Source organism: Perognathus longimembris, chromosome 12 (assembly GCF_023159225.1).
Source record: "Perognathus longimembris pacificus isolate PPM17 chromosome 12, ASM2315922v1, whole genome shotgun sequence".
Taxonomy (NCBI): Eukaryota; Metazoa; Chordata; class Mammalia; order Rodentia; family Heteromyidae; genus Perognathus; species Perognathus longimembris.
The window spans coordinates 55,203,219-55,275,307 of NC_063172.1; the positions used below are offsets into that span (position 1 = coordinate 55,203,219).

At 38.6% G+C, this 72,089-nt stretch overlaps 1 non-coding gene and 1 pseudogene across 1 annotated transcript; both read right to left on the minus strand.

The window, feature by feature from the left end:
- Positions 1-20,002: 20,002 nt before the first annotated feature.
- LOC125360635 lies at positions 20,003-50,579 on the minus strand (annotated as a pseudogene).
- A 6,937-nt stretch (positions 50,580-57,516) lies between these two features.
- On the minus strand, positions 57,517-57,611 carry LOC125361117. The gene has a single exon (XR_007212902.1). It is a non-coding gene; the product is annotated as a small nucleolar RNA SNORD116 (small nucleolar RNA).
- Between the last annotated feature and the right edge of the window lie 14,478 nt (positions 57,612-72,089).

The window sequence follows — 72,089 nt, forward strand, 5'->3', positions numbered from 1 at the left end:
AAAGTAAACATCTTCTAAAAGTGAAAGGCTGGAATCAAATCTATCAAGCAAATGGCCCCCATAAGCAGGCTGGAGTTGCAATCCTAGTATCAGACAAATTGACTTCAAATCAAAAATGGTAAGAAGAGACAAAGAAGGTTACTACATACTAGTAAAGGGATCTCTCCTCCAGGAAGATATAACCATTCTAAATATCTACACACCAAATGCAGGAGCACCCAACTTCATCAAACAAACACTACTGACTCTAAAAACACTCAGACCCAAACACATTGATAGTTGGGGACTTTAACACTCCACTACCACCTCTGGACAGATCAACACGCCAAAAACTGAACAATGAAATCACAGAACTAAGTAATTGCATAGACCAATTAGACTTAACTGACATCTACAGAATATTCCACCCAGCAACAACAGAATACACATTCTTCTCCGCAGCACATGGAACATTCTCCAAAATAGATCACATCTTAGGGCACAAAGAAAATCTGTACAAATTCAGAAGTATCAAAACCATTCCCTGCATTCTCACAATGGAATAAAATTAGAGCTCAACTCAAACAGCCACTACTGAAAATCCTACAATTCATGGAGACTAAACAACACACTGCTGTACCATCAGTGGGTCATTGAAGAAATTAAAATGGAAATTCAAATGTTTATGGAATTCAACCAAGATGAGGATACAAAGTAAAAGCTCCTTTGGGACACAGCAAAGGCAGTACTCAGAGGAAAATTTATATCTTTGAGTGCATACACCAACAAACTAGAGAAACAACAACTCAATAATTTAAGGAAGCACCTTAATTTCCTTGAAAGAGAACAACAAGCCAAACCCCAAGTCAATAGACGGAAGCAAATAACTAAAATTAAATCAATTAAAGACAAAAAAATCCATCGAAAGAATCAAAAAAACAAAGAGCTGGTTCTTTGAAAAAATCAACAAGATAGACAGACCCCTAGCAAACCTGACCAAAAAACGAAGGAAGCACACTCAAATAAACAAGATAAGAGATGAAACAGGTAACATCACCACAGAAATAACCAAAATTCTTAAAATAATAAGGGACTATTTTGCAAACCTTTATGCCAACAAATTCGAGAACTTGGAAGAAATGGATGATTTTCTAGAAAAAATTGATATCCCTAGCTCAACCATGAAGATTTAAACCTTCTAAACAAACCCATATTCAGTATTGAAATAGAAACGGCAATAAATGATCTCCCATCCAAGAAAAGCCCAGGTCCAGACGGATTCACTGCAGAATTCTACAAGGCCTTCAAATCAGAACTCACACCAATATTTCTCAAAGTCTTCAATGAAATTGAAAGAGAATGATCATTATCAGACACATTCTATGAAGCCAGTATAACCCTCATCCCAAAACCAGGCAGAGACTCATCTGAACATAGATGCAGAAATTCTCAATAAACTTCTGGCCAATCGATTTCAACAGGTCATCAAAAAAATCATACACCACGATCAAACTGGATTCATCCCAGGGATGCAAAGTTGGTTTAATATACACAAGTCAATTAGTGTAATCCACCACATCAACCGAGGCAAGGTAATTAACCACATGGTTTTATTTCTGGATCTGAAAAAACGTTCGATAAAATCTAGCACCCATTTATGCTAAAAGCCCTGGAAAAACTGGGATTACAGGGAACATTCCTGAATATAATCAAGGCAGTTAATGACAAACCAACAGCAAGCATAACTCTAAATGGTGAAAAACTAAAGCCATTCCCTTTAAAATCAGGAACAAGGAAGGGATGTCCACTCTCTCCCCTGCTCTTCAACATAGTACTAGAATTCCTAGCCAGAGCAATTAGGCAAGAAGAAAATATAAAGGAGAGCCAAATAGGAAAAGATGAAGTTAAACTTTCTCTCTTCACAGATGACATGATCCTATACCTAAAGAACCCCATAGACTCTACCCTCAAGCTACTAGAGCTGATCCAAAACTTTGGCAAAGATGCGGGATATAAAATAAAACTTCAAAAATCAACGGCATTTCTCTATGCTAATGACCCAAAGACTGTGGCTGAAATCGGGAAAGCAACTCCTTTTGCAATAGCGTCAAAAAATATAAAATACCTAGGAATAACCTTAACCAAAGAAGTGAAAGACCTCTTTGATGAGAACTTTAAAAGCCTGAAAAATAAAATTAAGTCAGAACTAAGGAAATGGTAAAACCTCCCATGCTCCTGGATTGGGAGGATTAATATAATCAAAATGGCAATATTGCCCAAGGCTATCTGTAAATTCAATGCAATATCCATTAATATCTCAACACCACTTTTTAATGAAATGGAGGAAGCAATCCAGAAATTCATATGGAACAATAAAAGACCTAGAATAGCAAAAACAATCCTAAGCATAAAGAACAGTGCTGGAGGAATTACAATACCCAACTTCAAGCTTGGTATTTGCACTGGAACAAGCCTCAAGATCAATGGAACAGAATTGAAGACCCAGAAATGAACCCACAGAACTACTCCTACTTAATCTTTGATAAAGGAGCTAAAACAATAGTTTGGAAGAAAGATAGCCTATTTAACAAATGGTGCTGGCAAAACTGGTTCAACACATGCAACAAACAAAAACTTGATCCTTATATATCACCCTGCACCAAAATCAATTCCAAATAGATTAAACACCTAGAAATCAAAACAGATACCCTGAAAACACTAAAGGAAGGAGTAGGAGAAACACTTGGGCTCCTTGGCGCAGAACGAAACTTCCTTAACAAAGACCCAGAAAGGCTACAAATCAAAGAAAAGTTGGACAAATGCGACTGCATCAAACTGCAGAGCTTCTGCAGGGCAAAGGACATAGCTTGCAAGATAAAAAGAAAGCCCACAGACTGGGAGAAGTGAAGTGCCAGACTTTGAAGTTAGGCTCCACATTACCACGCAAACCCCACTTTACCACGTGAACCTGAGATAAGCAGGCCCTGTGACCAAACCCAGGACAAGCCCATGAGGGCCCAGTCGGTCTAGAACTCTAACCATTGGGCATGCTTAACTCTGACTGCCCCCAGAGTGCCTTGAGCCCTGAGCCAGTCAGATTTGTACCTGTGTCCTAATCTTGCTTGCTTGAACACTTGATTGTTGTAACTTTGTTTTTTGCCTTTATAAGTCCTGTGTAATCACAGATCGGGGCTCCCTCTTAACCTCCGCTGTGTCTGTGGGTAGGATGAGGCCCGAGTTGCAGCTCACTTAAATAAAGCCTTGCCTTGCTTTTGCATTTTGGATCATCTGAGTCTCGGTGGCCTTCTTGGTGGTCGTCTTGTGACTTGGCATAACAGAAGATCTTTACCAGCCATTCAACGGACAAAGGCCTCATATCTAAAATATATGCTGAACTCAAAAAATTACCTTTCTCCAAAACAAAACAACAAAGAACCAATAGCTCCCTCATCAACTGGGCTAAAGACTTACAAAGAGACTTCTCTGATGAGGAAATGAGAATGGCCAAGAGACATATGAAAAAGTGCTCTACATCACTGGCCATAAAAGAAATGCAAATCAAAACAACATTGAGATTCATCTCACCCCAGTAAGAATGTCATAAACCAAGAAAACTAACAATAACAAATGCTGGAGGGGATGTGGCCAAAGGGGGACCCTACTTCATTGTTGGTGGGAATGTAAACTGGTTCAGCCACTCTGGCAAACAGTATGGAGATTCCTCAAAAGGCTAAATATAGAACTCCTCTATGAACCAGCAACCCCACTTTTGGGTATCTATCCAAAAAACCACAAACAAAATCACAGTAAAGCCACCAGCACAACAATGTTCATCGCAGCACAATTTGTCATAGCTAGAATCTGGAACCAACCCAGATGCCCCTCAGTAGTCGAATGGATCAGGAAAATGTGGTACATGTACAAAATGGAATTTTATGCCTCTATCAGAAAGAATGACATTGCCCCATTTGTAAGGAAATGGAAGGACTTGGAAAAAATTATACTAAGTGAAGTGAGCCAGAACCAAAGAAACATGGACTCTATGGTCTCCCTTATTGGGAATAATTAGCACAGGTTTAGGCAAGTCATAGCAGAGGATCACAAGAGCCCAATAGCTATACCTTTATGATCACATAAGATGATGCTAAGTGAAATGAACTCCATGTTATGGAAACGATTGTAATATCACTGTTGTAACTACTTTCAACGTCCCATGTGTATCTGTAACTTCTATTATTGATGATGTTCTTGTATCACCTTCCTGTGGTTGTATCTACACTATCTCTGTAATCTTATCTGAGTATATTGGAAACCGTCTATACTGGTATTAGAAGTAGAAAATTGAAAGGGAATATCAAAATCGAGAGACATCATAAAAAAAAAAAGACAAACAACTACAAAAGCAATACTTGCAAAACTGTTTGGTGTAAGTGAACTGAACACCTCATGGGGGGAAACGGAAACGGGGAGGAGGTAGGGGGAATGAGGGAGGAGGTAACAAACATTACAAGAATTGTATCCAATGCCTAACGTATGAAACTGTAACCTCTCTGTACGTCAGTTTGACAATAAAAATTTGAAAAAAAAAAAAGTACAGGCCTGAGGACCAATGGAATAAAACTGAAGACCCAGAAATGAACCCGCAGACCTATGGTTAGATAATTATTGATAAAGAAGCTAAAAAAATAGGATAGATGGAAGACATGCTCTTCAACAAATATTTCTGGCAAAACTGGTTCAACACTTGAACAGACTAATACCAGATCCTTATATGTCACCCTACACCAAAATCAATTCCAAATAGATCAAAGACCTCGAGGTAAAATCAGGTACCCTAAAAACATTGCAAGAAGGAATAAGAGAAACACTTGGGCTCCTTGACACAGGATGAAACTTTCTTAATAAAAGCCCAGAAACACAAAAAATCAAAGAAACGTTGGACAAATGGGACTGCATCCAACTGCAGAGCTTCTGCAGGGCAAAGGACACAGATTGCAAGCTAAATAGAAAGCCCACATATTGGGAGAAGAACTTCAGCAGCCATGCAATAGACAAAGGCCTCATATCTAAAATATATGTAGAACTCAAAAAATTAAATCCCTCCAAAACAAATGTTCAAAGAACCAACAGCCCCCTCAATAAATGGGCTAAAGACCTAAAAAGAGACTTCTCTGAAGAGGAAATGAGAATGGCCAAGAGACACATGAAAAAGTACTGCATATCATGGGCCATAAAAGAAATGAAAATCAAAACAACATTGAGATTCCACCTTACCCCAGTAAGAATGTCCATAATCAAGAAAACTAAAAATGACAGATGCTGGAGGGGATGTGGAAAAAAGGGAACCCCACTACATTTTTAATGGGGACTGTAAACGTGTTAAAACACTCTGGAAAGCAGTATGGAGGTTCCTCAGAAATCTAAACATAGAGCTCCCGTATGACCTAGTAGCTGCATTTTTCATATTTACCCAAAAGATTACAAGCAAGACCACACCAAAGCCACTAACACAACAATGTTCATCAACGCACAATTTGTCATTACTAAAATATGGAACCAACTCAGATGCCCTTCAGTAGATGAGTGGATCAAGAAAATGTGGTACATATACCCAATGAAATTCTATGCCTCTGTTAGAAGGAATGACATTGCCCCAGTTGTAAGGAAATTGCAGGACTTGGAAAAAATGAGAATAAGAGAAGTGAGCCAGACCCAATGAAACATAGACTCTATGGTTTTTAGTACAAGTCTAGGATAATCCAAGCAAAAGAACACAATAGCTCAATAGCTATGTCCATATGACGTAGTATAATGAATGCCAAGTTATGGAAACAATTGCTTTATCGTTGTGTTGTTATTTTCAACATACCATTTGACTTCTGTCTTTCTTTCCATAGTTTTATCCCTGATGTCATTGTAACTGATTTTTGTACTCTGGATATTATATATATGTATATTGGAACTAGGGAAGGGATAAGGAATATCAAAATCAAGAGAGAAAGGCTAAAAAGACAAACCAATGCAAGAGCAATACTTACACAACTATATTGTGTAAACCAACTGTATAACTTATGGGGGTGGGAAACGGAGATGGGGCAAGGGAGGGGAAAAATGAGGGAGGAGGTAATAAGTTTGATGTATGTACTGCCCTATGTATGCTACTATAACCCCTCTGTCGGGGTTTTTAGCCTCCCACACTCTCCTGACCTGTGAGAGACGGGAAAACATGCCCCAACCAGGTGAGCCAAGAAGAGGAATCGGCAGACTGCCCACACCCAGCCTCCCTTTTACCGGAGGACAAACAGACAGTCCGGGAGCTAGTCAGTGCAATGTATCACTTTATTGGGAGGAGGGCGCCGCTCTTAAATGGGTCAGAGAGCGGTGGAAGGGGAGGGGTTCGTGCACCTACGTAGGGGCTGTGAAGGGAGGCCCGAGCTGTCTGTCAAGGGTGGAAGGCCAAGGGACCAATCCTAAGTGGCAGCCTAATTCTACGTCACAGCCCACAGGACCGCCTCCGGATTCATCACCAGGTGCCATCTTAGCCACACTTGGTCCCAAGCCTGGGAGGTGGGTCCAGCTAGAACTGCCTTTCCAGGTTCCGAGTAATAGCCACACGTGACCCCGAGGTGGGAACACAGGCCAGGCACGCCCGGCTGGCCCTGCCTCACACCCCTCTGTACATCAGTTTGACAATAAGGAAATAAATACAAATTTGAAAATGCTTTTATTTAAATTTTTTATGTGTATGTGTCTGTATGTCTCTCTCTTCCTTCCCCCCTCTTCCTCTCTCTCTTTCTCTTTGATGGTACTGTCTTTCACTTGAACACAAGGCTTCACTTTTGCCAGACAAGTGCTGTATCTACCATTCTACCTACCAATGGAAACATTCCCCAGTCCTTTTGCTTTTAGTTTGTGTTTCATATATGGCCTCAAGCTTCCCAGGGCTGGTCTCAGACAGCAATCTTACCTCCAACACCTGCACCAAAGATTATATTCATGGGCTACCAAACCAGGCTTGGTTTTGTTGTAGAGTGTCTCTTTATGTCTAAGCTGACCTTGAGACTCAGCATCTTATCTCTGCCTTCTGAGCAGCTATGATTGCAGTCATGCACTGTGACATATGGCTCCTGTAAAACTATGGTCTCTTGACCCTTATCATTATTTCTGTTGAAATCTCTCTGCTATGTTCACTCTGTATTTCCAGTGTTGTAGTAGGCACATTGATGTCGCAACTCTCATATCTCAGTCTCTATCTCCAAGCACCCACAGCAGGCACTGGTAATTCACTCCTATAATCTTAGCTATTCAGGAAGCTGAAACCTGAGTTTGAAGCCAGCTCAGGCAGACAGTATCCATTATTTTTTATCTCCAATTAACTGACACACACAGAAACAAAAAAAAAAAGAAGGAGAAGGAGGAAGAGGAAGAGATACAGTCATGGTTCTAGTAGTACAATGAATCCCTAGCTAGTGTGAGGTCCTGAGTTGAAATCCCAGTAGCACAAAAAATATAAAAAGAATGTAAATGAAAATTTAATGATGAAGAATGAAAATCAGCCCTAAATCTAAAAACAGCCATTTTCTTTTTCTATCTTTCTCTTTCCTCTCTCCCTCCCTCCCACCCTCCCTCCTTCCCTCCCTCCCTACCTCTCTGTCTGTCTCTCTCTCTTCCCATCTATTTTTCCTACTTTAGTAAATAAATCTGTCTTTTCTTAATTGTGTTCTGATATTTGTGATAAAAGTAGAAGGTTAGAGAAACTGCTGCTTAATGGATGAGAACAGCTGTTTATTTTCTCATTGCAGCAAGACATGACAGGTTGTCTGATTTCAGAGTTAGTAAATTGTAAGTATATGTTTGTCTACATAGTTGGCACCTCAGCCTGGAAGTCAGGAGATAAATGTGAAGCAGTATCCAAAGCATCAGTCACAAGTAATTGCAGATATTATTGTTTTATATAAAAGCAGATACAAATATTTTATTGAATATAGTGGAAACACTAGATTACTTGTGCAATATATACTCATTTTTTCCTAGTTTTATTGTCAAAATGATGTACAGAGAGGTTACAGTTTCATACATTAGGCCTTAGGTACATTTTTTGTACTGTTTGTTACCTCCTCCCTCATTCCCCCCTCCCCCTTTCCCTCTCCTCCCATGAGTCCTTCAGTAGGTTTACACCAAATAGTTATGCAAGTATTGCTTTTGGAGTTGTTTTCTTTTTATCCTTTGTCTCTCAATTTTGATATTACATTTCACTTCTCTAGTTCTAATACCAGTGTGTACAGTATCCAGGGTATTCAGATGAGATACAGTGATAGTGTAGGTACAACCACAGGAAGTAGATACAAGACGATCATCAACAATAGAAGCTACATCGCATGTTGAAAGTAATTACAACAGTGATATAACACTAGTTTCCATAACACGGAGTTCATTTCACTTAGCATCATCTTATGCGCTCATAAGGGCATAGCTATTAGGCCCTTGTGATCCTCTGTTGTGACTAGCCTAAACCTGTGCTAATTATTACCTATGAGGGAGACCTTAGAGTCCATGTTTCTTTGGGTCTAGCTCACTTCACTTAGTATAATTTTTTCCCAAGTCCTTCTGTTTGCTTACGAATGGGGCAATGTCATTCTTTCTGATAGAAGCATAAAATTCCATTGCGTATATGTACCACATTTTCCTGATCCATTCATCTGTTGAGGGGCATCTGGGTTGGTTCCAAATTCTAGCTAGGGCAAATTGTGCTGCTATGAACATTGTTGTGCTGGTGGCTTTAGTGTGTTCTTGTTTGTGGTCTTTTGGGTAGATGCCCAAAAGTGGGGCTGCTGGGTCATAGGGGAGCTCTATGTTTAGCCTTCTGAGGAATCTCCATAGAACTTTCCAGAGTGGCTGAACTCGTTTACATTCCCACCAACAATGCAGTAGGGTTCCCTTTTGGCCACATCCCCTCAAGCATTTGTTATTGTTAGTTTTCTTGATAAAGGACATTCTTACTGGGGTGAGATGGAATCTCAATGTTGTTTTGATTTGCATTTCTTTTATGGCCAGTGATGTAGAATACTTTTTCATATGTCTCTTGGCCATTCTCATTTCCTCATCAGAGAAGTCTCTTTGTAGGTCTTTAGCCCACTTGTTGAGGGGGCTGTTGGTTCTTTGGAGTTTTATTTTGAAGGAATTTAACTTTTTTTAGTTCTGCATATATTTTAGATATGAGGCCTTTGTCCATTGTATGTCCAGTAAAGATCTTCTCCCAATCTGTGGGCTTTCTGTTTATCTTGGAAGCTATGTCCATTGCCCTGCAGAAGCTCTGCATTTTGATGCAGTCCCATTTGTCTATCCTTTCTTTGATTTGTAGCATTTGTCTTTGTTAAATTATATACTCTCAATTTCTTAGATTCCCAATTTTATTCTAGTTGACAATTTACCTATTTAAAAGTCAACACCCAGGTTATGTCACAAGCTGAAGCTAGCATCCAAATGAATCTGCTTATAAACTGTGCAAATAGAGTATGTACAGTCTGTATGGAGCATGTACAGGCTACATGGAGCCTGTGATTGGGTCTGGGGACTGATATGTCCTGAAGGATGTGCAATGATCTTGATAGTCATATAGTTCTTTTTTTAGAGATACATTATTAACCTCTGCATAACTCACTGCAGATGGTGCCTCCCTTGGGATATCTCCTGTCTTGCAGGAGTTCTGATTTTCTTATTCTTCAATAAATTTTTGCCATTTCTTCTTTGGACTCATTCCTCAAGATCATAGCAATAAAGGACCTGATCCAGATGTTGTGAATTTGCTTTTCTGACTATCAAAATAAGCAGAAATTCAGGGCGTTCTTTTCTGCAAATTGAGGGTCAAAAGAAAGGAAATGATTAGCCTAGATTAGACTTGGATGAAAAATTTATAATTCCAAAGTAGCTGTCTTACCTGAGTAAAGCTGACCCAGGTTCACACAGAGATGGAGAGCTGTCAGTGGGTTGGACTGGTCCAGGCTCTGGGGCCTTTTATGTGGAGTATTATTTGATAGGAAAGAGAAGGCTGCTATTTTTTGCTCTAAAAAATTCACACCTGAAATGAACTTTTGTCCTTACATTTGGCAGCTAATACATTTTTTCTCATTTAAAATATTGATAGTTGTATTTAACTTGAACTTGTAAAATTATAGTTGGTGAATTAAAAGCAATTATTATTATTATTATTATTATTATTATTAGGTGAATTTGGGTTATTTTCAGATTTCCATTTACCTAGGTTTCAGACCTATTTCGAGAATCTCCGCAAATTCATTTTGTCTCACCTGTTACTCCAAATGCTCGAGTATCCCGTTTTACCCCCATCTCTCATTATCTAGTCCCTTGTGCCTGGTCAGCAATATCATCTATTTTTCAATTGATTGAATCAAAGTCATGGAAACTGAATGCAGAAATGATAACATTTATAAAAATTTTTTGTTATATTACACCATGTACTTTAAAATATTGAGAAGGCATGTTTAATTCATTATGTGGCTTTGGTTAACATCTGAAATTCTAGAAACAGAAAAGACACCTATGATTACTATTTATCCCATTTTTATGTGGACTGGCTTCTTTACTATATGCTCTTGATGAAAGTTATTTAAAAAACTATTTTTATTTTAAAAGTGATGTAGAGAGGGGTTATGGCTACATAAGCCAGATAAAACATACATTTCTTTTTGAACAATGTCACCCCTTCCCTGGATCTCTCTCAGGTTTTCTCTCCTGTCCTCACCCACAATCTGTGTATTTTCAACATGTCAAATGAGTATCACTGCTGCATTTGTTCACTGTTTGTTCCATCCTTTCTGTGACACTTTACCTTCCCAAAGATAGGTAAAAGAACAAACAAGACAAAAGGAAATGGTAACAAAAACAGCAAAAAATAAAGAAAATTTCTTGTTGTCCACTTTCTGTACTTCATTTTGATGAACATTATTTTATATGGTCAGATGTACATATCTATAGTGCTGCAAATGGCCGTGAGCATCTTGTCCCACCAATGCCAGAAGAAAGGCAATGATGGAGACTAGACCATGGTACCAGTTTCGGGGAATGGACCTGCTGCGTGCTATCATAAACAGACACAGAGGGTCCCGTGAATAGGGCTTTTTTTTTGTCTTTTTAAAAAAAATTTTATTGTCAAACTGATGTACAGAGAGGTTACAATTTCATACGTTAGACATTGGATACATTTCTTTTACTGTTTGTTACCTCTTCCCTCATTCCCCCCTCCTCCTTCCCCTTTTCCCTCCCCCCGCAAGAGTTGTTCAGTTCATTTACATCAAACAGTTTTGCAAGTGACTAGGGCTTTAATTCATTATTAAACAGGGGAGTATGTGCAGAAAGCAAGGTAGCCATTTCTAAGAGATAGGAGCACCAGAGTGGGGGGAACAATCCTAGGTCTAGTGACTGCTTGTAAACAGGAGGTGAAGGTAGCAGCAAACCAACGATTTGAATTGGAATTGGAGCCTGGCTCCAAGGTCTGGGGAAAGTCAGAGCTGAATAGATTAAATCTAGAGTAGTTTCTGGGGCCTCTGTAATGCTAAGGGCAATAGATCTTTCTAGGGCCACTCAGCCTTCTGAAAGTTAGGGAATGGCGTTTCAATTTTTTTTGGGGGGGGGAAGACCTCATGGCTTGGCATTTATGGGTTCCCACACTATAGTGCCTATGTGATCCTCTCCTAAGAATATCCTCCTTTGGTCTCACTGACTATGAATAGCTAGAGACCTGTATAGTTTATCATGTCCAGGTGTATTTTTTAAGCAAAGTTCTTAAGGTCTCCATTTTTAGGGAGTTCATAAACCAAATAGCAGCAATAATATTTAAACCTGAGAAGAGTTGTTTGAAAGAATTTGTGCCTAAATAATGGAGCTCTGCATAAAATATAAGGGGAACCTCATAAATGCTAACTGATAGCCATGGTGATACAAACTATTATAACTCTCTAGGGATAAATAATAAAATAAACTCGGGAGAAGAAATCTACTCAAATTTCACAAATCTGGAATGCAGATAGAGCCAGCTTAGTTGGATTATCTTGGAAACTATTTCTATATACAGAAGTCTGAGTGGCATCTCTGAAGTCTTTCCAAGTGATTTTCAAAGAGACTCATACTCAGACTGGTTTTCTAATTTGTCAGATGGTGGCAATGGAAAGTCTCCATTTTCATCTCTTCAGTGCAGTGGATGGACTAGGTGTTCTACAAAGATTCTCTAGTAATTCTCTTAGTTTCTGTCTCTTGCATATACAAGACTTTGCAATTATAAGTATCAATCTTTCTCTTTAGTCATTACCCTTTTCTAATTGTATAGCTTTGATTTTAGAATCTCATTTGAATCGTAACATTTTTCTTTATACTTATCATTGCATTCCTCTTTTACATCCTTATTGTAAATTAATTATTCTACTGTATTCTATATCTAAGTCTACTCAATCCTATTCTGTTTTATGTCTAACACTGACTGAAATAGAAGCCTAAACACAATATGCTGTTATTCAAATACAGGTCACACTGGTGGTAGGTAAATTCTCTGTACAAATTTTTTCATTATTGTATCTCCACACACTGGGCTGCATATATTCTATTGCACATTGTATATTCAATTGTGATGTCTTCTTGGTTTTCAATGTCTAACATAAAATGACCCCAATCTATAAATTCAGGATTATTACCCAACATTTATTTTTTTCCAAATAAATATTTATTGAGTATTTCTATACACTTGAATCCTGGAAGACAGTGATAAAAATTTATACATTATTCCTTTTCTCAGGAAGCTTATAATTTACATAAAAGAGACATGAAGAAATGTAGAATTGCATTGAAATGGAATCATCATGGCATTAGTAGCACAAAAAATAATTACCAGGACAGGTAACCTAGTAGAGATCAAGAAAAGCTACTAGATTATAATGAGCTGATGCTTTACAGAAATATGTCTTGCAGGTTGGGAGCAAAGTGTGTCAGGCAGGGGATAATTTATGTGTAGCCTTATGGTGAAAGGGCTTTCTGTGAGCTGGAAACCATCCCAACATCTTGAGTAGATCAGTCTAGGCCCATAGACTTGAATGAGATCAGGCATGTAAGCAGTACCACATGTGTAAGGCAGCATTTTCATTGTCCTGGTACCCCAATGTGGTCCTACTTCTGTACTTCCATCTTTTATACGTTCAGTAGATGGCAAAGACAGAGTTTCAATTATCTGATTATATTTGACATAGCTTTATAAAAACTAAAAATGCAATTTCTTATTGATTTCTCATTTTCACATTATTTTACACATTCCTGACAAATGAGATGATTTTTCTACATTTGCCTGAGACTGAAAATCTACTTAAAATCTCACAAGAACACTGTTTCTTGGATATAGCAAGTTCAGAAAGGTGGTAAGAGTTTATTTCCAAGGTTTTACCTCTCTAATTAGCTTGTTTTTGTCTTTTTAAAAAGAGGTATCACGGGCTGGGGATATAGCCTAGTGGCAAGAGTGCCTGCCTCGGATACACGAGGCCCTAGGTTCGATTCCCCAGCACCACATATACAGAAAACAGCCAGCAGCTGCGCTGTGGCTCAAGTGGCAGAGTGCTAGCTTTGAGCGGGAAGAAGCCAGGGACAGTTCTCAGGCCCTGAGTCCAAGGCCCAGGACTGGCCAAAAAAAAAGAGGTATCACTAAAGGAGGCTATTCTTAGGAGAGAATCGCAAAGGCTCAATAGCTATGTGAATATTATCCTTGAAAATAATATTTATAGCAATGAACTCCAAGAAATGGAAATAAGAGGGTTTTTTATTATTTGTTGTTGTTTCTGTTTGCCTTTCATCTTGTTTGTAAGTTTATCTGTCTTTGGAGGGTAAAGAGAGGCACCGAAAGGGTGAGACAGAGAGAGCAAATGCAGCAGTGATGCTTCATAGACACTGTTGAAAATGAACTACACAGCTTGTAGGTGAGGATAGGAGGGAAAATCTGGAAGAGTGTGACTATATCAGGATCTGACAGTTCCTTTTCTCTCCGATCTCCCGGGGAAAATTCTTGAACCCCAGAATCTGTGAAAGAGCACTCGGCCTTGCCTTCTGCCGGCAGAAGGCACAGGTGTACTCTCATGGGATTATGCTAAGTTGAGGAAAGGTTGCTGATGCCTCCCCTCCCCCCCCCCCCCCCCCCAGTCCCCTCACATGTCCGGAGCCGTGGCGGAAGAAGGCATCAGGGAGACGCCATGATGGTTGAATGGGTCTCAGCCTCCAGAGGGCAGGACGGAGGAATTTATTATGATGACAAAGGCGGAAGGGGAAGGACTTGGGGTGACTGACTGATTGGCTGACTGGGCTGTCCCTCAAGTGATGTCATGGGACTTCCTTTTTGTGCTGGACAACCCCAATCATGGTGGCATGCACGTGTTTGCCTCCCCCAGGGGCGGGGTCTTCTCTTCCGGTTGAGGCCAGAAGGTGGGAGGGACTCGCTGTTACACTGTCCCAGAGCTGGGGGAAGGGCAGTGTCTCGCTCTTGGCGCCCTTCCCCCATTAAGGCCAAAACTGAATCCCCAACATGACTGGGAAAAAACAAGGGCAGAGGTGAGACTGTTAAATAAAGAAATGTACTCATCAAAGAATAAAAGACAAACCAATGCAACAGCAATACTTATAAAGCCATATGCTGCAAACCAACTGTACAATTCATGGGGAGCAGGGGGAAGGAAATGGGGAGGGGAGGAGGTGGGAGAAAATGAGGGAGAAGGTAAGAAGTTTGATAACAAATGTACTCACTGCCTTACATATGAAACTGTAACTCCCCGTACATCACTTTGACAATAAATAAATTAATAAAAAATAAATGTACTCATCACCTGACAAACTAAGTGTAACTCCTCTGTATGTCACCTTTACAATAACAATAAAATATATAAAAAATCTCAAAAAGTATATACTCTCAAAAGCCTTCTGCAGGTTCTCCTCCAAATAAATTAGATTGTTTGAAAATAGTATTGATTTTGAAAACTGGCCGCAAAATCCATGTGTATAAATACCTCCAAACCTAAGCTCGATCTTTTATAGGATTGTTTTATGCTTTTACTTAATATTTTGCTTCTGAGGTTTGATAAAACTGATGCAGCTAAAACAAGAGGATAAAACTATTTGACCAAGCCTTTGATGGGGGTGGTGTCAGGACTTCAAGTTCCTGGGGGTCCCTGGCACAAAGACTAGGTATTTTCAAAGGAAATTGAGACAGTAGGGAAGGGAAAGTAGGAGTTTAGTAGGGTCAGAGAAGTAAAAAAAAATATGAAAGGCTGGTCAGTGAAGATGTGATTAGCCAGTTGGGCCAACTAGCTGGTACATGGAAGTTAAGATTCTACCTTTTCCAGAGACTAGAATACTCTTCTTGTTGGTGATGATTTTGGGAGGACAGTTAGTAAGGTTTGATCGTAGAGCCATTTACTCACTTGTCTTGATTGCTTAGCTGATGCTCTACCACTTGAACCATGGTTCCAGCTTGGCTTTTTGTTAGTTTAAGATGGAGTCTCATGGATTCATGTAGCTTAGCAACCATTGGTTACACTCTTATTTGGAAGCGCAGCCTTATGCAAGTGTTATACAATTCTGTTTTACCTTAAGCAAACTTTGGTTTGCACTCATGTAAAACAAAGCATTCTACTGTGTGATAAATCTAAGTTGCTCATTTTTTGAACTTCATGTGTATTATTCTGATATTCTAAGTAATTTCAGTGTTTGAATATATTTTATAAATTGCTCCTAAGAAAATTATTTGACTAGTTCTTAGGAATGGGGAGAAAAACACAATAAAAGAATATATAAAAATTTAAAGATTTTTTAACAGTTAATTTAATTTCATTGTAAAGTGATGTACAGAGGGGTTATAGTTACATAGGTAAGGTAATGAGTACATTTCTTGTTAAACAGTGTTATCCTCCCTTATTTTCTCCCACTTTCCCTCTCCCCAGACTCCCATCCCCCCAAGTTGTAAACTTCATTTCCAACATAGTGTCCTGTGAATATTACTGTTGTATTCATTTACCATTTGTCCTTTATCTCACCATTTTGTTATTCCTCTTCCCTTGCCCAAATCAGAGAAACATAATTAAAAGACACAAGGTTCCAATATCAAAAACAGAGAAAATAGGGGATAAACTAAAGTGAAAAAATGAAAGATAAATAACTTCACACAGTACATTAAGAAACAAACACACAAAGCCCTTCTTGTTTCCATATCTTGGAATTAATTTCAATTAGCATCATTTTATATACTCATATGTATATTGAGCCATTTTGAGCCTCTGCTATGATTATCCTAGACCTATACTAATTGTTATAACAGTGAAACCATGAAGCCTATGTATCTTTGAGTCTGGCTTACTTCACTTAATATGATTTTTTCCGAGTCTTTTTATGTCCTTACAAATGAAGGGATGCCATCCTTTCTGATGGAAGCATAAAATTCCATTGTGTATATAAAATATTTTCTTGCCATTCATCTACTGAGGGGCATCTGGGTTCATTCCATATTTTAGCTATAATAAATAATGCTGCCATTATCAAGAAAACAAATAATATCAGATTCTGGTGGGGATATAGTCAAAAGGGAATGCTACTATACTGTTGGTGAGAATATAAACTGGTTCAGCCACTAAAAGAGTATATTTTGCCCAATAAATTTGCTTCTTATTGGGAGAGGGGAAGATATGAGAAAAATGAGGGAGGAGGTAACAAGTTGGTTAAGAAATGTACTCACTGCCTTACTTATGAGCCTGTAACCCCTCTGTATATCACTTAGACAATAAATAAAAATTTAAAATTTGCTTCCTATGAGAAATGATTACAATATTGATGTAAAAATCCTAGTTCTTTCCACAATTGTTGATAGTCACATCAAGACCATTTCCTATGGTTCATTATACTCTTTTAAACTGTTTCTTTGAAATCATTCTTCTGTCTTATAATTTATGTTAACTTACAATTGATTTGTAAGTCTTTTTGATTAATTTTTCAGAAAATCAATCACCCCTGGAATTAGACCAGCCCTTAGTCTGCTACCTCAACATTATTTATTATTCAATTAAAAGAATCTGAGACAGATGCAAATGGTTCCAGAATTTAAAAGTATGTTGATGATGATAATGGCTCCCCATGAGACAGGCTGTCAAAAGGATGACTGCCAACTAAAATAAATGCTTCCCCATGGGCATTTCAAATCACCAGACTGAGACATCATTTCAGACATTGACTATTCCACAGTGCAATGCTTTGGAAAAACCACCTAGCTTCTTTTTCATACACCTCCACATCATTCTCAGACAAGCAAAGTCGTAGGGCACTGTTAATGATCTTTAAAGGTCCATTTGCAATCACAGAAGGCAACAAATGACATTTATCTTGTAAATTAACCAGATGCTATTATGGCCTGTGCATGCTTGAATATGCCACATCTCTCTGTGTTTGTGTGTGTGGTTGTGTATTAAAGTGAAAGTGAAGAAGGAGGAGGAGCAAGAGAAGAAAGAAGAGGAAGGGTAAGAAAGAAGGAGTAAGAAAAAAACAGGTGAGCATTTGTATCCTCTTCCCTACTCTCCACTTGCCCCTACAGATCTATGTCCCACCTTCTTCACACTGTTGTGTGGCCACAGTGTTAATCCAATTTCTCTCCTCTGGCTCTAGCTGAGCCAGCCAGGTGCAGTGAAGACAGATTAGAAGGCACTAAAAGAGAGATATATTTCAAGCACCACATCTGCATTAGCTGAATTTTTAGTGAAGGCCATAGCACCCACTGGGTAGGCCTTTCATACTACTTCATGGATTTTCCCTCAGTCCACACTTGGGATCTCACACTATGACAAGAGAAAAGAATACAAGGCTTCTTGTAGCTAAATCTATGATATTGGGTGACTTCAGCCAGAGTATAACAGGTACTTACAAGTTTCTTTTGCTGAGAAGTGCTGACTCCATATTTGTGCTCACAAATTAATTGAAAGCAGGAGAAATCCTTGTTTCCATTTTGCATGTGTCTCTACTCTTAGCAATCCTATCTATAGTTACTTCACAAAGACAGGCCTGATCAATGATATCTTTATAATGAAGGATCAGAAATTGCTCCAAAGGGACAATAAAGCCTCCTCAGAAAAGATCACCTATCAGGCAAAAACTTGTTTACTAGGACCAGTAATGACAATGATAACGACTTCTCTGGAATGACCCCCATCCAAAACAAAGACTGGAATAATGACTTGTTTAATATTTATGTGAATCTACCAAGCTATCACCTCCTAGCCCCAGTTCTTTGTCTAGAAAACCTATAGCTCATAGAAAAATTATACTTCAATGGTGGCCATGGTTGGCCATATAATGAACATTTTTCATTACTCGTTATCACACCTTTTATTTGGCATTTAAGGGGCAAGTGGCTAGAATTGACATGTGGAAGCATGGGAGTTTGGGCTCTTAAACTCCAGCCTCTTTTCACAGAGCCATTGAAGTGGCTCCTAGAGAAATCTATGACTGAGAACTACCTCAGTGGGCAGAAAATGTGGCAGCTAGTGAGTTGTATAGTTAAGCAAGGGAAATAAATAAGGATAGGACTGGAAGATAATGGCACCTAGAGGGAACTTTGTGTCTGCTTCTATTGGTGGGACACGGAATGTGAAGGTAAATGCAATGGCATACAGTAGGGATGTGCCATGAAATGGCCTTGATAGCAAGGGAAAGGAAATTATCTCCCATAGATTCTAGTGAACTTGTTTTCCTCACCCTTATGTTTGTACTCTAGATCCAGCACTATAACAAATTCAATAAAATACTTTGCAAGTGGGACAGGCATGCTGGTACATGCTTGTAATCCTCCCTACATAGGAGGCAAAGGAAAGAGTATTGGTGCCTGAGGTTGGGCCAAGCAAAAGTTCCAGACTGTCTAAAATATTAAAAGCAAAAGGCTTGGGAGCATGGCTCAATTGGTAGAATGCTTGCTTGGCATGCACAACTGAGTTCAAACTTCGGAACTACAAAAAAAGTCTCACCAAATTTTTTATTTTTAACAATATTACTCCTATACATATTCCCCAGTTAGTAATGTCATTTTACCAAAATATGTCTACTTTGCCATAACTATTTTAGGCTTTAGATAATAATAGATCTAAATCTTATATCCTTAAAATTGTGTTCTCTTATTAATCTCCATTTCTCTTACATTTTATCACAACAGCTCTTCATTACTTATCATAATTTATAAAACTAATAGCCAGTCAAAATACAACATCCACTTTCTAGGATTAATTTGGCTATAAGCTCCATGAAACATCTCCAACCTTCAAATAACAGTTTCAGAAACTATCTCAAGCCAAAAGGATGAATCAAATTATATTTCTTATTTTTCTGAGTCTCCTTTCTTCTGGCTATAATACCAATCATTTAGTTACCTTGAGTGATTTCAATTACAGTAAAAATTCTAACAAATAAAGATCAACTAGTTACAACCATTAACAACTTCCAATACTATATAATACAGTTGTTGGACTCTTCCTGAAGAAGATAGGCCTCCTTATCCTCAAAGATCAGTCAGTCTTCTAGGTTCAAATAATAATGTGTATTTAATCCTAAGGAAGCATCCATCTCATTATAAATGTTCCATTAGGATATAATGCACCCTGCAAGTTTGTCTTGTCACAAAAAGGAATAAAGGAATCTTAAAAAGTTGGAGATGAAGGCTAGTCAGTGTCCAAACAAGAAAATTAACAACAACAAAAGAAGGAAGTGCGTGAATTGTTTTTGTCAGTACTGAGGTTTGAACTCAGGTCCTCACACTTGCTCATTCTGTTTGTTTGGCTGGCACTCTGCTATTAATCTATGCCCCAGTCAAAAAATGCACAATTTTGGGGAAGAGGAAACATGTCCCATTGGTTACAGTACTTTTTCAATAAAATACTTTTAATGCCTACAATTTCTTATATGCATCAATTGTAAAGCAATCAGCTGTATATACAAAAGTGCATTCTCTTGCAGGTCAATAGCACCAGAAAACAAGGTAAGTTACATAAAATGTTTTTTCTGGAAATGTAAATGGAGATCCTTCTTATAAAGATGTGGTTGTGGTCATTAATTCAAGCTGTTGTTTTTGTCTTTTTTTCAACCTTTCAGTTTTCCAATCTGTGGAGTATATTCTTGACTCATATTGCCATCATCACAGAGAGCAGTTAGGAATTGCTTTTTATTTCTCTAAGCTCCTTAAAATACTGGAGAATGACTTGTCACCTTGGACAATTTTCTCTGAATAAGACTTCTGTTGTTCTCTCTTTTCAGTGCCCAGTGTATGTCAGTTGTTTAAGAAATCTTCGTGGCATGTCCTTTGCTTTCAGATAAACACTCGGAAGGTTATCTACAGGATGACCATGATGATGAACAATAATGAGGCAATTACCACTAACTAATTTTTTTATCGAGCAGACAATCAGCACTCAATGGTTCTATTCAGGAAAGTGACAATATCTGGATAGTCTTCTTGTTGGAACTTTTCAAATATATCCTTAACACAAAATTAACAGATAAAAATTCAATACTCATTGGAACAATTCCAATAATACTTCTACAATAACGGCACTTAAGTTAAATTAGTAAAAGTCTCCACATACAAAAGTTACCAGATTCATACGTTAGGCCTTGGGTACATTTCTTGTTGTACTGTTTGTTACCTAATGTATGAAACTGTAACCTCTCTGTACATCACTTTGACAATAAATAAGAGAATAAAAAAAAAAACAAAAACAAAAAACAAAAGTTACCAGATACAGCCAGGTACTGGTGGATCATGTCTGTAATCCTACCTAATTAGGAATCAGAGATCTGAGGATTGTGATTTAAAGCAAGACAAGGCAGGAATAACTGTGAGACTCTTATCTCCAATTAACTACCAGAAAACCAGGAGTGCTGCTGTCACTCAAAGTGGTAGAGTGCTAGCCTTGAGCCAAAGAACTCAGGGACAGAACCCAGGCCCCGAGTTCAAGCCCCATGACCACAACCAAAACAAAGTTATCAGATGCCTAAAGAATGTTTGCCAAAAAGTTTCTACAAAATGTGTGAGAACATGTCCATACATGAGCATCTTCAAAAAATACTGTAACAGCTTGAATTAATGACCACAACCACATCTTTACTTATATTTCTAGAAAAAAAATTGATGATGCTCACCAACATGTGCAGATGCTGAAAGAAAGACCACTTTCTAATGTCCAACCTGTTGAAATTCATCTTTAGGTAATCAACGTATCAAAATAAGAAATGGAATAAAATGAAACTTGGGAAAATTGAAAAAATTCTTATTCTTGAAATGAAGATTTTTTTTTTCAATAAGGGTGCCATTTTCCTGGCTTGATAAGGACAAAAAAGAAATACAGATTTTTTTCAAGAGTTTAAATATTGCTATAATTACTCTGATTTTAGTAATATGATATTGATACTGTTTCAAGCATCACATTATAACTTTCTTTGAAACTATATATAATGTACTCAATTGATATGGCAGTGCATGACTGTAATCCATTTGGGAGTCAAAGTAGGAGAAAAATAGGGAGTTTGAAGCCAGGCTGAGCTACATATTGAGATTCTATCTCAACAAACTGAGAGAGAAAGAAAGAGTGTGAGAGACAGATGGACAGATATAAAGACAGACAGACAGACAGATAGAAAGGCAGAGAGAGAAACGGATAGAGAAAACAGAGACCTCAAATTATTATGTAAAATCTTTTAGTCCGAGGAGCTTCCTCAATAGCTATTGTTCTGGTATACCTAAATAACCAACAATCTTCCTAAATTAGTTCAGAAAATATTTGGCAAATTTAATATGATATCATTACTAATAACAGCAAACTACAGTTAGGAGAACATTTGGAAGAAAAATTTCTACAACCTAAAACAAAAACAACAATAAAAACAGACTATACTGTAATTTCTACATGAGGTTAACCATGATGAGTGACATAAAAATCATTGTTGTATTTCCACTACAAAAATATATCCCTTCAAATCTATTCCTTAGTTAAGACTATTTACCATTCATTTATTGTTACCAGCTGCAACATCATAGCATTATGAAATTTTGGCTATTAGGCACATGCATAATTTTATAATCATTACTGAATTACTGCTAGACATACATTATTTGACAGACATAATACCTGCATTCACACCAATTATACATACCTGCTCAAAGGTAAACAGAGTTATATTATGTGATACTTTCCTGTAAATGGAGCCCCTGTGTTCTTCATCTGTTTATTCTCACATGTGTATGCCAAGGCCTTTATTATGGTTCCCCTGCCTTTGTAGAAACTTAAAATACAGGAATTATTTATTATTCCTCACTATAGCTGTAGCTTGTATTATAGGTTCTATCATGTCATGAGAAAAAAAATACCTTTCTGAGAGCAATAGTCATTACCTACTCTCTCTTTTGGTATTAATCATTGGTACTAATCAAGCAGAATAACTTGGAGAGGATTTTCAGCCAACAAAGTCACTCTAACTTGATTCTTCAGTTTCTGTATTACTCTAAACTTCATGATTTCAGCTCTAGTAGCTTCTGACTAGATGAAGGTCTGTTTTATCTTTGGCATGCAAAGATAAAAATTAAAAGATAAGTTATTTAGGGCTGGGAATGTGGCTTAGCGGTGGAGTGCTTGCCTAGCATGCATGAAGCCCTGGGTTCGATTCCTCAGTACCACATACACAGAAAAAAAAAGCCAGAAGTGCTGCTGTGGCTCAAGTGGTAAAGTGCCAGTGCCAGCCCTGAGCAAAAGAAGTTTAGGGGTAGTGCCCAGGGCCTGAGTTCAAGCCCCAGGACTGGAAAAAGGTAAGTTATTTTGTTTTTATTTCCCTTTTAACACTACAAGAATAGCATTATTTCAGTACTTATTTTCCCTTGATCTTCTGACAGACTCAGATAACTACATACGTCAAAGCCCTTCAGTACAACTCCCTACCTTATAGTAAACCAGAATAGTTTATTATTTGCTTATGTATTTTGCAATCCATTACTAAAAATTAGGAGTTATAGCAGCCTTTATATTATCAATATTCAGTGTAATTATCTATATTCTAGCATGCTCCAACTATCCAAACAATGAGGCATGATATTTTGTCCACCAAGCCAACACTTATTCTGAAATCTAGTAGCTGTTTTCCTTACACTTAAATAACTTAGAAACAAACAGAGCATCCTTTTATTGCTATCAGACAAATATCATTTATCCTACATTTTATCATTTGTATTCTTATACCTCCCACAAGTCTGTTCAAGAATAAATGTTTCAAATGTGAAGCCTTTGTAGAATAACTAATACCTCAGTCTTGTAAACCCGAAATGGAGAACTAATCTCTTTTGAGCAGTCAAGAAAAAAAAAAACACAACTCTGAAACAGTTCCCTGATTCTTCTATGTGAAGCATACAATTTGGTTTCAAATGTCACGTGTTTGAATAAAGTATAAGGCTGAACAGTAGCTCAGTAGCAAAGTGCTTGCTTAGCAAGTTCAACATCCCCAGTATCAAAAAAAGAGAAAAGACAAAAAAAAATGTACAATAGCAGTTCCAACACCTGTGTACATGGCGAAGTGTGTGCCTTATCAAATTAGTCAGAAACAAGTATTTAAAATTCTTTATAAATTATGCATTGATATCTAACTTACCACTAATACCAATCTTCTATGCACATAAACATGTACACCAACTTCCCTTTCCCATCAAGCATAGCTCTGAAGTTTTCCAACTTGTCATTTGCTTTTGTCAGGCCTGTTCATACCTTGATGGAATGTCCTTTCCAGCACTTATATTTTGATTTCTCTTCAGCTAACAAATTCTATTTCAACCAATTTCCTTTTGTGGAATGATGGATGTCTAAGAGAAAGGTCTCTAAACAGACTTTTCAAAGTAAAAATTTTAAAGACTTAACAAGGCATAGGTAGCTCATACATATAAATCCTAGCTACTCAGAAGGCTGAGATCTGAAGATCACAGTTCAAAGCAAGCCATGAAGTCCATGAAACTGCAATGAACCACGACACAGCTGGAAGTAGAACTGTGGATCAAGTGGTAGACTGCTAGCCTTGAGTAAAAAAAGCTCAGAGAGAGTATCTGGGACCCAAGTTCAAGCCCCAGGACTGGCACAAAAATACAAATAAATAAACATTTTCACACCCCTGTCAACAAAATGGATGAGTTACATGTTCATAGAGCCTTCATGTTTGATCTTTCTTCTTGGAATCTATTCTAAAAACAGATTTAAGTATTCCACCATGTAAAGTAAGAGTGGAAAACACGGCTTCTGTACTTCTGTATACTGCTTCAAATACTTCCCTATGTAAAGTAAGAGTGGAAAATACAGTAGTAATTCACTCCTTCTATCTAGATGAGTGTTACTTTCCCATACAATCCTGGAAACATCTCAGAACTAATTGTAGAAGATGGTCAATTAAAAAAATTAAAGAGTGACACAAACCATCATTTTCCATAATAAGCAATGTTAGCAACACAGATAAGGCATTTTAAATACAGCATCTCCTGAAATTTTAAAACATGATTTGTAAAAATGATATCCTTTGAACAAATAAAATTATGAGATCACTTCAGTACATAATATTCTAACATTTTCTATTATACTTTCCACTCAAAAATCTAGCTAGTTACATTTACTTTAGGTAGACTGCTATTAATTATCAATGAAAAAAGGCTTATTAATTCTTGTTAAATGTGACACTATCAGTACAACATGGGATGAATTAGGGTGATTAAATCATCTGGGAAACTAAGTCTGTTAAACACCAATACATGATTCCATTAGATTCCTAAAAGTAGAGAAATAGATACACATTATAATATATTATATATATTTTTATATTTTAATAGAGTTGAAATATAAAAGTATCTCTAATAAAATGGATCTATTATTTCTTTTTAACTCCTACACTATAGTTTCTTGAGCTTCTCAGAAAACTTACCCTTTCCATGGGTGTCTCACCCCCCCCCCACCCCCAGCCTCTGTGTCTCCCCCAGCATTCACCTTTGAGGCATCAGGGTTGCTCCACCTCTGATTCGAATCACAGCCTTCTGTGTATGCCCTGGTCTCTCTTAGAGATGTCTCATCTGTGCAGAGCATCATGTGACCAGCATAGGGTCACTTCTTGGCCAGTGATCCTGTGTGATGGATTCTACCAAAGAAAGTGATAAGGTCTTTAGGAACATGCTCTATACATGCACATAGGATCCAATTTGTACTCAACATAGAAATACCTGTTTGTATTAACAAAAGTTTGTAATAACTTTTGAGTAAATAAGCAGCTTCCAATTTTTCTTTGCAGTTTGTCCTTATGAGATTACCTCACATGGTGCCATACTGAATATGTCTTTAATCAGACAAAGACAGTTGATTTATAGGGGAAATCCCTGAGCTAAGGTTGAAGGGACTTGAAATAGGTCCTAGCATAGTTCCTAGTCAGTGTGAAATCTACCTGTTTTCTATGCCTCAGTTTCCTTATCTATATCACAGAAATTGAGATAATATTTCTCACAATAAAGAACTGTATTTAGATTCAAATTATGTAATAGATAACCTCCAACTAAACTAAATTAAACTAGGGTCATTAATTAGAGATGGGTTGGGACCTCTTCTCAGAGGACTTGTACCTCTCAGTTATTATGTTACTGTATAAAATCCCTAGCCTGAAACCTTCTTCTAAAGGTTATTAACTGGTGACATGTCCTGATCACAGCATGGCAAATGCAACCTGCCCTTGCTGTATAATAGAATGACTGACAGCTAATCAAAAGACTATAGATTCATGATGCCACATTTTCCTTGTAATCCAATACTAATAAAAGCATCAGATACATCAGCAATTATGTATTTAAGTATCTATGATTGGAGACAGAGTTATATCTTGCCATTAGAAAAGTGCCATTACCTTGGAATCTCACAATGAACCAGTGAACACCAATAGAATAAAATAATCTTTTTTTTATTTTGGTAGTACCTGAACTTCTTGAGGCAATGAATCTTGCAAGAAATATCTATAACAGGCAAGTAAGGGCCATATTTCCCTCCTACTCTGCTATCTCAGCTGCCTGCACTACACTTGCATGATTGCATATTTGCAATGTAGAATTGTATTCTTGTTTCTTTGTCTACATTTGAAAGGTTCCTTCAAGGAAAGATTGACAATTTATGGGAATAGAAGGGCTATGCAAGTTTCAGAGCTAAGCAACAAGGTAGAACAAAACAGAAGGAGAATACACCAATGAAAGCAGAGATATTTTTTTCTCCTTACTCTGAAATAGCCCAGGAATTTCTGAGAGTGTGTCCTGAGCATCTCTGGGCACATCCTACATAGATGCATTCATCAGCATCATCAGAAGCAGCTAAGAAACACCAAAGTATCTGTCTTATCACATATATCTACTAAGTTATCCTATCTCCTATATGATCCTATGTACAGGGCGAATTATTTTGCTGGACTACAGCTTTACTTAAGTGCATTCTCACTCTTCTCTGTTTCTTGTCAACCTGTGAGTTAAATTGCATTCCCTAGCTTTGTCTCTCTAATATGAGATTACTTCAGGGATACATTCAGCCAAGTTAAAGTTGCTGGAGATGTGAGCAGAAGGCAGGAGGTCCAGTTTGAAGGAGCTAGTTCCCTTCTTTTGGAACACACATGTACTTCCAGGGTGAAGGGAGCTGCCTCATATTCTGAGCCCAGCATTGATGGAAGAAGAAGCCTTCCTGCAGAGCGTGATCATTTAAATTAGTACCACCGGTCACCAGTGGTGGGGAAACTGAAATTACTTGCAACAGTCTATAAGCATGGACTAAACATGCAACAATGGTGGGCCTTGCTTTGTCTGTCCAGGTACCAAAGTGATGGAGCAAGAGGGCTATGTGCTGTGGTTACCATAGAGATGAAGTCGGCAGTGCCACCAAGTGCAGTCTAAGGCTGAGTGCCCCAAGATCTCAGGGACCGTGGTGACTGCAGATGTGTTTAGTGCTGGCTGCCTTCACCCATTCTCCTCAACAGCATCAATGCACAATAGATTTCCATGAAAGTAAATCAGGAACTGCCAACAGTTGACTTAATCACTGTAATTTAGAGCAGGAATCCATTTTCTCTTCCTATATGTAAATACTTGAAACTTTTAAAGTCCATTATAAGTAAAAAAGGTTAATTGCCTCACAGTTTTGGAAGGTAAAAGTCCCAAATCCAACAATGTCATCAGTTTAGCCTCCAGTGAAGGTTTAGTCCCCTTGTCTGTGTTACCACATGACAGATGGCACCATGGAAGGAGCAAATGCAGATGGAAGAGATCACATGGTGAGACAGCACACTAGACAATTTAGAAGGACCTGTTGTTTTCCCCTTCCTTCCTTCCTTCCTTCCTTCCTTCCTTCCTTCCTTCCTTCCTTCCTTCCTTCCTTCCTCCCTCCCTCCCTCCCTCCCTCCCTCCCTCCCTTCCTTCCTTCCTTCCTTCCTTCCGTTTTTATGTCACCCATGGGGCTTGAACTCAAGGCCTGATCACTGGTTCCTGTGCCTTTGTGCTCAAGACTAGTGTTCTATCACTTAAGCCACAGCTTCACTTCCAGCTTTTTAGTGGTTGAGTCTTGTACAAAGATGACACATGAATTGGTGTTGGTTTCATTTTCCACCCAGTAAAATTGTGTGCTTTTTTTCAGTCTTTAAAATAAACACTGTAAATCCATAAAAAAAGAGTCTTGTACACTTTTATGTCCAGGCTGGCTTCAAACCTTTATTTTCAGATCTCAGCCTCTTAAATAGGATTACAAGATTAAGCCAAACATCCAGTTTTCCTTTTTATAAACACTTGCTCTTGCTAGGCACTTTTGGCTCATGTTTACTCAGGAGGCTGACATCTGAGAATAAATATTTGAAGCCAGCTTGGTCAGGAAAGTCTGTGAGATTCCTAGCTCCAATTAACCACCAAATAAGCAGGAGATTGGAGATGTACCAAGTTGTAGAGCACCAGCCTTGAAGAAAAAGTCCAAAAGGCAGTAACAAGGCCCTGAGCCCAAGTACTAGCAAAACAAAACACAAGCAAGCAAGCAAACAAACCAAACCCCTACACTTACAGGACTAACCAAGATCCTTTGAGATGTACACCAATTCCCTCCAAAAGCACAGTCCCCAGTTACCTAACTACTTTCTACTGGCAGTGTCCCCAGTGACCTTGCACTAGGCCCTGGCCCTTACAGTTCCCTCACCTTAAGCTTGTCATGGTAGGAGCTAAACTTTCAGCACAGGGCCTCTGGAAGAAGACGGTGACACTCAAACCATATCTAAGCCACAGCAACTGGTGAGGGCATAACAGACATCATCCCCTGTCTAAATGTTATGGTGGAGGCCTCATTTGCTGTTGGTCTTGCAGACACCATTAGAACACATCACAATGTATATATTTGCAAATCTTGATTTCAATTCTCATTAACTAGAATTAGATTGCATTTGTAGTTCTTGTTTCTTAGTTCTTTACCTCCACCTTCACCTAGCTGCTGTGTCTAGACAGGGTAGCCAATGTAGCTACCAAAGCTCAAAACATAGCTTCATCTTTGATTGATCTCTTATTACTTTCTGTATATAAGCAGACTAAAAAATCCTTCTTGTAGCCCTCAGTTTTATCTTTTCCAATGTTGTCATTCACAATAAAACAAACCATGGAATTGAACAAATAAGCTTAAACAATTAAAATTTTAAAATAATTAACATATATTCTCATTTAAAAAAATTCCTCTTATTGTAATTTGATTCCACTTTGAATCTCTACCCAGAAACCTCAATTATGTTTCTATCTCTCAACAGAATTTCTATGGTGTAGCTTAAGTGTATGATCTTGTGTTATGGTAACACTTCATAGCTTGGCATCACACTATTGGTGTGGCTTTGGACTGCTTATTTACACTGTTTATATCTCTACATATCTTTGTTCACATAGATGCATAATTCCTTCCCTGTACCATTACTATGGTGTGATTTTTATTCCATATTCCATGATCCATGTTAAATCTTAGTCCTCCAATGGAGCTCTTCTTCATGACTCTTAGACTTGATTACTGCCATGTTTTCTCAATTCAATCAGTATACTTTGTCTGAGCCATACAATCAGATAATAGTTGGAAGTATACACTAATAGTCCCAAATTTAGGACTTGAAAAAATTCTTGCTGGGCACCCATGGCTCATGCCTGTAATCCTAGCTACTCAGGAGGCTGAGATCTGAGGATCGCAGTTCAAAGCCAGCCCTGGGAGGAGAGTCTGTGAGACTTATCTCAAATTAACCACCAGAAAACTGAAAATGGCACTGTGACTCAAGTGGTAGAGATCTATCCTTGAGCTGAGGAGCTCAGGGATAGTGCTCAGGCCCACAGTTCAAGCCTCATGACCCACAACAGCAACAACAATAATTCTCCACATAACTATAAGTTTATAATAAAAAACAAGATTATAAATTCTTTACAAGATTGAAAAATTCCATATCTCTTAAAATGGCTTGGCTTGGTGATTATTCCAAAGTAGAGACAATCAATACTTCCTGATTAATTGAGTAATTTATTAAAATTGAGCTTCCTTTGATCTAATGTGTTGTTTTTTTTAACTGGAAGCTTTCAGAATTCTTTTTTTTTTTTCCAAATTTTTATTATCAACCTGATGTACAGAGAGGTTACAGTTTCATACGTTAGGCATTGGATACATTACTTGTACTGTTTGTTACCTTGTCCCTCATACCCTCCCTTTCCCTTTCCCCCACCCTGAGGTATTCAGTTCATTTACACCAAACAGTTTTGCAAGTATTGCTTTTGTAGTTGTTTGTCTTTTTTTACCCTGTGTCTCTCAATTTTGGTATTCCCTTTCAATTTCCTAGTTCCAATACCAGTATACATGGTTTCCAATATACTCAGATAAGATTACAGAGATAGTGTAGGTACAACCACAGGAAGGTGATACAAGAACATCCTCAATAATAGAAGATACAGATACACAGGAGATGTTGAAAGTAGTTACAACTGTGATATAACAATTGTCTCCATAACATGGAGTTCATTTCACTTAGCATCATGTGTATGTGTTCATAAGGGTATAGCTATTGGGCCTTGTGGTGCTCTGCTATGACTTGCCTAAACCTGTACTAATTATTCCCAATAAGGGAGACCATAGAGTCCATGTTTCTTTGGGTCTGGCTCACTTCACTTAGTATAATTTTTTCCAACTCTTTCCATTTCCTTACAAATGGGACAATGTCATTCTTTCTGATAGAGGCATAAAATTCCATTGTGTATATGTACCACATTTTCCTGATCCACTCATCTACTGATGGGCATCTGGGTTGGTTCCAGATTCTCGCTATGACAAATTGTGCTGCGATGAACATTGTTGTGCTGGTGGCATTAGTGTGATTTTGTTTGTGGTCTTTTGGATAGATACCCAAAAGTGGGGCTGCTGGTTCATAGGGGAGTTCTATATTTGGCCTTCTGAGGAATCTCCATACTGCTTGCCATAGTGGCTGAACCAGTTTACATTCCCACCAACAGTGAAGTAGGGTTCCCTTTTGGCCACATCCCCTCCAACAATTGTTATTGTTAGTTTTCTTGATATATGACATTCTTACTGGGGTGAGATGGAATCTCAATGTTGTTTTGATTTGCATTTCTTTTATGGCCAGTGATGTAGAGCATTTTTTCATATGTCTCCTGGCCATTCTCAATTCCTCATCAGAGAAGTCTCTTGGTAAGTCTTTAGTCCACTTGATGAGGGGGCTATTGGTTCTTTGCGGTTTTGTTTTAGAAGAAGGTAATTATTTTAGTTCTGCATATATTTTAGATATGAGGCCTTTGTCTGTTAAATGGCCTGTAAAGATCTTCTCCCAGGCTATGGGCTTTCTGTTTATCTTGAGAGCTATGTCCTTTGCCGTGCAGAAGCTCTGCAGTTTGATGCAGTCCCATTTGTCCATCCTTTCTTTGATTTGTAGCCTTTCTGGGTCTTTGTTAAGGAAGTTCCGTCCTGCGCCAAGGAGCCCAAGTGTTTCTCCTACTCCTTCCTTTAGTGTTTTCAGGGTGTCTGTTTTGATTTCGAGGTCTTTAATCCATTTGGAATTGATTTTGGTGCAGGGTGATATATAAGGATCTAGTTTTAGTTAGTTGCATGTGTTGAGCCAGTTTTGCCAGCACCATTTGTTAAAGAGGCTATCTTTCTTCCAAACTATTGTTTTAGTTCCTTTATCAAAGATTAAGTAGGCGTAGTTCTGTGGGATCATTTCTGGGTCTTCAATTCTGTTCCATTGGTCTTCAGGCCTGTTCCGGTGCCAATACCAAGCTGTTTTTATTACTATAAGCTTTCAGAATTCTTATGCCATTCTTCCCTCTACAAAAGGCTAAATGATCTCAAGACAACATATGTCTTTTAAAAGTGAAAACTTAGATTTCTTATATATATACACTAAGCAGTCAGCATTTTTCCAGAAAGAGAATATTTCATGAGGTAAAAACAAAAAAATGATAGATAATTTGTTTTGTGGAGCTCACATTCTAATTAAGGAAGAAAGCCAAAATAATAAGTAAGTGAAGCATCTAGAATGTTAGTGAGTGATAGATACTACATGAAAATATAAAGAATGTTGAGGGGACCCATGTACAGATAGGTGAGGAGTAGGGCAAGTCAAGAAGGGAGGACTCATGAGAGCAAGGCATAGGAGAAAGGGATGAGCCAGGCAATGAAAGGATTGTAACCATTGTAAGTACAGACCAAAAGTGTGGCAAATTCTCTAAAGTGACTTACGAGATTATTGATGCCTATATCAGGTATTCTTCCCTTTGTAGAAAGGATCCAAGATGACTACAGAGTTCTTAGATATTATGGCCCCCTATATTTAAAACAATTCATGTGATATCAAAATATAGACAAGAAATGCCTTTGCAAAACTTGATACTTAATTTAGCACTTTCACAGGGAAAGGAGTTTCTTTTAAGTTCTCTTTTCCTTGTCATCATCTAGTGATTTTTTTTTCTTATTTATTGTCAAAGTGATGTACAGAGAAGTTACAGTTTCATATGTTAGGCCTTGGGTACATTTCTTGTACTGTTACCTCCTCCCCCATTACTCCCTCCCCCTCCCCTTTTCCCTCTCCCCCCATGAGTTGTTCAGTTGGTTTACATCAAATGGTTTTGCAAGTATTGCTTTTGGAGTAGTTTGTCTTTTTATCCTTTGTCTCTCGATTTTGATATTACCTTTCACTTCCCTAGTTCTAATACCAGTATATACAGTATCCAGGGTACTCAGATGAGATACAGTGATAGTGCAGGTACAGCCACAGAAAGAGGATTCAAGAGGATCACCAACAATAGAAGCTACCGTTTCACATGGCATGTTGAAAGTAATTACAACAGTTATATAACACTCGTTTCCATAACATGGAGTTCATTTCACTTAGCATTTTCTTATGCATTCATAAGGGCATAGCTATTAGGCTCTTGTGATCCTCTGCTTTGACTAGCCTAAACCTGTGCTGATTATTCCCTATGAGGGAGACCATAGATCTTAACTAATAGTTGCTTGCAATAAACAATGCTACAGATAAAAGATGGAGCTTAATAAGTAAAATTTCCAAGGTCTAGCAGTGGATTTGAAATTAAAATTTGCATCCACATCTGAGGTGCTACTGTGCTCACTCATTTGTTCAATTGCTCAAGGAGCTCTCTGAGTGTGTATCTGATGTGCATGAACAATGTCAGGTTCAAGAACAATGGACAAAGAGACAATTATAAGATAAAGTATTACATCTAGTGATTAAAACATAGTCTTTGTATATTTTTAGCGGATTTCTTAATAATTTCTACATGGAGATTATATTATGTACACTAGACATATATTTATTTCTCCTTTTCCAATATGGATTTTAAAAAGATCCTTATATTGTCTAACTGTTTTAGCTAAAACATCAGTTACAAGCAACAAATGAAATTCTGCATTTTTCTGAAAAGGAGGAAGAAATAATTTAGTCTGTTACCATTTTTTTATTTTTTGAAAAGTTTTTATTGTCAAGGTGATGTACAGAGGGGTTACAGCAGTTACATATGTAAGATAGTGAGTACATTTCTTGTCATACCTGTAACCTCCTCCCTCATGTTTCTCCCAAATTCCCTCCCTTCCAATCCCCTCCCCTGAGTTGTATAGTTAATTTCCAACATATTGCATGGTGTCTATTGCCATTGCATTGGTTCTCCCTTTATTCTTTGTCTCACCATTTTGATGTTCCCCTTCCCTTCCCTATTTCAGATAAAGCTATATACAATGCCCAGGGTATTGAAATAAAACACAGTGACGATGGGGGATAAACCATAGGAAAGGAAAACAAGAGAAAGGGGCTGGAATGTGGCTTAGTGATAGCGTGCTTGCCTAGCATACATGAAGCCCTGGGTTCGATTTTTAGCACCATATAAACAGAAAAAAAACTGGAAGTGGCACTGTGGCTCAAATGGTAGAGTGCTAGTCTTGAGCAAAAGAAGCCAGGAACAGTGCTCAGGCCCTGAGTTCAAGCCTCAGGACTGGCAAAAAAGAAAAGAAAAACAAAAGAAATAATTTCACATAGTACATTAAAAACAACAACAATGAAAAACTTTCTGTTTCCATATCTTTTTTTGGCCAGTCCTGGGCCTTGGACTCAGGGCCTGAGCACTGCCCCTGGCTTCTTTTTGCTCAAGGCTAGCACTCCGCCACTTGAGCCACAGCGCCGCTTCTGGCCGTTTTCTGTATATGTGGTGCTGGGGAATCGAACCTAGGGCCTCGTGTATCCGAGGCAGGCACTCTTGCCACTAGGCTATATCCCCAGCCCCTGTTTCCATATCTTGAAGTTCATTTTGCGTAGCATCATCTTACATGATCATATATACATAGCTATTGAGCTATTATGATTCTCTGCTAGGACTATCCTAAACATTTACTAATTACTACAAATGAGGGAAACCATGGAATCTATGTTTCTTTGGGTGTGGCTCACTTCACTTAATATGATTTTTTCCAAGTCTTTCATTTCCTTATGAATGGTGCAATGCCATTTTTTTCAGATGGAAGCGTAGAATTCCATTGTGTATATATACCATGTTTTCCTGAACCATTCATCTACTGAGGGGCATCTGGGTTGGCTCCATATTTTAGCTATAATGAATAATGCTGCACTAAATATAGAACTCCCCTATGACCCAGCAGCCCCACTCTTGGGTATCTATCCAAAAGACCACAAACAAAATCACAGTAAAGCCACCAGGACAACAATGTTCATCGCAGAGCAATTTGTCATAGGGAGAATCTGGAACCAACCCAGATGCCCCTCAGTAGACGAATGGATCTGGAAAATGTGGTACATATACACAATGGAATTTTATGCCTCTATAAGAAAGAATGACATTGCCCCATTTGTAAGGAAATGGAAGGACTTGGAAAAAATTATACCAAGTGAAGTGAGCCAGACCCAAAGAAACATGGACTCTATGGTCTCCCTTATTGGGAATAATTAGTACAGGTTTAGGCAAGTCACAGCAGAGGACCACAAGAGCCCAGTAGCTATACCTTTATGAACACATAAGATGATGCTAAGTGAAATGAACTCCATGTTATGGAAACGATTGTTATATCACAGTTGTAACTACTTTCAAAGTCCCATCTGTATCTGTAGCTTCTATTATTGATGATGTTCTTGTATCACCTTCCTGTGGTTGTACCTACACTATCTCTGTAATCTTATCTGAATACTCAGAAACCATGTATACTGGTATTAGAAGTAGGAAATTGAAAGGGAATACCAAAATTGAGAGACACAGGGTAAAAAAAGACAAACAACTACTAAAGCAATACTTGCAAAACTGTTTGGTGTAAGTGAACTGAACACCTCATGGGGGGAAAGGGAAAGGGGGAGGAAGGGGGGGTATGAGGGACGAGGTAACAAACAGTACAAGTAATGTATCCAATGCCTAACTTATGAAACTGTAACCTCTCTGTACATTAGTTTGATAATAAAAATTTGAAGAAAAAAAATAATGCTGCAATGAAAGTGGTTGTGCTAGAAAACTGTATGGAGGTTCCTCAAAAGACTAAACATAGAGCTCTCCTATGCCCAGCAAACCCACTTCTGGGCATTTACCCAAAGTATCATAAACAAGGCCATATTAAGGCTACCACCATTTGGGGGAGGGGGTGAGACTTGAACTCAGGGCCTGCGTGCTGTCCCTGAGCCTTATTGTGCTCAAGGCTAGCTCTCTATCACTTGAGTCACAGTGTTACTTTTGGGTTTCAGGTGGTTTATTGGAGATAATAGACTCATGGGGACTTTTCTGCCTGGGCTGTCTTCTAACCACTATCCTCACATCTCAGCCTCCTGAGTAGCTTGCATTACAGGTATAAGCCACCAACACTCAGCTTAGTCTGTTACCATTAAGTTCAGTCTGAGCTGTGTATTTAAATAAATATGTTATCATGTTGAGAATGCTCCCTTCTATTCTCGTTTGTTAAGTATGTTTTTATGAAAAAAATTGCTTTTGTTAAATGATTTTATGCATCTATTTTGTAAGATGCATAAAATAATAGATGTGTTGTTTTGTTTATTTCTTCTGTTGATATGGTATATTGCACTGATTGATTTTCATAAATTGAACCAATCCAGCATTTCAGGGATTCATTCTACTTGTTTATTGTTGTATGTTGTTAGATTTAGTTTGTTAGCATTTTATTAAAATATTTTTCTCCAATATCTATGTGAGACATTGGTCTATAGTTTTTTTAATGGAGCCTTTGATTTTAGAATCAGGGAAACATTGGCCTTATAAAATGTGCTGAGAAGCTTTTCCTTTCCTTATCTTTATTTGAAACGATGTGTGAAGGGTGGCATTTATACTTCTTGAGTCATTTTCAGTAGATTGTATGCCTCTAATATTTTGTCCACTTAATCTAAGTTACTTGATCTACTGGTATACAATTTTTATAGTAATTTTATAATCATATTTGTTTTGGCGAGGTCGATGTTGATGTCTTCTCTCTCATTCTTAGTTCTAGTAATTTGAATAATTTGAGTATTTCCTTTTATATCTATTCCCCCTACCACTTGGCTAGGTAGCTGAGGTGTACCAGAACTGTTGATTTTCAATAATCTTTTTCTTCTCTCTCTTCCCTACCCTTCTCTTTATTTCCTCCTTTTCTTTATTTCTTCCTTCTTTTCTTTCTTCGTTTTATTTTTATTTATTTATTTGCCAGTGTAGGTATTGAACTACGGGCCTTATGCTTGTTAGAAAATCATTCTCCCATGAGAGGTACACCACAGTCTTTTTGTTTGGAAGGAGGATTTTTATAACTTTTCCTAACTGTCTTCAAACACAGCTTTTCTGTTTCCTCATTCAGAGAAGCCAGGTATTGTAAGACTCAGTTTAAGTGGTAAATAAACTTCACCCAAGAAAGAAACCAAGATGTGATTCAGGTCATTGAGAATAGACAGCATACTCATCAGTTTCAACTAATATTGAGTTTATGTACAGAAACAGAGGATAAAGACAGTCAAAGGATTCCACCCATTAGGATGTGCCAACATATCTATTGAGCAATTGGTGTGGGTGATTAGCACTTAATTCTAAATATAGGGTCTGGAATGCAGAAATCTAGAGCATGCCAGTAGACAATGGCATATGACTCTGGAACAGGAACAATATGCCTACACAAAAGCCTGAACTCAGTACAGGCTTACTAAGGAAGTGGAAGCTTTTGATTAACTTCTAGAGTTCTAAAAATATTAATTATGACTTTTTGGTGGCAATTTTGTAGTTGCTTTTATGGCAGGCAGGATTTTCACAGGCTTCTATTTCATGATTACACTGGTGCAGCCTAAACTACATTTGTTATTTTAAAAATTATTTCAGAATATCAATGGTCAAAGTTTCACGATAATTTCTTTAGTGATAAAACAATGTAAGTAACCAGTAACAAAAGTAGTTTAAGGATGAAAATTGGAAACAGAAAAACAGTAAAAACTTTGACTAATGCTAATATCCTCCTCATATCAATAAACTTTCAAAGTATATTCGTTATAAACAAAAAATCATTAAATAAAAATTATCAGCAATACATGCAAAATTATTATGAAATTATTATTTATTATCAAAAAGTTTATTGGTGTTTATAGGAGGTACAGAATTTTAAAGCATAGAAGATATAGGTATAAGAAGATAAAATAGGCATAAGAAGATAAAAATCACCAAAGTATACACATACATAGATTATACAGATAATATGTTGTGGGAGAATAACTTCTCTGACCAGTGGGAAACTTAGCCTAGGCACAGAAGTTCTGATGCCTTATTAGCAAACTAATAGGCCTATGGGGAAAAATTTCCATTAAGAGTCTGCTGTGTTTGATGGCCAAAGGAAGCCACTTTTGTAATGAGACTCTCCCTTTCCCTGTCTAGAGCCTCCCTGGGGAGAGTTGTTTGCCCTGCTGCTTTAGCAAAAGCTTTTCACTGTAAATAGGGAAGTCTCTTCACAGTAAATAGAGAAGTCATGGTCAAATGTAATTAGTCTCCAGGAAATAGTAGCTAGGTTATAGAGTTCTGCTTTGACTGGTTTAATCCTTTGTTTTAGTATCAACAATCTTTGTAGTAGCTAAGCCCTTTGTAGTAGCCAAAACCTTTGTAATAGCCACCTCCCTCACAGTAGTGACATCCCTGCAACTTTTGTATTGATATGGATATCAGTCTGTATTAATTTTTACTCTTGAAATTGTGAATTGATTTCTAGCCCTATATAAACCCCAGCCCTCCTAAAATGAAGTGTGCATTGGTCCACTCGCCTCTGCATCCCCCGTGTCCTGACTACGGTTGCAGTTACCCTGGTCCAACAATATGTGATATACACAATGTAATGAGAGAGAAAAAAACACTAGTAAAACTCAGTGCTGAATTCCTTATTTATTTATAGATTTATTTTGGGAATTAAACCCAGGGCCTCTTTCTAGCTTTGGAAGTCCTCTACAATTTGACATCTTTCTCAACTCTAGAACCCCTTTAAATATATCTCCTTCCATGATTTTATTGCTTTATATTTTAACCTTTATTTGATTTTGAATTACTTTCCAAGAATGTCAGGAAAATAATCAGAAGAAAATGATGTAAAACAACAAAAACCAAAAAGACTCTTACCACCTGAAAAGTGATATAAACATATAATTTGTCTGAAACACATTATCAGAGGGCAATAGAATTCTCATTTGCAAAACTGTACCTGTAGCTTTTAGAGAATCAATAGTTGAAATCTGGGAAATTTCTTTATAAAAGCCCTACACATTCAAATTAACATAGGTACACAGAAAGGCAGTTTTTGGACATAGAAAATGATCATATAAATTGTTGATCAAGGCTATTTTGTCAAGAATTATAAGAAAAAGGATTGAGAGTAGAGTCATCAATGAGATAAAAACAAACCCAGAAGGTGGCTACAACTACAAGTCATGGGCAGAGTGAGAATTGCAGTGCCTGCCTGTGGACTGTCTAACACTCACCGATTTTAAATGTGCTGCATTTTGTACAAGTACTCAACATGTGCTTAGAAAAGATCTATACATAATACTAGAGTTTTATTATTTGTTGTTGTTATTATTATTATTATTTTGGGGCTGCTTGAACTCAGGGCCTTGTGCTTTTGCTTGAATCTTTTACTCTAATGCTTGAGCCACCCCTCCATTTCTGGCTTTGGGCTTGTTAATGATTAGAATCTCTCAGGTTTGGCTAACTGGGATGACTTTGAACCCAAATCCTCAGATCTCAGCCTCCTGAGTAGCTACGAATTACAGGCATTGACCACTGGCACCTGGATAATAGTAATTACTTTTTGATAATGAAAGAATGTATTTAATTCTTATTCATTCATTTTCATCTTTTCCTCCAGCCAGTAAATATATATCATCTCATATACCACATCATTTAAAAGCTAACAAAGGAGATAATAAATTAACCCAGTATTTAATATATAATGAGGATTGATTATATGTATTACATAAAAAAAAACAATTTAGAGACAGATTGTCATAAGTCAAGTTATATTTGTCTTCTGGGGTCCTTTACTGAGTAAATTAATACACTCTTTCACTGGGTATAATGTTTGTGCACAAAGTCATCATGCAACTCTTTGGGTATGATAGGTCATAACTCTAAACCCCACTCTAGGAAGGCTGAGGCAATAAATAGAATCCGGGGTTCAATGCCAGCTCCATGAAGTCTCATGTATCTTTGGATATGTGGTTATGCGGTCATATGGCTCTATGAAACTCTACATAAGGCTCCCACATTTTAGTTAAGACTTGTCACCTCACTTTGGAATATAAGCTTTTAATTTTTTCTTCTGTACAGATTGCAGTTATCAAGTACAGGTCTCTGAGCTCTTTCAAAACTTCTAGAGTATGCTGTCTTCAGATTTGGTCTGATTACATTGGCTTAATCACATTATTTTAGACACTGCATTTTAAAGGAAAACTTGACTTACTTTTTTTTTTTTTTTTTGGTCTCTCTATAGCTTTACTGCTATAGCTTTCCAGCTTAGTGACCATGACACTACCTTCCTGAGGACTGCTCAGTAATATAAAAATCACATCCAAACATCAGGTTCTTAAGTTTTTTACTTTATTGTTATTATAGAGATGATGAACAGAGGTGTTACATTTACATGAGTCAGGTGACGCCACAATTTCTTTTCATTCACTCTCTTCTCTTCCCTCACTCTCTCCAGTCCCTTCCTCCCATCTCTACCCATAAATTGTATAGTTCACTTTCATCTATGTTGTGAGCTACACTGCCACACCTTTTCACCCCTTTCCTTGAATTCTGTGCTCTTCCACAACATATACAAGGTAAAGAATACAAAATCATCAGAAAAAGAAAAAAAAATTAAAAAGTCTTTTGTTTCTATGTCTTAGGACTTCATTTCAGAATGTATATCATTTTATATAAACATGAAGAGGAACTTCGGCATTGCACCTTTGTAATTCTTCCTAATATTATCTTCTTTCGGTTTTATTGTATCTAGAATCTTGTGGAATTCATCAGTGCATTTTAGTTCTAACTTCTACATATCAGAGAGAACATATGCTGTTTAGCTCCCTGATCTTGGCTTACCTCAATTACCATGATTTGTTCTAGTTCCATCCATTTCCCTGCAAATGACATTATTTTATTCTTTCTAATGGCTATGTAAAATTCCATTGTATATAGGTACCATGTTTTTTTGGTACATTCACCTATTGAGGGGCATTGGAGCTCTTTCCATATCTGGCTATTGGAATAGTGCAGCAATGAACATGGATGTGTAAATGTTCGGGGTAGATGCCAGGAGTTGTGTTTAGTTTTTTGAGGAGTGGTTGTATTCGTTTGTAGAATGGTTGTATTAGTTTACATTCCTACCAGCAGTGTGATAGGATTCCTTTTTCCTCACATCTCTGCCACCATTTCAAACATCAGTTTTTAATTTCATAACCACATTTAGTAAAGAGCATTAGAGAATATTACAGAAATATCATTTCTGCTGTGCTTTTAGGGTACAATAACAATTGTGACAAGTTTTCATGGTTCCTGGCTCTCATAAATTTTTATGTATATTATTATTTATACTTCCTAGGAACCTTTTGCAAAATGCTACATTATTGTCCAGCTAACTCTAGGTCATAGAAGCAAGCTGAGCTGTGGATTGGCATTATCCTGTTCTCTGATCAGGCCCTGGAAGTTTGTACAGTCCTTGCAATTTGTGGGCTGTCTGTTCTGTGCATTGCTGCTCTAGGACTGAAGAGCAGAGGCTGTGGAGGGGAACATCAGGAAGACTGCAGCCTGCTATGGTAATGAAAGACAACCAAATTTTTCCCCTGGAGACTGGAGAAGGAGAGTTGAAGGATTTATTCGAGAGAACTACAGAGAACAGTACACTTCCAAAGTACCATTATAAAGGAGGCTAGAAACTCAGATCAATCAGCAGGATTCCAGACAATTGGGCAAAAGACAAGCTTCAAAACCATCTTTTTAAAAAAAAATATTGTCAAACTGATATACAGAGCGGTGTTTCATACATTAGGCATTGGATACATTTCTTGTACTGTATGTTACCTCCTCCCTCATTCCCCCCTCCCCCTCCCCTTTTCCCTCCCCCCCCATGAGTTGTTCAGTAGATTTACACTAAACAGTTTTGCAAGTATTGCTTTTGTAATCATTTGTCTTTTTTACCCTGTGTCTCTCGATTTTGGTATTCCCTTTCAGTTTCCTAGTGCTAATACCTGTATACACAGTTTCCAATGTACTCAGATAAGATACAGAGATAGTGCAGGTACAAACCACAGAAAGGGGATACAAGAGGATCATCAACAATAGAAGCTACAGTTTCACATCGCATGTTGAAAGTAATTACAACAGTGATCTAACAATCATTTCCATAACATGGAGTTCATTTCACTTAGCATCATCTTTTGTGTTCATAAAGGTATAGCTATTGGGCTCTTGTGATCCTCTGCTGTGACTAGCTTAAACCTGTGCTAATTATTCCCTATGAGGGAGACCATAGAGTCCATGTTTCTTTGGGTCTGGCTCACTTCACTTTGTATAATTTTTTCCAAGTTCTTCCATTTTCTTACAAATGGGGCAATGTCATTCTTTGTGACAGAGGCATAATATCCCATTGTGTATATGTACCACATTTTCTTGATCCATTCGTCTACTGAGGGGCATCTGGGTTGGTTCCAAATTCTAGCTATGACAAATTGTGCTGCAATGAACATTGTTGTGCTGGTGGCTTTAGTGTGTTCTTGTTTGTGGTCTTTTGGGTAGATGCCCAAAAGTGGGGTGGCTGGGTCATAGGGGAGCTCTATGCTTAGCCTTCTGAGGAATCTCCATACCGCTTTCCAGAGTGGCTGAACCAGTTTACATTCCTAACAACAGTGAAGTAGGGTTCCCTTTTGGCCACATCCCCTCCAACATTTGTCATTGTTAGTTTTCTTGATATAGGACATTCTTACTGGGGTGAGATGAAATCTCAATGTTGTTTTGATTTGCATTTCTTTTATGGCCAATGATGTAGAGCACTTTTTCATATGTCTCTTGACCATTCTCATTTCCTCATCAGAGAAGTCTCTTTATTAGTCTTTAGCCCACTTGTTGAGGGGGCTCTTGGTTCTTTGTGGTTTTGTTTTGGAGGAATTTAATTTTTTAAGTTCTGCTTATATTTTAGATATGAGGCTTTTGTTCGTTATATGGCCGGTAAATATCTTTTCCCAATCCGTGGGCTTTCTGTTTATCTTGCGAGCTATGTCCTTTGCCGTGCAGAAGCTCTGCAGTTTGATGCAGTCCCATTTGTCCAACCTTTCTTTGATTTGTCGCATTTCTTGGTCTTTGTTAAGGAAGTTCCTTCCTGTGCCAAGGAGCCCAAGTCAAAACCATCTTTTATAGATAAGAATGAGGCATCTTTACCCTTTAATTTTGTGGGCTTTGTGTTTTTCATGGCTCTTAAAACTGAGTAAGAACAATCTTGCATGCTTACTCCCTAATCAAAACTTTCAATTAAATAACTCAGATGGACAGCTCCCAGCAGAACTACTTAAAATTGGTTTGGCTTCTTTAAGTTGTTCTGTGTACCACCTAGAGATTCCTAGCATGTTGTGTTTCCTATTTTATGTTTTGTCTTTGTGAATAGGCATTGACCACCAGAATAGAGGACAGATACAGAGGAGAAATAGAGAGGAAAACTTGGGTATTATTTTAAATATCACAGTAGCTTGAACGTAAGGTTTTGTTTCATTTTGTAATTTCACTTGCATAGACAGTTGTGATTTGTTTATAGTGGAGCTTTTCCAAAGTGTGATCATGGGTAAGTCACACACACTAAGTGTCGCGTCCGCCTCGACCAGCAAGGAAGACACAACACCGGATTCTTCTCTCAGCAGTTTATTCCAGAACCTTGAAACAGTCTTTCTCTCTCTTCCTTTCCCGGGGGCTTCCCCCCCTCCCTCGGGGGCTTCCCGCTTGGCCTTAAGTGCCTTAAGTGCCGACTGGGTAGCCAATCCCGGTAAGCTACGTGGGGATTACCGATAGGTCCAGGTACTCGGAAGCAAGCCAGAGTCCAAGCTTTAACCATATTAGGAGTTGTTTATCACAGAGAGCACTCGCCGTCGGGAGGGTGGAGGGCGGAAGCTGGCGCCATTTCAGGGCGCAGCTGCTTGCAGCTCTCTACAACTAAGAACCTTGAACAAGCTGACTACTTTTTTTTTCTTCTGGCAATGACAAAGCATTCTGGAAAGAACTCAGGTGGAGATGGAACTTCTTAGGACATGAATGGGCAATTTTCCAATCTCAGTGCCACTGGGCCTCCCTGAAAATGAAACTTCAATGAAGATCAGACACAAAATAGGATTACTTATGAGCATTCCAATTTATAAGAAAATACATGTTTTTTAAAAAAAATTTTTGTTTTGTATATGTGCAGTCTTCTCCATTTTGTGATGAAGATGCAAAATCAAGTTGGAAACATTTGGAATTGTAGCATATTAGTATTATTAACTATTATTATTAAACATTGATAAGTGTGTGTGTGTGTATGTGTGTGCGTGCATACCAGTAATGGGACTTGAACTCAGAGCTTGAAGGCAGTCCCTTGGGTTTTTCTCTCAAGCCTAGCACTATCACTTGAGCTATGGTTCCACTTCCTGTCTCATTTTCTTGTGTTTTTTGGTATGTGTTTTTTTCTGAATAATTATTTACTTATTGTCAAAGTGATGTACAGAGGGGTTACAGTTCCATATGTAAGGCAGTGGGTACATTTCTTGTTCAACTTGTTACCTCCTCCCTCATTTCTACCACCTCCCCCTTCCTGTCTCATCTTTTTCTTTATTGTTGAAGTGTGATACAGAGGGGTTACAGATTCATATGAAAGGCAGTGAGTACATTTCTTGTTCTACTTTTTACTTCCTCCCTCATTCCCCCCTCCCCCTCCCTTTCCCCTCTCCTCCCAAGAGTTGTGCAGTTGGCTTATACCAAATGGTTTTGCAAGTGTTGCTTTTTGAATGGTTTGTCTTTTTGTTCTTTATCTCTCAATTTTAGTATTCCCTCTCCTTTCCCCAATTCTATTACCTGTATAAACAGTATCCAGGGTACTCAGTTGTAATACGGTGGTAGCGAGGGTACAGCCACAGGAAGGGAGTACAAGAGAAACAAAACTAAACAAACCAGTCACGCAAACAGACAAGGAAAAAGAGAAAAAAAAGTAGTACAAGTTCACATGGAATGTTGAGAATAATTACAACCGTGGCATAATTCTTGCTTCCGTAACGTGGAGTTCATTTCACTTGGCATCTTCTTATGGGGTCATGTATGTGTAGCTATTGGGGTATTTTGGTCTTCTATCACGACTAGCCTACTGATGTACTAGATATTCACTATGAGGACACCATAGGGTTTATGTTTCTTTGGGTCTGGGCCACTTCACTTAGTATGATTTTTCCAAGTCCTTCCATTTCCTTACGAATGGGACAGGGTCATTCCTTCTGATGGAGGCATAGAACTCCATTGTGTATATGTACCATATTTTCCTGATCCACTCATCTACTGAGGGGCATCTAGGTTGGTTCCATGTTTTAGCAATGACAAGTTGTGCTGCGGTGAACATAGTTGTGCTTGAGGCTTTTGTGTGGTCTTTTGTAGTCTTTTGGGTAGATGCCCAAAAGTGGGGCTACTGGGTCATAGGGGAGCTCTATGTTTAGCCTTCTTAGGAACCTCTACACTGCTTTCCAGAGGGGTTGAACAAGTTTGCATTTCCACCAACAATGTAGTAGAGTTCCCTTTTGGCCACATCCTCTCCAGCATTTGTTACTATTAGATTTCCTGATAATAGACATTCTTACTGGGGTAAGGTGGAATGTCAATATTGTTTTGATTTCCATTTCTTTTATGGCCAGTGATGTAGAGCACGTTTGCATGTGACTCTAGGCCATTCTCATTTCCTTTTCAGAGAAGTCTCTTTTTAAGTATTTAGCCCATTTGTTGATTGCTTGTTTTGGAGTAATTTAACTTTTTGAGTTTTGTGTATATTTTAGATATCAGGCCTTTGTCCGCTGTATGGTTGGTAAAGATCTTTTCCCAATATGTGGGCTTTCTATTTATCTTGGAAGCTATATCCTTTGCCCTGCAAAAGCTCTGCCATTTGATACAGTCCTACTTGTCCAGCCTTTCTTTGATTTGTTGGATTTTCGGGTCTTTGTTGAAGAAATTTCTTCCAGTTCCAAGGAGTCCTAGTGTTTCCCCTATTTTTTCTTGTGGTGTTTTCAGGGTATCTGATTTTATTTCCAGGTCTTTATTCCATTTGGAGTTGATTTTGGTGCAGGGTGATAAATAGGGTCTAGTTTTAGTTTGTTACAGATGTTGACCCAGTTTTGCCTGTACCATTTGTTGAAGAGGCTGTCTTGTTTCCAACCTATATTTTTAACTTCTTTGTCAAAGATTAGGTAGCTGTAAGTCTGTGGGTTCATTTCTGGGTCATCACTTCTGTTCCATTGATCCTCATGCCTGTTCTTGTGTCAGTACCAAGCCGCTTTTATTACTATAGCTTTGTAGTACAATTTAAAGTTTGGTATTGATATTCCTCCTGCACTGTTCTTTCTGCTTAGGAATTTTTTTGCTATTCGGGGTCTTTTATTGTTCCATAGGAATGTTTGGATTGCTTTCTGTATGTCTTTAAAGACTGGTGTTGGGATATTGATTGGTATTGCATTGAATTTGTAAATAGCCTTTAGCAGTACTGACATTTTCATGATGTTAATCCTCCCAATCCAGGAGCATGGGAGGTTTTTCCATTTCCTTAGTTCTGCCTTAATTTCGTTTTTTATGTTTTTAAAGTTCTCATCATAGAGGTCTTTCACTTCTTTGGTTAAGATTATTGCTAGATATTTTATGTTTTTATGAGGCTATTGCAAAAGGAGTTGCTTTCCTGATTTCAGCCTCGGTCTTCCGGTCATTGGCATATAGAAAAACCATTGATTTTTGAGGATTTATTTCATATCCTGCTACTTTGCCAAAGTTTTTGATCAGGTCTAGTAGCTTGGGAGTAGGTATAGGACCATGTCATCTGCGAAGAGAGAAAGTTTAACTTCATCTTTTCCTATTTGGATCCCCTTTAGGTTTTCTTCTTGCCTAATTGCTCTGGCTGGGAATTCTATTTCTGTGTTGAAGAGGAGAGGAGAGAGCTGACATCCCTGTCTTGCTCCCAATTTTAAAGAGAATGGCTTTAATTTTTCACCATTTAGAATTATGCTTGCTGTTGATTTGTCATAGACTGCCTTTATTATTTTCAGGAATGTTCCCTGGAATCCCAGTTTTTCCAGGGCTTTTTATCATAAATGGGTGCTGGATTTTATTGAACTCCTTTTCCACATCTAGGCTATAACCATGTGATTCTTTACCTTGCTCCAGTTGATGTGGTAGATTATATTAATTGACTTGTGTATATTGAACCAACTTTGCATCCCTGGGATGAATCCAGTTTGATCATGGTGTATGATTTTTTTTGATGACTTGTTGAAGTCGTTTGGCCAGAATTTTGTTGAGGAGCTTTGTAACGATGTTCATCAAGGAGATGGGTCTATAGTTCTCTTTCCTTGATGTGTCCCTGTCTGGTTTTGGGATTAGTGTTATGCTAGCATCATAGAATGTGTTTGGTAGTGAGCTTTTACCCTCTATTTCATTGAAGAGTTTGAGGAGTGTTGGTGTGAGATCTGTTTTGAAGGCCTTGTAGAATTCCGCTATGAATCTATCTGGACCTGAGCTTTTCTTGGAAGGGAGATCTCTTATTGTAGTTTCAATTTCATTTCTGGATATGGGTCTGTTCAATATCTTCTTGGTTAATTTTGGGCATATCAATTTTTGTTTATTTGTTTTGTTTTTGTTGCCAGTCCTGGGGCATGGACTCAGGGCCTGAGCACTGTCCCTGGCTTCTTTTTGTTCAATGCTAGCACTCTACTTCTTGAGCCACAGTACCACTTCAGCTTTATATATATATATATATATATATATATATATATATATATGTGGTGTTGAGGAATCGAACGCAGGGCTTCAGGTATACAGGCAAGCACTTTACCACTAGGTCATATTCTCAGCCCCAGCATATCAATTTTTGTTAAGAATTTGTCTATTTCTTTCAGGTCCTCAAATTTGTTGGCATATAGGTTTGCAAAATAGTCCCTTATTATATTCTGGATCTTTGTTGTTTCTCTGGTGATGTTACCTGTTTTGTCTCTGATCTTGTTTGAGTGTGCTGTCTACATATTTTGGTCAGGTTTGCTAGGGGTCTGTCTATCTTGTCAATTTTTTTCAAAGAACCAACTCTTTGTTGTGTTGATTCTTTCTATGGCTTTTCTGGATTCCAAGTCATTTAATTCTGCTCTGATTTTAATTATTTACTTCCATCTATTGGTTTAGGGTTTGGCTTGTTGCTCTCTTTCAAGGAGTTTGAGTTGCTTTGTTAAGTTGTTGAACTGAGATTTTTCCAATTTGCTTATGTGGGCACTCAGGGCTATAAATTTTCCTCCGAATATCACCTTTACTGTGTCCCAGAGGAGCTGGTAATTTGTGTGTTTGTCTTGGTTTAGTTCCATAAACATTTGAAATTCTGTTCTGATTTCCTCGATGATCCATTGGTGGTTCAGCAATGTATTGTTGAGTCTCCATGATTTGTGGAGTTTTCTTCAGTGGCCATTGCGTTGAGCTCTAGTTTTATTCCATTGTGGTCTGAGAGAATGCAAGGGATGATTTTGATGTTTCTGAATTTGTACAGGTTTGCTTTGTGCCCTAACATGTGATCTATTTTGAAGAATGTTCCATGTGCTGCTGAGAAGAATGTATGTTCTGGTGTTGTTGGATGGGATATTCTGTAGATGTTGGTTAAGTCTAGATGGCCTGTGAAGTTGTTTAGTTCTGAGGTTTCTTTGTTCAGTTTTTGGTGTGTTGATCTGTCCAGAGTTGAGAGTGGTGTGTTAAAGTCTCCGACAATCAATGCGTTTGAGCTTATGAGAGTTTTTAGAGTCAGCAGTATTTGTTTGATGAAGTTGGGTGCTCCTGTATTTGGTGTGTAGATGTTAAGGATGGTTATGTCCTCCTGTAGGAGAGATCCCTTTATTAGTATGTAGTAACCTTCTTTGTCTCTTTTTACTGTTTTTAGTTTGAAGTCAATTTTATCTGATACTAAGATTGCAACACTGGCCTGCTTGCGTGGGCTATTTGCCTGATAGATTTTATTCCAGCTTTTCACTTTTAGAATATGTTTGCTTTTGTTGGTTAAATGTGTCTCTTGGAGGCACCAGAAAGATGGATCCTGTTTTTTGATTCAACTTGTCAATCTATGTCATTTAATTGGAGAGTTAAGTCCATTAATATTGAGAGGATTGAGAGGTGATTGCTTGTTCCTTTCATCATATCTATCTTTGTAGGGGCTGTGTCTTGCCTTTTTGCTTTACTAATCTGGAATTTTATTTAGGGATGCTTTCCCTGTCTGGATTGTGGTCTTGGGGGTTTTCGATGTGGAGGACATCTTTGAGAATATTCTGTAATGCTGGTTTGGTGGAGATACATTGGTTCAATTTTTCCTTTCTATGGGAGACTTTTATTTGTCCTTCGGCTATGAATGAGAGTTTAGCTGGATACAGAATTCTTGGTTGGTAGTTATTCTTCTTTAGGATATGGAAAACATCATTCCAGTCTTCTTGCTTTCATGGTCTCCACTGAGAAATCTGGGGTAATTCTGATTGGTTTTCCTTTATATTTGATTGTTCTCTTTCCCCTAGTGGCTTTAAGGATTCTTTCTTTGGCTTCTATTGATCTTGTTTTGATTACAATGTGTCAATGGGAAATCCTGTTCTGGTCTGGTCTGTTCGGTGTCCTAAATGCTTCTTGTATCTGGATGGGCCTGTCCTTCTGGATGTTTGGGAAGTTCCCAGCTAATATTCTGTTAAATAAGTTGCCTATTTCATTGACTTCTTTCTCTAGGTTTTCTTCAATACCTATTAGCCTTATATTGGGCTTCCTGATTGTATCTTGAAGCTCCTTAAGTGATCTGTCTTGCTTTTGGGGTTGATTTTGTATAGTTTTTTGTTCTTTTTCCATAAAGTCTAGCTGTCCTCAATTCCTGAGATTCAATCTTCCACATCATCTAGTCTGCTCCCTAAACTTACAACTTGGTTTCTTATCTCCCTACTTTCTGATTGACCTTTCTTGATGGCTTCCATATCTCTGCTGTAACTCTCTCTTAGGTCCTGTATGGACTTCTTACTTCATTAGATTCTAGGTGCTGTCTTTAATCTCTTTTAGCTGAGTAGTTATCTTTTAATAGAACTCCTTTTCTTTCTGTTGGATTTCGTGTATCATTCTGTTGGTGGAGACCATGAAGTCCTGTATTAACTTATGATTGGATTCATCATGTTCATGAATTATTCTTTGGTTCATCTCCTCATGCTCTAGGATACTTCTCTGGAGAGACTCAAACTTTTCATTTATCATTTTTATCAGCATAGTTGATAGAGCATTTTGAGGGCTCGCCTCAGGGATTTCAATTGAATGCTCTTTTTCCTGTTTGTTTTGAGTGGGTGATGAGTTTCCCTGTCTTGCCATACTTTTTGTGTTTCTTCTGCCCATTTGGATTTGGAATGCTAGTCTGATCGCCCCCTTTGGCACTGTTTAGGACCTGAACCACACCTTATCAGGTCCTGTTGTGCTATTCTTATAGGTACACAGACCTACACAGTAAGTTCCCTTTCTCTTTTTGGGTATAGCAGCAGATTTGATGTCCCCACAAATTACACTTTGGAAGTAAAACCAACCCTGAGCCCAGTATACAGTAGCTATATTGTATACTGTTACAATCATGTTACTTCCTTTTGGGCTGATACAATTGCTCTAGGAACCCCTTTGATTCACTCAGATTGACCCCAGATGCCTATTACCTTGCCTACCATTAACCTGTGCTCAATGCATTCTGGAGGTCCTGGGCAGTGGTGACTCTGTGGTTCTCTGAGGATTGCAGGTAGAAGTTGGGTGCCCTCAGTAAGTGTGTGTGTGGGGGGGTCTGTGGTTGGCCTGGTCTGTTGCTCCCAAGGCATTGCCAGCAGCAGCATTCTACCTCAGAGGCAGTGGGGCCTGTGACACTCGGCTGGAACCTCTGGGTTGCTGAGGGCAAGTGGCGGTTCTGAGGGCAAGTGGCGGTTCTGGCTGGGCCTCCTGAGCTGCCTACGGTGGGTCCCAGATGGGACCCCTGGGCTGTTGAAGGCAGGCGGTGGGTTTTGGCTGCGACCTCTGTGCTGCCTGCAGTGGTCCCAGCTGAGATCTCTGGGCTGGCAACAGTGGGCAGCAGACTCCCGCTGAGACCCCTGAGCTGCCTGTGGGCGGCCCCTGTGCTGGTGACCTCGTGAGTGGTGGACTCCGGCTGAGACCACTGAGTTGCCTGCAACACCCTGAACTGTGGGTGGAGCCCGGGGTGGGAGCCCCAAACTGTGGACATGCCGGGCTTTGCTCTACCCCCCATCCACGTGTGTGTGTGTGGGGGGGGTCCTGGGCTTCTCTGCCTCTTCCGTGTGTGGTCCTCTACCACCCTCTCACATCCTCCTGGCCAGTAGGGAAATAACTGCAGGAGTGGAGTCCACAGGTAGCCTCAGGTGACACGTAGTCGTGAGACCCCCATGCCCACCAGCCAAGGAAGACACAGGCGCGTGGGTGTCCCGGAGAACTCTCAAGGATGTTCTAGTTTATTCAAGGGAGGGGCTAACAGTTTATACCCCCAGAGACGCACAAAGGAGAGGGACTACTGGATTGGCTAATGGACTGTCAGTCAGGTGATGTCACAGAACTTCCTCTGTGGGTGGAGACCACAGCCCCCCAAGTTCCGGGTCTCCGCCATTACACACGTGGTCGAGCCAAGAGGCGGGGGCTGCTTTGCTTCTCTTCAGTTGAAGCCGGAAGGTGGGGGGACGGGCTAACTGGGCCATCCCATCTTAAAGGCACAGCTGTCCCCAACATGGACAAAGCCCTAGGTGGGACCTCTGACCTGCATCTGCCTGAGGAGCTCCAGTTGCCGCCCCCCCCAACTGCTTGCAGAGCCCCAGCTGGGACCCCCAAACTGTCAGTGGAGCCCGGGCTGGGACCCCTGAACTATCCTTGGAACCCTGGCTGGGACCCCCTCGAATTGTCAGCGGAGCCCTGGATGGGCCTACCTGAACTGAGGGAGGAGGTAACAAACAGTACAAGAAGTGAATCCAATGCCTAATGTATGAAACTGTAACCTCTGTGTACATCACTTTGACAATAAATAAGAAAAAAAAAACCCACCCTTTATTTTCATTTCAACAAAAAATGACATTTGAGAAAAACAACTAGACAGATAATCCTAAAATATTCCATTCTTAATCATATATGTAACATGTATTTCAAGACTTGAATAAAGAATTATTTTAAACCTCCCCCAAAAAGATGGCCCCTTTGACCTTACTTTCTCCTGGCACACTTTATTTCCAGTTTGCTCTGGTCATCTGTGCCAGGGACAAAGATGAAGTTTCACTATGGTGGATGGGGTGGGGTGGGGAGGGCTACTTTTTGAATGGTATTCTCTGGGTACAGACTCTGGGTTGCAGTGAGTTCTTTGGTTGCTGCTAGTTCTCTGGGTCCAGTTCTCTGGGTGCAGCGAGACTGTCTTTTGTGGAGTACTCATGCTTCCTCTGCTTCTCTGGGGCTTTCCTGCTCTGCTTGCAGCCTGCGTCTATCTGCTGCCTTCTGGCAGATTTCTCTCCTCATTGCTTGTGAGTGCCGGAGGTGGGTGTGGATTTGGTTCCGCTGGGTAAGTGGCAGGCTGGAGGTAGCAGGGCTGGCAGCGGCAGAGCCACCTATGGCTGAAATCTGGATTCTTGGATCTGCTGTCTTTTTTTTCCTTCGGAACATGATGCTCAGTACTGTTATACCTTGCTTGGGCTATCTCTCTAGAGTTCAACGTTTCCCTGTAGAAGATAAACTGGGTTCTTGGGGAGAGGTTAGATAGGGCTCTGCTGCCCGCCCACCATCTTCTTCCATTTCCCTGTCTCATTTTCTTAAAGCAAGTGATATAAGGTTTATTTATAAGCAACAACAGAAGGCAATGTACACAAGTCTATCAAACCAGCCCAGACTGCTATGATAACCATACAGGATACAGGATCCTGATATTATTTGAATATCTCAGTTGAAGAATAATGTAGCCTTCAAAATAATAGAGAATATGAAAATATGTCAGTTTTATTGGTGGTAGAAATGAAAATGACACAGGTTAGGCATGCCTCAATCCATTTAGCATTTTGTTTGCAAATGTGCAGTTGGTAGTATAATGTTGAATGATTCAACCTCTGTCCTTGGGTACTTCACAAGCTAATGGCACTAATGAGCAAACAATTTTTCTTGAGGGTGAAAAGTATTATGCTAAAGGTGGGTGAAAATGTAAGGCACACAAGAATCAAGATATTAAAAAGTAAGAAGAAGAAATATAAGACATCAGTAGAATTATTTGCAGTGGGGCAACTTCAAAGAAAAATTGTAAGCCAGGCACTGGTGGCTCACATGTGAGGACCATGGTTCAAAGTCAATCTGGGCAGAGAAGACTGAAAGACTCTTATCACCAATTATCCAGTAAAAACCTGTTTAAAAAAAGAAGTGGAACTGTAGCTCAAGCCAGCTTTGAGTGGGAAAGCATGAGGCCTTGAGTTTAAGCCTCAGTTCCTGTACCAAAGAAATCAAACAAATCCTGTCTCTTCCCCGCCAAAAACACCCAAACCAGAGAGCTAAATGAATCAGATGATTATATTTGTTTCATCAAAGCACATTTTCTCTTCTTTCTGTACTTTCCCCATACAGATGCTCAGATTGTGGTGCATGAATTCACCTCGGGAAAACCATATTAAAAACTAGTAAGGTCTGGCTGCCTCAATGTTTCATTCCTCATATACTTCAAGCAAGACAACATATAGCAAACAATCAAATGCAGAAGCAAATATGAGATCTTAGCTGTGATCTAATAAGCCTGGCATTAAAGAGATTTGCAGCAATTTAAGACAGGGCTGTTCTTCTCACTCATTTTTCATCCTGGAAAATTGGCTTTTCTTTTAAAATATTGGTATTATGCAATACATTTATTTACGATTGTAGATACTAAAGTAATTTATTTTAAAATGGAATACGCAAAGTTTCTTAAATTCTGTTTCTTTTTCTAATATGGTAAATATTAATAGTGCTGACTCATAAACAAAAGCCTTTTGGGACCCTATCTGTGTTTTTAAATGCGAGAGAAAACTGGTTGAATACCTCTGTTTTCAAAACAGCAAAGCTTGAGTCCTTGCATCTTCTTGGGAATGTAGCCTTACATCAATTATTTAGCTTCCCAGATTATCTGTTCATCAGTAACTTGTGCTTTTGAACATAGCCACTTAATAATGCCATTGTCAGGATTAAGAACATTATGTAGATATGCAGGAAGATCTAGAAAAGGGGAGAATGCCCATCTGCTCACAAGCCTTTTTTGTGAAGAGATGAACGTAACTCACCATAGGTTTCTCAAGTCCCAGAGGGGTGTGTGTGTGTGTGTGTGTGTGTGTGTGTGTGTGTGTATCCAACTACTCTAAATTACTAATAGTCATTCTTATTTCTATTTTTTGCTAAATCAGTAATTTCTGTGGAAATAAGTTCACAGAACATTTTCATCTGGATCAAATTGAGGATAAGGAATGAAAATTTAGACAAGTATATGGTGACAAGAACATCCCTACCACTCCCAAGTGACTGACACTATGTGGGGAAGATTCTCTCCCTCTAAGTTGTTGTTAGCTATTGTTGCTGAATGTTATGTAACTCCAGACATATATAGCACATGTACTAATGGTTCAATTTTTTATTCAGTTAATAATTTTTCTTACCAAATAGAGCTATGTTCATAAATTATAAATTGTTACACTATCTTAAAATATTTCTGAGAGATCTTATAAATATGTGATATTTTATAGGACAGCATTATCATCAATTTTAAAATACTGATTTCTTTTTTAAAATATTGATTTCTTAAAGCAACAAATTAGGAATAATGGATTGTCAAACTTTCTTCTTGACACCTCCATTTTTTTATGCCAGGAAAATATTAGAATTTCCTGATGTGTTGGGAGAGTGTCCTTTTGGAAATAAATTTATAAGGAAAATTTCAAGCAAAGAACTTTGCCTAAGGATTTGTTATCTCCAAGATGACTCTGTTTTTTCCAAGTAGATTTGATGTAGCATCATAGCATTTAAGTATCAAGAAAATGGAGGCAATTAGATGAATAAAACATTGCAATGATTGCTTAATGAGCATGTATATTCAAAGAGTAAAGAATTTTTAAAGAAGGAGAAGCATTTAAGTTTGTTTTACATATATCATTGACACTGAGGTAGCTTACCTGCAATGTATTTCCTGCTTTCTCAAAAGCAATTACTAGTAATGATGTCATGTATAACCATACTTCTGCAATATAGGCTTTTATTCAACTACTTTGAGGATTTATCTATGTTGAAATCTATAGTGTAGTTCACTATAGTCTGAATCACAGTCAACTGATGAATGTAACATACATGAATGATTCACCTTACTAGTGAACATGTAGGTTGCTAAGAAACATTACAAATAATACTTTTTGTGTGTTTTCTTTATTCACATGAGCTCAGAATTAGAATGTGTGGGTCACAAAACACATAGCTTAGAACATGCCAGAATATTTCCCAAGTGCTGAAAGTGCTCGTTTCTTTGCATACTTGTCAGTAATAGACAGTGGCCTCTAAATTTTTATTAGTATATGTGAATCATTAATTTTGATGGTTTTTAAATTCTTATTTCCCTCATAGCTAGTTAGACTGAACATTTGCTTTACCTTCTTATTGCCCTCTGAGGTTCTTTTGTTCATTTTCTCAATTTTTTATTTGATTCACAGAAGTTATTCTTGTATATGCAATAACCATTGAGTTTGCTCCAAATGCTTTTTCAATGTAGTTCATCTTTTAATTTTTATTATCAAGTGTACTTTTATTATATCTAATATATAGAGAGAGACAGAGACAGAGATAGAGTGCATGAGCGTGTGTGTGTGTGTGTGTGTGTATGTCTGTCTGTCTGTCTGTCTGTGTATGTGTTGGTCCTGGATCTTGAACTCAAAGCTTGGACAATATCTCTGAGCTTTTTTTTTATCAAGGCTAGTGACTACCACTTGAGCCACAGCTTCACTTTCAGCTTTTTTGGTAGGTAAGGGGAGATGAATCTCATAGGATTTTCTTCCTGAGCTGACCTTGAACTATGAGATCTCTAATTATCTCAGCCTCCTGAATAGCTAGGATTACAGGCATGAGCCACTGGCAACCAGCTGATGTCTAAATTTTTGTTAATGTAAATTAGCTATCTTTTTGGTGACTTAAGAATCATTTCCTCTGCTATAACCTTTAGAAGGCTTCTTCTATGTTCTTATAAGAGTTTTAAAGTTGTTTCTTTAATGGTTTGTTTTGGAGGAACTTATTATTTTAGTTCTAATTATATTTTAAATATGAGGCCCTTGTCTGTTGTATGGCTAGTGAAGATCTCCTAATTTGTGGGCTTTCTATTTATCTTGAAAGCCATGTCCTTTGCCATGCAGAAGCTCTTTAGTTTCATGCAGTCCCATTTGTCCAACCTTTTTTTGATTTGTTGTGTTTCTGGGTCTTTATTAAGGAAGTTTGAACCTGTGCCGAAGAATCCTAATGTTTCTCCTTCCTGTAATGTTTCCAGGGTATCTGCTTTTACTTCAAGGTCTTTGATCTATTTGGAATTGATTCTGGTGCAGGGTGATATATTGATATATAAGGATCTAGCTTTAGGGTTTTTGTTTTGTTTTGTTTTTATAGGTATTGAGCCAACTTTGCCAGTACCATTCATTGAAGAGCTGTCTTTCATCCTAATTTTTTTTAACCTCTTATCAAAGATTAGGTGGCAATAGGTCTGTACGTTCATTTCTTGGTCTTCAATTCTATTCCATTGGTTCCCAGGCCTCATCTTGTGCCAGGAACAAGTTTTTTGTATCACTAAATCTTTGTAATAGAGTTTGAAGTTTGGCATTGATATTCCTCCTGCACTGTTCTTTCTGCTAAGGATTATTTTTGCTATTCAGAGTCTTTTATTGTTTGATAGGGATGTTTGGATTGCTTTCTGTATGTCTTTAAAGAATGGTGTTGGGATATTGATTGGTATTACATTGAATTTGTAGATAGCCTTTAGCAGTACTGACATTTTCATGATGTTAATCCTCCCAATCCAGGAGCATGAGAGTTTTTTCTACTTATTAGTTCTGTTTTAATTTCCCTTTTCAAGTTTTTAAAGTTTTCATCATAGAGGTCTTTTACTTGTTTCGTTAAGTTTATTCCTAGGGATTTTTGCTTTTTTTTTTTTTTTGAGGCTGTTACAAAAGAAGTTGCTTTCCCAGAGCATCACAAGAGCCCAATAGGTATACCCTTATGAACACAAAAGATGATGCTAAGTGAAATGAACTCCATTTTATGGAAACAATTGTTATATCACAGTTGTAACTACTTTCAATGTCCCATCTGTATCTGTAGCTTCTATTATTGATGATGTTCTTGTATTACCTTCCTGTGGTTGTACCTACACTATCTCTGTAATCTTATCTGAGTATATTGGAAACCCTGTATACTGGTATTAGAAGTAGGAAATTGAAAGGGAATACCAAAATTGAGAGACACAGGGTAAAAAAAGAAAAACAACTACAAAAGCAATACTTGCAAAACTGTTTGGTGTAAGTGAACTGAACACCTCAGGGTGGGAAAGGGAAGGGGGGGAGAGAGGGGGTTTGAGGGAAAAGGTAACAAACAGTACAAGAAATGTATCCAATGCCTAACGTGTGAAACTGTAACCTCTCTGTACATCAGTTTGATAATAAAAATTTGAAAAAAAAAAAAAAAGAAGTTGCTTTCCTGAACTGAGGAAGGGAAAGGGAACATCAAGATGGTGAGACAAAGGATAAAAGCCAAACCAATGCAACAGCTATACTTACAAGACATTATGTTGGAAATTAACTGTACAACTCAGAAGGGGGTAATTGAGGAGGAGGGGAGTTGTCAAGGTGATGTACAGAGTGGTTAGTATAAGGCAGTGAGTACATTTTTGTCAAATTTGTTACCTCCTCCCTCATTTTTCTCCCTCCTTTCCTCCTCCTCGGGCTTCTCCTGCCCTCCCCCCCGCCATGTACATTTGGTTTACAGCATATTGTCTTGTAATTACTGCTGTTGCATTGGTTTGCTTTTTACCCTTTGCCTTTCCATCTTGGTGTTCCCCTTCCCTAGTTCCAATAAATGTACATACAATACCCAGTGTACTAAAGTCAGTTACAATGATATCGGGGTAAAGCCCTGGGGAAGAAAGACAAAAGACATGATGAGAATGATGGTTATAGAGTTTTAACTCATTTTGTTCAGCTTCCAAGGAATGTTATTTTTGAAGAGTCATCATCGATCAATATAATTAAATTTAAAAAATTAAACAAAAGAGTTTTAAAGTTACTTTTTACATTTAGAATTTTAATTTATGCTGAATTATTTTATGTACATGTGACACACTGATTTTTAATTCTGCGGCATCTATACAGTTTCTTAATATATGTCGATGTCTTTCTAGTTTGGAGTTTGTAATATCAATGGACTCTAGTGCCATATTGTACTGCTTCCACAGTTTTTACTACTTTAGTACAACCTTACTGTGAGATAAGAAAATCCATTGTTATTGTCATTATTATTTTTTCATATTATTTTGATCTTTTCTGACTCTGATTTTTCTGAATTATTTTTGTTGCAACTTGGTATATTCTACAAGAAAATTCTGATGATAATTTAATTGGTACCTTCTGGAGATTTATAAATTAATTTGGGGAAATAGACTTCTTTACAGAAGGTAACCTTATAGCTTTTGAAAATATGTGTCTATATCTTTTAGGCATAGCAGTACATCTGAAAAGTGAAATTCACAAGTTTGATAAGAAATATACTCACTGCTTTACATTTGAAACTGTAACCCCTCTCTACATCAGTTTGACAATAAATAAATTAATAAAAAACTAAAAAAAATCCAAAATGATCAACATCTACAACTTTCTCAATACCAACATGCCACAAATGGAAAATCCCACACCTGGTCTCATTGACATGCCACAGCCAAAATACTGTCTCATTGAACTTACTGCAAAAAGTTAATTCAATGCAATACCCATCAAAATTCCAGCAACAGTCTTCAAAAAGATAGAGAAAATAATCCAAAACTTCATATGGAACAACAACAACAAAAATATATAGGAACAATACTTGGCTGGAAGAACAGTGCTGGAAGAATAACAATAGTCAACTTTAAACTGTATTACACAGACATAATAGTAAAAATAGCTTGGTCCTGCCACAAAAAAAGAGGCCAATGGAGTAGAAGCTAACAAGCTAAATAGCCCAGAATGGGAGATTTTTACCAGCTATTCATTACACAAGGTCCTAAAATCCAAAACTTACTTAGAGCTCAAAAATTTGAACCCTCAAAGAAACAACAACCCAATTAATAATGACTTAAAGGGGGACATCACAAAAGAAGAAGAAGTAAATATGGCCAATAGACACATGAAAAAAAAAAGTTCAACATCTCAAGCCATAAAGCAAATGCACATGAACTCCATCTCACCCCAGTTAGAAAGGTCATTATCATGAGAACTAACAATAACAAGTGCTAATGTGGATGTGGCCAAAAAGGAACTGTATTACAGTGTTGGTGAGATTGTAAACTTGTTCAATCACTCTGGTAGGCAGTATGGATGGCTCTCAAAACAACAACAACAACAACTAAACATAGTACCCTATGACCCAGCAATTCTGCTTCTGAACGTTTATCCAATGGACCCCAGACAAGGATACGCTAAAGCCACGACCACAAACATGTTTACTGAGCTTTATTTACCATCACCAAGGTATGGAATCAGCCCAGATGACCCTCAGTGGATGAATGGATCAAGAAAATGTGGTATGTAGTTATAACGGAATTCTACTCATCTATTAGAAAAAATGACATTGAAACATTCATAAGGAAATGGAAAGACTTGGAGAGGATTAAGTTGTGAAGACCCAGAGAAGTACAGGTTTCATGGTTTCCTTTATTGGTGGGGACCAGATGTGGCTATAAATCTAGAAGCAAGCTCACTGGGTGGCACCCAACTGATTATAAATGAATTAACTGAAGTATGCTATAATTATTTAGAAAGACTAAATTGAAGCCCAACAAAATGAGTACTAGGAAATGGATACTTGGGGATGGGGCCAAGAGGAGTAGGATAGAAGAATGAATGGGGGAAATGAGTAGAAAGGAGGCAAGAATGCATTGTGTATGCCACAGAACTGAGAAACTTGATGTAAGGGTGGATGTGGGTAGGGGGCTGTTGGAAGTATGAAATGGATCAAGATGCATTATATACATAAACTTCTCTGTTAAATGGCAAAAAATTAACAATTAACCCCCAAATTAAGATAAGTGAGGGAAGAAATGGGTGAGAGAGTGGGTGAGAATGTTAAAAGGGATGACATTGATCAAGAGGCACTGTATTCATTAACTGCGCTGTTGAATGCCCACTCCTTTGTACAACTACCTAAAGAAATTTTTTTTTTTTTTTTGCCAGTCCTGGGCCTTGGACTCAGGGCCTGAGCACTGTCCCTGGCTTCTTTCTGCTCAAGTCTAGCACCCTGCCACTTGAGCCACAGCACCACTTCTGGCCATTTTCTATATATGTGGTGCTGGGGAATCGAACCCAGGGCTTCATGTATACAAGGCAAGCGCTCTTGCCACTCGGCCATATTCCCAGCCCCTAAAGAAAATTTTTTTTAAATTACCTGTAACATGTAAATAATTTCATGGTTTTTTGGGGGAGCACATTATTTTTCTTTAAAATTTAATTTTATTATCAAGGTGATGTACAGAAGCGTACGGTTACATACGTCAGGCAATGATTACATTTATTGTCAACGTGCTACCTCCTCCCTCATTTTTCTCCTACTTTACCTCCTCCCCAATCCCCCCACCCAGTTGTAAAGTTAGTTTATAACATATTGTCTTGTAAGTATCACTGTTGTATTTGTTCACCCTTGGTTCTTTGTCTGTTTTTTTTTTTTATTAATTGAACATAAATTTTTTTACAAGGTGTTGTGCAAAGAGGGTGCAGTTACATAGTAGGGCAGTGTGTACATTTCTTGTGATATCTTACAACCTGTTTTTCCATCCCTTGTCTAGGTCAGGTAGACACATATGCAATATACAATGTATCAAGCACATATACAGTGTTCACAGACTTGGTCTCTACTGTCTCTCCGTCTCCCTTTCTTAACAGTCATATATGAGGGAGATCATGCCCCTTTGTTTTCTGTGTTCTAGGCTTGTCTCACTCAACATTATTTGTTCAAGTTCTGACAATTTCCCTGCAAATAACAATATTTCACCATTCCTAATCGCTATGTAGTATTTCATTGTGTATAAGTACCATATTTTTTGGATCCATTCGTCTGTGGAGGGGCATCTGGGTTGTTTCCATATTTTGGCTATTGTGAATTGTGCCGAGATAAACATGGAAGTACAAATGTCTTTTTGATATCTTGGGGTTTGCTGTTTAGGATAGATGCCTAGGAGTGGTATGGCTGGGTCATACGGTAGGTCTATATTGAGCTTTTTGAGAAACCTCCATACTGTTCTCCAAAGTGGTTGTACTAATTTGCACTCCTACCAACAAGGGAGAAGGGTTCCTCTTTCCCCACAGCCCCTCCAGCATTTGTTGTTTCCTGAGTTCAGAGTATAGGCCATTCTAACTGGGGTGAGGTGGTATCTCAGGGTTGTTTTTATTTGCATTTCCTTTACTAGCAGGGATGTTGAGCATTTCCTCATGTGTTTCTTTGCCATTTTTATCTCTTCTCTTGTGAAGTCTCTCTTTAGCTCTTTTGCCCATTTCCTAATAGGTTTATTGGGCTTGGAGGGGCTTAGATTTTTGACTTCTCTGTAGATGACCGATATCAGGCCTTTGTCTGTTGCTGTGCTGGTAAATATCCTTTCCCATATCGTTGGCTGTCTTTCTATTTTGGTGGCTATGACCTTAGCTGTGCAGAAACGTTTTAATTTGTAGTAGTCCCATTTGTTGAGTCTTTCCCCTATTTGTTGTGCCCCTGGGACTCTATTCAGGAAGTTCCTTCCTGTGCCTATAAGTTCTAGTGTCTTTCCTACTCTGTCCTTCAGTAGTTTCAAGGATTCAGGTCTGATGTTGAGGTCCTTGATCCATTTTGAGTTGATCTTGGTGCATGGTGATAGGCTTGGGTCTACTTTGAGTTTTCTGCATATGGCTGCCCAGTTCTCCCAGCACCAGTAGTTGAAGAGGCTATGTTTATTCCATTGTATGTCTTTAGCTCCTTTGTCGAATATCAGTTGGCTGTAAGAGTGCGGTTTTATTTCTGGGTCTTCAGTTCTAATCCACTGGTCTTCCGATCTGTTTTTATACCAATACCATGCTGTTTTTGTTATGATGGCCTTGTAGTAGAGCTTGAAATCTGGTATTGTGATACCTCCTGCACTATTTCTTTTGCCTAGAATTGCTTTGGCTATTCTAGGTTTTTTGCTGTTCCATATGAATTTATGGATTGGTTTCTCTATTTCAGTGAAGAATGTGGCTGGGATTTTGATAGGTATTGCATTGAATTTGTATAACAATTTGGGCAATATGGCTATTTTCACTATATTGATTCTGCCTACCCATGAGCATGGGAGGTCTTTCCATCTCCTTGTGTCTTCTTTGATTTCCCTTATTAGATTTTTGTAGTTTTCATTGAATAGGTCCGTCACGTCCTTGGTTAAGTTGATCCCTAGGTACTTTATTCTTTTTTTGGCTACTGTAAATGGAATTGTTTCCATAATTTCCTTTTCTGTTTGTCTATTGCTGGTGTACAGAAAAGCTGCTGACTTTTGTGGATTGATTTTGTATCCTGCTACTTTGCCAAATTGGTTTATTAGGTGTAGGAGTTTGGGTACTGTGTTTTTTGGGTCCTTCAGATATAAGATCATGTTGTCTGCGAATAGGGATAACTTGATTTCTTCCTTGGCAATGTGGATCCCTTTGATGTCCTCCTCTTGCCTTATTGCTATGGCTAGGGATTCCAGCACTATGTTGAACAGAAGTGAGGAGAGTGGGCATCCTTGTCTTGTTCCTGAGTTTAGGGGGAATGATTTAAGTTTCTCTCCATTTAATATGATATTAGCAGTTGGTCTGTTGTATATGGCTTTTATTGTTTTGAGGAATGTTCCATCTATTCCTGTTCTCTCCAAAGCTTTTAATAGGTATGGATGTTGTATTTTGTCAAAGGCTTTTTGGGCATCGACTGAGATAACAATGTAATTCTTAATTTTAGATCTGTTTATGTGGTGAATTACGTTGATTGATTTACGGATGTTGAACCATCCTTGTGACTGAGGGATGAAGCCTACTTGGTCATGATGTATGATTTTCTTGATCAGTTTCTGGATCCTGTTAGCTAATATTTTATTGAGGAGCTTTGCGTCTGTGTTCATTAGTGATATTGGTCTGTAGTTCTCTTTTTTGGTTGGGTCTTTGTCTGGCTTGGGAATGAGTATGATATTAGCTTCGTAGAATGAGTTTGGGATTTCTCCCTCTGTTTCTATTTCGCGGAAGAGTTTGAGGAGTATTGGTATTAGCTCCTCACTAAAGGTTTTGTAGAATTCGTTGGTGAATCCATCTGGGCCTGGGCTTTTCTTAGTAGGGAGGTTCTTGATTACCTCCTGTATCTCACCGTAAGTTATTGGTTTATTTAGTTGATTTATTTCTTCTTGGTTCAGTTTGGGCAGTTTGTACTTCTGTAAGAATTGATCCATTTCTGTAAAATTCTTTTTTTTTGCTGAGTAGTGGTTTTGGAAATAGCTCCTTATGATTGTTTGACTATCGTGTGTACTTGTTGTAATTTTTCCGGTGGAGTCCCTGATTTTACGTATATGAGTCTCTTCTCTTCTTTTTTTTTGTAAGTCTTGCAAGGGGTCTGTCAATTTTGTTTATTTTCTCAAAGAACCAGCTTTTAGTCTTATTTATTTGTTGAATGGTCTTTCTATTTTCAATCAGATTTATCTCTTCTTTAATCTTTGTGATCTCTGCCCTCCTAGTCTTTTTAGATTCTGTCATTTCTTATTTCTCCAGTTGTTTTAGTTTCACCGTGAGGGTATTCACCTGCTCTGCTTCCATTCTTTTAATGTGGGTGCTGAGTGCAATGATCTTGCCCCTCAGTACTGCCTTAGCTGTGTCCCATAGGTTTCTTTGTGATGTGCTTTCTTTGTCGTTGTGGCTTATGAATTCGTTGATTTCATCTTTAATTTGGTCTGTGGCCCAAGTGTTGGATAGCAGCGTGGGGTTTAGCCTCCAAGAGTGTGCATAGTGTCTGTGGTTTCCTTTGTTGTTGAGGGTTACCTTTAATCCACTGTGATCACATATAATACATGGGATGACGTCAATACTTTTGTATTTGCTGAGGTTCTTTGTGTGGGCTATGACGTGGTCTATTTTGGAATATGATCCATGGGCTGCTGTAAAGAAGGTGTATTGGGTCTCTGCAGTGTGAAAGATTCTATATAGGTCTGTTAGATCCATTTGGGAAATGGTGTTTTTTAGGTCCTCAGCTCCATTACTAATCCTCTGGGTGTTGGATCTGTCTCTTGGAGAGAGAGGAGTATTAAAGTCACCCACTATGATTGTGTTTGCGTCTATCTTGCTCTGTAATTCTGTGAGAATTTGCTTGACATATGTCGGGCCTCTTTTGTTCGGTGAGTATACATTTATCACCGTGATTTCTTGATTCTGTATTTTTCCTTGTATTAATATGTAGTGTCCTTCTTTGTCTTTTTGAGTGGACTTTAAAGAGAAGTCCAGCTTGTCTGAGATCAGAATGGCTACACCTGCCGTTTTGGTGGGTGCATTTGCTTGGTAGATCTTGCTCCATCCTTTCATTCGAAGCCTGTTATTGTCCCTTGCTGTAAGGTGGGTCTCTTGTAGACAGCAGATGTCAACTTTTTGTTTGCGAATCCATTCTGCCAGTCTGCTCCTCTTAATCGGGGAGTTTAAGCCATTTATATTTAAAGAGATCAAGGATAAGGGTGTTTTTTTTCCTTCCATTTTCTTGTTGGGCTGTTTTTTCCTCTTTTTTTTTTTCTTCTTGTCTTTAGTGAGCTGGTCTTTCTGCTGGACTTTGGCTATTGAAGTTTCTTTCTGATTCTGTCTGTGTGTCTTTTACGATCTCTGTTGGGTGGGCTTCCCCTCTTAATATTCGCTGTAGGGCTGGTTTTTTTATTCACATACTCCTTTAGCTCCTCTTTGGAGTGGAAAGATCTGGTTCTCCCTTCGAATGTGAACTCCAATTTCGCTGGATATTTGATCCGAGGTTGTAAATTGTTATTCTGAAGTACTTGGATGGTGTTCTTCCACTCACTTCGAGCTTGGTAAGTTTGTGTGGATAAGTCGGATGTTATTCGAATCCTCTTCCCATTGAAAAAAGTTTCCTTCTTCACTTTGGCTGAATTCAGAATTTGCTCTTTAATCTTGGGGTCTGTAGTCTTGAATATTATGTGCCTTGGGGTGGTTTTCCTGGGGTCTGGCCTGCCAGGTGTCCTATAGGCTTCGGTTACCTGGATGGGGTCCCCTGTGAGATTGGGGAAGTTTTCTGCAATAACTTTTTTGAGAACATGTTTAAGCCCTCTGCTCTGGTATTCGGCTCCTTCTTCTATTCCAATTATGCACAGATTATATCTCTTGTCTTTGTCCATTAGTTTCTGGATTAGTCTTCCCTGAAGCTTCACCTTTTCTTGAAGTGTGGTCATTTTCTGGTTGTTGTCAGCTGCTTCATCGTCCAGGCGAGAGATTCTGGATTCTATATGGTCCACTCTTTGTGTTATGGTTTCAATTGCGGAGTTTATGGATGTCAGAGAGCTATTTATGGTTGTCATATCAGCTCTGATCGTGGAAATTTCTTCCTTTAAAGAGTTATATTTTAAATCTATTTTTTCATGCATTTCAATTCTCAGGATGTGGAGATTTTCTTTAAAGGCAGCTTGCATTGTATCCATTTTTGCTTCCATTTCTTTAAACGAGGCTTGCATTGTATCCATTTTTGCTTCCATTTCTTTCTTGGCTTCCTGGGTGTCCTTCCAGATTTCCGCTCTAAACTCCTGGAATTGTTTTCTGATTTCATTTCTGACGCTTTCGATCATTCCTGTTAACATGGCCTCATTTGCTTTTTTAGTCTCCATCTCCTCTTCAGTCGTGCTGCTTTTTGGAGCTGGCGAGTTGGCTTGCCCTTTGATGAACTGAGTTATGTTTCTTTGTGATTTGCACATCTGGAAATCTGTGGATGGCTTCTCAGGTTTGGTTTGTAGCTCTTTCCTCCCTCCTGTGTAGGCGTATCTACGGCAGCAGGTGGTGCCGCTGTGGCCCAGCCCACCAGTTCAGGGTACACCTACCAGAGCGGGCCCTGTCGCCGGGGGCCCTGCCCTCCTGTGCGCTGTTGTCCACTACAACATGCACTTTAGCGGGATATGCCTCCCAGAGGGAGTCCTGGGTTGTTGGGTTGTGCTTGCGCCCTCCCGTGAGTCCATTGGGGGAGGCAGTATGTGTGGGGCCCAGTGGGATCGACTGTCCAGGTGTGGCTTGGCACCCTCAGACCTCACCTCTGCTGCGAGGGGGGGGACGTGATCAGGCTCAGGTGACCCTGCTGGGCTGGTATTGCCCACCAGCGCCTGTGATTTTAGTTGTAAGAGTTTGCGAGGTCCAGGCGCCTCGGGTGGAGCTTGCTCTACCGTCCGTCCCCCGGCCCCTATTGGGAAGGGGGCAGGGCCGGTTCTGCCAGTTCAGGAACCTGTGGAGGCTGGGGGCTGCTCAGCCCTTCCCCTGCTAAACTGGCTTCCCAGCATCTGATGGGACCTCCCCGCCTGATTTGGGGATTCTTTGTTCCCTCGGGGGTGGGTAGGGGGAGGGAGGGAGATCTAGCTTCTTTGTCTGGCTTGGGTCTCTGATAGCTGGTCTCCCGTTGGGGGAAGGGATTATGGGGGACTCACTTTTGCTGCTTTGTGTGTGTGTCCCGCGCAGCCGTTGGCCCTCCAGGGGTTGGCTAAGTGTCGTGGTGGCTTCCCTGGTTCCCTCTTTCTGCCGCGCTGGGTTCCCTTGTCCGAACCCGGTGTGGACCTGAACTTCTCGTCGCTGCTGGTGTGTGTCTTGGTCTGCACCCTGCCTTGTGTCCGTGGGGTCTCCCGCTATATGAATTCTGCGCTCCTGGCAGCCTCTCTTTGTCTGTTTTGATTAAAGTGGTATCTCAAGAAATTTTAATATTTATATGTAAATATTTCAAAACTGAATCTCTTATCACAAGTTCTTATTTCAGAAGTACTTCTACTATCAAGACTTTTGGATAACAACTTCTCAATATATATTGTGATTAGCTTTCTTATTTATCCTTGTTAGAAGTATTTGCTGTGCATTTTGAAGTAATAGTTGTTTTCACAATTGCTGTATTTTACTGTCATATGCTCTGGTGTTTCTGAGAAGCATTTTGTTTTTTCAGAAAAAACATTTGTTATAAGCTTAATCAAGATGGTTATACATTTCATACAAAGTTTTGTATCAGCTCAATGGAAACCATAAAAAAATCTGTAAAACATACACAAAAGAGCCAGGTGTCAGTGGCTCATAACTGTGATCCTAGCTATTCAGGAGGCTGGGATCTGAGGATTATGATTCAAAGTCAGCTCAGTCAGAAAATCCCATGAGACTCTTATCCCTAATTAACTCCTAAAAAAGCTGAAAATGAAGCTGAGGCTAGGGAAAAAAGCATAGAGATAATACCCAGGCCTGAGTTCAAGCCTCAGGACTGGGGCACACACACGCAAAGACACAGAAGAAAAAGAGAAAGAAAGCAATACAAAAAATAAAGTCAAAGTAACTGAGCCAAATAAAAATGAATAGACCAAATGGGAAAAGTTTACTAAGTGAAGAAAATCAGAATCAGAGACACAAAGTCCATGTTTTCTCCCACATGAGGAAGTTAGTTTTGAGTTATAAGCCTACATGAAAACAGACACTAAACTTTATACTGAAGTATGGCTTTTGCAGGGAAGGCTTACAATGGTATAATTCCTGACTTAGTTTTTCCAAATGAATACCAAGAAGTTGAAACATGTGTTGTTGGGAGTTGGGGTAGAAGGGAGGAAGATCAGCTGAATGGAGAGGGGGAAATTGGGAAAGATAGTCATAATATCCAATGTACATGCACATACATCGACATGGATCAGATAACGAGGGAATGGGTAGGATTGGGAGAGATGGGGAGAATGATGAAAGGTGTTGACATAGATCAAACTGCTGGCATGGATGTGGCCAAAAGGGAGCTCTATTCCACTATTGGTGGGAATGTAAACTTGTTCTCCATTTGTCTGCCTCTCCTCCCCTTGTCCTGCCCCTTCAGTGATAATAACACATGTTCCAGCTTCCTAGCATTAATTTTGTTAAACTGTAATCCTCCCCTAGGTAGTCCATACTTTAGTCAATCTGCTTGTGTACATATGACTCTGTATGTTTTTATATATGTTTATAGTTTTGCTCTAACTTACATATGTGAGAGAAACTTGGTCTCTTTGAGTATGATTTACTTTGCCTAACATAATTTTATCCAGGTCCACCTATTTTCATACAACTGATATAATATTGTTCTTCCTAATGGATGAGTAAAATTTCATTACCACACACACACACACACACACACACACACCCAATGTGACATGTGGTGTAGGTATGGGTGTGGGTGTGTATGCGTCATTTTCTTGATCCAGTTATACATTGTAGAACATCTGGCCTGTTTCATACCCTGGTTTTGGTGAACACTGCAACAAGGAACGTGGTTGTGCAAGAGTCTTTAGTGTATACAATTTGTGATTGTTCAAATAAATGCCCATGAGTGATACTGCTGGATAATTTTGAAGATTCTTCAAACTGCCTTTCATAATAGTTGTACTAGTTTATATTGCCACCCACTCTGTACTTGGATTACTTTTACCCCACATCCCTGCCAGTATTTGTGTTTTTATAGTCATGGTAGCTCTAGTGCCTTTGGTACCATAACCCAGAGTTGAGAATGCAGGAACAATTACCTATAACCCTCTCACCGAACATGCCATTTTTCAAGCACAACTTTTCATTTCCATCATTCTCTGCTCATTTGTGATTCTGATTCTCATTTCAAAACTTTCTTTCAGGTACTTTGGTGTTTTGTCACATCAGGCATGCAGAGTTTTAAGGTTTCCATAGATATAATTCCATAGATGCCAAGCTTTCCTGATTGCTAGAATAGGACACTTGGATTATTAAGAAAATCTCTCTCCTCTCTCTGTCTCTCTCTTTCTATATTCATGTCTACTTTTTGTTTGTTTGTTTGTTTGCCAGTCCTAGGCCTTGGACTCCGGGGCTGAGCACTGTCCCTGGCTTCTTTTTGCTCAAGGCTAGCACTCTGCCACTTGAGCCACAGCGCCACTTCTGGCCATTTTCTATATATGTGGTGCTGAGGAATCGAACCCGGGGCTCTATGTATACAAGCACTCATGCCACTAGACCACATTCCCAGACCCCTCTCTTTCTGTTTTTACAAGGCATCTGGGAGCATTTGCTGATTTATTAGCTTGTAGTCATTAAGGGCAGCAATGAAATCTAAATGCCTCCAAGAAATGAATGAAGAATCTTGAATGGGAGCCCTGGTGAACTCCATGGCAGAAACATTGGGATTCTGCCAATGGAAATGAGTCCACTCAGTCTCATTCTCCAATGGTTGTGATGGTAAGTAATTCCTGTGACACAAAAAAGTCTCGATTTTTTGGCAAGAAAGTTTCATCATCCTTATCACAAAAGTGCACCTAACAAAAATCCAACTAAGAACAATCTGTGAATCTATGCAAGGGCAATATTCTTATAAATGCAGCACTCAAAAATGGGGAGATTTAAGGTCAATAAGTTAATTTCATTGGTTAAAATTCTTTGTGTACAAACTTTAAAATTTTCATCTCAGTTAATGAATTTCTTCCTGTTTATTATATATTTTCTCTGTTTTTATAAAGAAGCAATTGTGATATGAATGTGGCAACTTAATTTTAGGCTTATTGACTGCTACTCATCAAGGCTGAATTCTAAATATAATCTACTTGGAAGAAAATACCCTTTAGACTCTTCTGTGAGTTGTCTTATGAGTACTTATCATCTTAAAAAATCCATCTAATTTTATGTCTTGCATGATGACAGGGCATTCAGGCCAATAGGTTAAAACATACCAGAGATTATTGAAAACACAAAAGGTTTCAGATAATAATGTGCCAAATAAGCTAACTTTTAATTCTTTTTTCCTTTTGTAAAGATTTCTACCAATTTGGCTATACATGAGACATGAGTGAGTACTTACAAAGATAATAGATCATGTTATCAGAGAATAAAAAAGGCTGATTATTCCTGGGGAAAACTGGTCTACCACAGTGTAAATTGCAGACTCCATTGTCTTTCATAACAGAGAGTGATGAATCCATAAGAAGTGTTTAGAAGCATTTTATTTTTCTAGAGCTACTAAAATTAATTTGATTAAAAAATTGAAATGGCTAAATCTGTGAGCATTGCAATTTTACCCACTCTGAATATGTCATTCTATCCTCTAGGTTATAATGTCACAGTATTCCTAACTATATCAATGGGGTCACAATAACACTCGGAATCTCAATTTCTATTTAAAATGTGTTTTGGGAGGTGGACAAATGGGTAATAGTCCTGTGAACTCAGTTTATTTAATGCTATCCTTACTCTATCTTCTCAGGCACTGAGAAAGCTTATACAATAAAAATTAAAAAAATCTTATTTTCTACATCAGTTTGATAATAAAAAATTGAAAAAAAATCTTATTTTCAAAGAACAATAAAGCTATCAAATATTGGGCTAGGATGTGATTCTGTGGTAAAATTTTTGCCTAGCATGTATGAAACCCTGAGTTTGATCCCTAGGATGGAAACAAGAAATATTAAATCTTTAAAATACAACTGCTATATGGTAAATTACTTAATTTTCACCTTCCCTATCTACTTTACTTCTGATCTTTGTAAGCTGGCCATATAGTAGGTGACTCTTAATGGCCTGGGATAAGAAAGAAGCATGGAGATAAAATTATAGGCCTCTGGCTATTGTTATTTCACTGTTTATATTTTATTTTGTTCCATTTTAACAAATTCTCTCTTCTGTGTGCTTTCAATTCTGAGCAATTGCCATTATGGAGACTAATCCGTGTGGCTCTCTTTCCCTATGTAAGAGCTTTATTAAATCAGGGACCACAAAATACTTGCAAACAGAGGTCTGATGTAGTGGTACTGGAAATGTACTTGTTCAGTTACCTAGAGACTTATAATTCTTTTTTTTTTTTTTTTTTGTAGAATGAAAACTATAGGACACCAGGCCTTAACATGCTACATAGACCAGTGTGGAGGTTGTCATACAGCAAAAGATATGTATTCGGTCTTAGCTGGAGTTCCTGGCACATAGATTCTAAAACCCTTGGAACATCAGAAGTGATTAAAAAAATGTCCAGGCACCAGTGGTTCTTGCCTGTAAAACTAGCTACTCAGGAGGCAAAGATCTAGGGATCATGGAAAATAGTCATAAGGTTAGAAAAGCCGCCCCCCCCCAATCAGTGTGGACATTGAACTCAGGGCCTGGACACTGTCCCTGAGCTTTTGGCTCAAAACCAGCACTCTACTACTTTGAGCCACAGCTCCACTTCAGGTTTTTCAGTAGTTAATTGGAGATAAGAGTCTCATGGGGACTTTTTCTGCCCAGGCTGGCTTCGAACTGCGATCCTAAGATGTATCTGGACAGCCATGATAATCTTATCTCTAGCTAACTACCAGAAAAGCTGGAAGTGAAGCTGTAGTTCAAGTGGTAAAGCACTAGCCTTGAATAGAGAAGCTCATGAACAGTGCCCAGGTCCTGAGTTAAGCTCCAGGACTGCCATAAATTAAAGAAGTGATAAAAGTGTCTTTTGTGTGTTAATGAAATGACTGGTGGCTGGATCCTGTAGAAGCCTGATCTCCCATACTGAAGCTTTAGGGTAGGAGATGGTCACCAAAGGAACCAACCTGAGTATATTAGGCTACGTATTTTATAAAGAAAAGAGATTTACTTATCTCACAGTTCTGGTCCAAAACATGCCCCTAGTATCCTGGTCTAGCACAACTTGGTCTAGGACAACAAGGCTATGTAACAACATGGCATGCACACTAACTCCACCACTGAGAGATATTCTCAACCCCTTACGGTGTTGTTTTCCCCATAGAATTTTGTTGTTTTATAGTTAAATTATTTAATTTATTTGTGATAGATTTAGGGATTTGGTGATATTAGAAAAACATTCTCACCCTGTACTTTTTTTGTACTGAATCTGAGGCTCCTTTCTCTGACTTCTGGCACCATGCAGATGGTAGTCACTACCTACTCAGCAGCAGGGTCAGGCTTCATTGCTTGGAGATGGCAAATGATGAATGAAAATGAAAATGAAAAGAAATGGAAAGCAAAGGAGTCTTTGATGCTTAGTTGAAGGCTCATGCTTCTTAGCCAGCTTTCAGCCTAGGAAAGATTCCCTCACCCATTCTCTTTCCTCTAGCTCTTTTGTAGGTCAGATAGGTTTACCACAGTCACACCAGTAATACAATACTTTCTCCATTAAATATCCGTAGGGAATTAAACACTAAGCTATTTCAGGGTTTTTCAAGCATTATGTTCTTGCATTGGGCTCCTTGCTATGTCTCTCAAAATAGTTTGTCCCCTTTTTGTCTCATGCCTTCACAGCCATCTTGTGAGTGGCAGTAGCTACCAGCTCA